Genomic DNA, 72,089 nt, shown 5'->3' with positions numbered 1-72,089 from the left:
AAGCCTTGTGTCCACGATCCGAAAGAAGTTTGGCATCCAACTTGGTCCAAGTTGGATGCCAAATATAAAAGTTGCTATAAAATTATTAAGGCCCGGTTCCACAACTCACGGTTAAATTAACTGGCCGATTATTCCATTGGAATTGACCAATCGTATTTATTAATTTTGCTTAACGACAAATACGATTGGTCAATTCCAATGGAATAATCGGCCAGTTAATTTAACCGTTGTGGAACCAGGCCTTACATTTGCAGTAATTTCTAGTAGTTTTTATATTTGGTGTCTAACTTGGACCAAGTTCTCGGATCGTGGACAGAAGGCTTTTAAAATCGATTATATGACTTTTGACATCGATAAAACAATTAATCGAAATACATAACATCGATATAACAATTAATCGAAATACATAACATCGATTAAAAAATCGATTAATTGTAAAGAAAAACATCGATTACCGATTAATCGAAGAAACATCAAAGAAACATCACTAGTTCCCTACTCCGGAGCGCTAGCGACCGCTGAGCGCAGCGCCGATTTTGCTCGATCCCTTTGTTCGCGCCCTATTTAAATTTGCGCACAGAAGCCGGACTCGCACTTGTTAAGCACTTGTTCAGCATACTTATTCAGCGATTAGTTCAGTCACTAGTTCTCAGTCACGCGTCACTCTTTGAAATCTTCAAATTACTGTGAATCTGCAACCTCTCTCGTATAGCTTCGCGGTCAACTCATTGTCACTTAGTCAAACTGTGCGTGCTCCTACAGACCGCCGTCATCAACACATCTCTGCGATCGACCACCTTCAACCGTCAAACTACAGCAACCATCCAATTGTTACTAGACCGAGCTATTGCTTCAAACTATATTATAACTCGTGAGTACTGATTAATTCTTGTTTACTTTCGCTCCCTAGAATATTTTCCGATATTTTCACAAATTGAACTGCGCCATATTAGAAGGAATCCTTTCGATAGTAAGGACTATAAGAATTAATTGCCGATCCACTTCCAAATAATTGTGAAAATAACTCCTCCAGGTACAACCCTCTCCCCTTCCTTGTGCCGCGATGAACTCTACAACGCAACCTAAAGTGAGTAGGCTCAATAATTAAAACATCGTCGGTGAAATTGGAAAAGCCGGTATATTCGTGCTCTAACAAACGATAGATTCCGCTAGCGAGCGTTCTATCGCTTGCCAGCGATATAAGTCAACGAAACCGTAGATTCCGCTAGCGAGCGTTCTATCGCTTGCCAGCGATATAAGTCAACGAAACCGTAAATTCCGCTAGCGAGCATTCAATCGCTCGCCCGCGAATTAAGTTAGTTAACTAGTACACAAGCACGAATATACTCGATGGCCCTAATTTCTCTTGACGTAGTAAAAAATGCTTAACTAAGCGTTCAATCGCTTAACCAAGCGTTTTGTTTGTAGACCATTAAGAAGAATTGTCACCGCGTCGGAAAGAGGAAGACACTTAGGATACTTAGAGCCCAACAAAAAGCTCTACAGCGGGCTTTCAAGGAAATCGAGAGCTTCGTGGGCTACCCGCTGCAACACACCCTCCTTCCTCCTCCAGTCACAGACGCTCCGCCAGGAAGAGCAATCTCTTCCATTGACCTTTTCCAAGAAGACACCGTCCCTCTGGAAAGTTATAACCAATTAACATCCGACGCGCCTGAGATAATTATGCTCAGCGACTCCGACGACGATCCCCCACAGCTAGAATCTTTAGACCCAACAGCAAAATACAATAGCGATACAATAGCACAAATCATCATATTTCCGCCCGAAAATTAAGCGATACTTGTATAATTCATATTATACGTTATTTTATTAATAAAAAAATATATATATTTATATATATATACACACACACACACACACACACACACACACACATATATATATATATATATATATATATATATATATATAACCAGATTTCTTATACTTAATCTTAACTACATCAAAGTCACACTAACCAAACCCCACAAGATTTTCCATCGGCAACAAGCTCTCGCCATACCCGGGTAGAGTCCGTGTAGCCGGGCTGCCCGAAATTCAAAAGGAGAGCTCCCGCGTTGGTCAGGCGACCGAGGCGTCGCGACGCACACTTAAGAAGAAATATCCCCAGACCCAGACGTAACAATGGTGAGATGATGATGGAGATGTTCTCAAGGAATCTAGATACTCGGAGTAGACAGCGTCGAGTGTTTCGCGAGTCGGCCTGATTTTTTCGGCTCTCCTGCGCCGGGACCGTCTTACGTTCCAATGATTTCTCTTGTGGAAAAACTGATTTTCCACTGCAATTAATATATATTTTTCTAGTTGTATTTAAAGAAAGCAAAACTACCCGAAAATAAAAGGTTGAATAGTTGAGACTTACTACTTGTTGGAATACTGGAACGGCTTGAGGTTCTAATTTCTGTTGGGTTGAGCGGGTGGATCAAGTTCTTTGTGCCGGTTTTGGTGGAGTTGAATTGTCAGGACCTGATGAGGCACTCTATTCACCAGCGGTTGGCACTGTTTTTACCGTGGATTGAATGTTTCTTTGACCACTAAATGGAACTTGGTACAAAAATATGGCGCGAACTCTGACCCGCAAGTATAACTTAAACGGAATTTCAGACTTTGAGAGAAATGTGGCGCGCACTAGTTTTAAGACCTCGAGAGCATGTAGAACCTTATGACTCTAGTGCTCGCGATCCCTTGGATCGCGGTTTTATAGAAGATTTTTCGAAGGGAAGAGTTGAGGTGTAGACGGTCTCATTTTTGTATTGGTAGGCTCTTCCAAAGCCACCAAATTTGGAGCTTGTCTATTGGAAACTCGCGAAATTATTATTTCGTAGAGATGTTCAACTATTGGTCCATCTCTTCTCGTCTCCGCCCGATTTAGTTTTGGTTTTGAGTATAGGAGAGGGGTTTTTATAATTTTCGCTCCTCTTATCTTTAGGTCACTCAAACAAACAAGCAAAAAAAAAGGTTTTTATGTCTTCCTGTAGATTATTTAGTGAAAAACGTACTTTTATTGATTGAGCGCGGACAGCGTTTTGCTTTGAATAATAAATTTTTATAGTTTCCGGAGGTTTTTTGTTGAAGACTTTAATTTCATTGAGTTTTAATATTTCCCTTTTCCTTTGCTTAGCGTCGGGTATCCAGGGCATTGTTAGAGTATGGTTCGGTAATAAAGTTATTATTTGTTTTTCTATTCTAGACTCGACATTGCCCCAGATTTCTCAAAGAATTAAATTATATCTAACGGTCGCTCTCGAAATAGTTTACAGATGGAGAACTATGCATCTATTTGATGGCTATTTTTTTCGGTTTATGTATCTATTATTCTTCAAAAAGAAAATAAAAATTTTAAGTTGTCGCTATATCTCACGAACTTGTGCATGACGATAGAGCGATCCTCTGCAAATATCTCTTGGTCTCGGCGACCGTTAGAATACGATTCCTCTTACTTAATTATTTTCCTTACAAGGATAACGAGAAGAAAAACGTTAAGGCCACCGCACGTAACAGAGTATTGTATGTAATGTTAATTAGACAATAGTTGTATTAAATTTAAGTTGTTGGAAATTAAAGGTTAGTTTGAAAAAATAATCGAATTAATAATCAAAAAAATTATGTGACTGTTGTATATCGTATGTGTTGGTTTTTTTAAAAATGTAATTATAAATAACCTTTAGCCTCTTTCTATTGCTGCCCAATCTCATAATTGTCGCTCATTGCATGGATTGCTTAGACTAAAAGAAGGAGGAAAATATACATACGTTTATACATTTTCTTCCTTTTTATTACTATTTTGCTTATAATGTTTTTCTTTCCTATAATTAATACATATGGATTTCTATTGATTACAATATTCCAGGCATTCCTGGGGTGATAATTTCGTCTGCGTGCTAAGCACAGCCGAGCTGAATGAGCATTCGTTTAATGCTGCTCTCCTCGTTTTCGGTCTCCCGCTTTAGTTCCAACGAGATGATCGCTGCGTCCTCTCCAGCGGGTTGGAGGATTCGCATCCATCCTTCCCGTTTTTCCATTATTAGTCGAGACAATTCGCGGGCTTTCCGAGACCATCTGGTCCCTGCCCCCGCAGGCTGTATATGCGCCAGGGCGCAAGGAATGGCTTGCCATCTTTTCTCTCTGAACCACTCTTCTAATGTATAAAGGTCGGCGATTTCCGCCGGCGGACGACGCGTCCCCAATCTCGAAGGGCGACAGTCGTGTTGTTCCCCTCCTCGATTTTAGTAATCACCCCTCTTTGCCATCTTTTCCCCTCTTGGACGGCAACAGGCGTACCTATAAACGCATGATGCGGCCAAATTCGCAAAAATCGCCCTTTTCTGGTCATCCGGCCAGTGAGGTCGTCAATTAGCTCCTCCAAATTTTCCCCCGCATGCTCTACGTGCACCCAAAAGAACGTGGGAGAGTCCACCTTGAGCACCCTTATCTTTAAAAACCTTCGGGTGTCGATGGCCCTGATTTCTGTTTCCATTTCTAAAAAAAAAATTTAAGATGACGTGTATATCTTTTTTTGTTTTTTATACCATTCAAGTAAAAGAAAAGGATCAAAGCCTTCAAGAAATAAAGTCTACATGTCGTAGTATGTGAAAATGATAGAATACTTACACGTCGCAGCGTGTGATTGAATTTATTGAATTAGAGGTCAAATCGTTATGTTGTAATTATAACCTTTATTTGTAGAATTTATAATTTTGCAGGATTTATTTATTTATGAATAGTGTTTTTTGTTATTATTATCGCGGTTGTTTTACTATTATTTTACTTGTTATTTAAAAATTCTTTTTTATCCTTTAATTCGAGCGTATATGCTGTTGTTTTTTTCGTGGGGAGGAGTGGATAGGCATATTCCCTTTTTACTTCAGTTTTTGCATAGTTTTGCTGGTTGTTGTCCTTTTCTTCGAACGTCGGAGCAGAGGGTTCATTGTTCTTTTGTCCCTTCTTACTCAAAAGTAATAAAAAATGGGTTAAGGAGTCCCATACTGCTCCCAGCAGGTATATGGACCATCCGTACACACTGTAGAGCGTAGCCGTGTACGAGTGTGTCTAAGAGTAGTTTAAATACTCTTATAAACAGGTAAATTTCCATTATTCCGGCGCTGATATTTCCAAAGATTAAAAATTTTCCCCAAATTTTATTCCAGGCTGAGACTGCCACTTTCTCGATAGATGATTCATCGAGAAGGTTGGAGATAAATCCGCCGTATAATTGTGTTTGTTGTCCCATCATTCTTTTTGCTACCGTATTGAGTAATGCAGGTCGTTCGGCGGGGAACATTATGTGATCTTTAAGGCTTTCTAAGTCCTTTCGCGAGTATATGCCATAGGTTGCAAGTGTTTCTGGTCTTATATATTTCCAGGTAGGTCTCGTTAATGGTTTCATGATAGTAGGCGGCATGGTTTCTACTGGTTTTGGCGTGAGCTTGCACCAAGCTTCCCTCAGGTGGAACATTGGTGGTGCAAATAAATTACAATCGATTTGTGTACCTTGCCGAAGCAATATGTGCGCCCATAAACGTTGACTGACACATCGTTGAGTCTCTCAAATTTTTTAATGTTCTTTAATGTAACGGGAAACTTGATGTCAGCGAATTTTAGGACTATTGTATAATGATGGTACGACGACTCAACGTTTCAAGCTCAACGTTTTTTTTGGCAGGGTACAAAGCGGCGACCACCGATCACGCAAAACACGCATTGTCCATCTATTTTACGTTCACTACCGCTTTTTTCAAAATTATTTCTCGCGGCAATGTCACGTGACATTCCGCGTGCAAAGGACTGAACTTATTTATATTTATAGTCAAATTTAATATACGTGAAAGCGCCCATCCGTTATCGCGTATCCTGGAACTTTTCGAGCGACGTCAACGTAGGCTCGATAACGCACCGCTCGTACCACTCGTTCAAGTCCAATGTTTGGAATAATTCACAATTTTTCGTGGTAATGCTTTTGCTAGCGCGCTTTTCACCCGTTACGAATTTACGGTTAAATGCGGTATTCACTTTTATACTGTCATATGTTTCTAAAACGTTCCGCACTCGCTCAATCACTATACCACCTGCGTCTTCGAGAAACTGTCGCGGTTCGATGTAATTCGTGTTAATTATCGCACCAGTCAGAACGCGGTTTTCAAACGCAGTATCTATCTTACGCCATACGAGTCTTTCCGCGTTATCACTCGCGTAATTACCGCCGACGTGCCCAAAATGTCTTTGTAATCGCGTCTTTTCACCTTCGAGTCGCGCGATCCTTGCCACCAACGATTGCCTCTGTCCGACGGTGAGTCGAGGACGCTTGACGCGACTACGTTCCTCAAGCCGCTGTATAAATTCATCGCATTGTTGCAACCATGCAAAATACTCAATCAGAGTAGCGACTCTGCCTGCTTGCTCCAGGAGCTCATGTTCCTCTTAATCGAATTGTTCCATGTTTTTTTTCAACATCTTTTTAACACTTTTTAGCAATCAATTACTTCCGCGTTATTCAGAGCCATTTTTGAGAATTACTTCGATTCTTTGCGTCGAAAGTTTCACACTGACTGTAGCCCTATGCGCTTTCTAAGCAGTTATATTTTGTCTATATCCCTTGATCTGAACGTGAAGATATGGTTTTTTACATAAATTTTTTGGTCAAGAGTAATACGTTAAAGCAGTTTACGTTTGAGCCTGGTCTGATGAGAAAAATCGATAACAGTGTTGTACACATTTTTGTACTATGCACTTTAGGTAGACCTTTCTAAAAGTCGTAATTCAACGCTATACCTTTTTTTTACCTAAGCGCAGCCGAAATATTGGCGCGAAGAAATTGTTTATATTTATAAACATTAATAATAATAAGAATAAACATCTTAATAAAATATGTGAGATGATAAAACATACATATATATATGTCACACACATGTTGATGCATACCGGATACTATCGCAATGAATGGGGAGTGAGAGCACACGACAGAGAAAAAAGGTTACAGATATCAGCCTTCTACCCATAACAAATATATTCTATTGTTATCTCACAAGAACAGCTTTTCCCCATAAAACCGGAATTTCAAAAGGTGATGATATCATCCAGACCCTTAGCCCTCCCCGCGTGACGTCATACCCCCGCCACGCAACGTTACCCCGCGCCCGGCATTTCCCTCGGAGCTCCCTATCCAGAACTCTCCTCTCTATCCTACTTTTGTGCAACAACCTGATAAGCTAGTAAAAAAATGTGTGCGTAAAAATGTGTAAAAGGTATAAAATATTTTTCAAGCGTTAGTGAAGCGTACGACGAAGACGTGATTTTACATGTCTCCAAGAGCTATAGTTTTCTGTAGTATGGGAAAAATGAAGTGGTTTCATTTGTTTGGAAATTTAACGAGAAAAGCGTCGTCCAGATCAGACAGCATCGTCAGTTCAGTTCGAAATTTCTTCGAGTAAAGAAGTGAAAATGCATCTTCAAAAATATATTTACGACAAAGATACCATGGCTAACATAGTAAGTATTTTAATATTAAAAAATTTTTATATTATTTATATTTATTTATATTAATTTTATAATAAAAATATTGATCTATTTTATATATTTTTTAAAGTGCCTTTGTTACGGGGAAGCGCGTATTACGCTGCCGAATCGCCTGCTGGTTACGTGAGTACCCGAAGTCGCCAGGCTTCGAGGACGCCGCGATGACACCCAAAGACGTTTAAGATCGACCCGGAGGCATACGTCGAGCTGCCTGCAATTGTCGTAAATACTCTTTTTTTCTTTCCCCGAAATATATACTTAGTTTTTTTGCTAATTAATATTTAATTGTAATTTGTATATACTGTTTCAGTGTCTGTGTTTCGGAAATAAAATAACACCTACGATGATTCGCCTTCCGCGATATATGGATATAACGCAACACAAAATGATGGTACAATCCGATCGCCAAGTGGAACGGATGTACCAAAATTGGTATTGGGGGGAGCGTCTTAACAACAACGGCGCCGACGATGACGATGACGATGACGACGACGACTACGACTACGAAATCACCGATAGCAACGACGATATTTTTAATTTAAGATCTTTATTTGGTTTGGAGGAACCAAAAAAAAAATATTAAATATATAGAAGAAGACTGGGAGTATGACATTTTTGTAAATACTGTTTTAACTTATATTAATAAAATTTATGATAGAAAATTAAAAAATTATATATATATATATTTATTTATTTATTTACTTCAGCAATTACATGCCAAGAAGGGGACTTGGTTTACATGATAATTCTATCACATTCACTCTTTCATTTGTCCATGCACTGAAACCTAACATCTAACTTATTAAACTTTATACTCTTATCCTAACATCACAGTTTAATCACAGTTGGTTACATATAAACTATTTCCTTAATTTATTTATACAAGATTCCATACCTACCACATTATCTAATCTTTTCTTTACACGCTTTAAACGCTTTTTTCTTCTCAAACCAAAATTTTAACAACACCTTCTTTTTTACATCGTCGAAATTATCACATAGTAGCTTATCTATTCTTTCTCTCCTATTTCTGCCTAAGGTTACAAACCATGACCTCGTAATCTCACACTCTTCCACAAAGTGATTTAAATTATCTTTACCTTTGCAACAAAATACGCATTCTCTATCTACCTCACTTAACCAGTATTTATTATCTTCTTCTATATTGCCGCATCTAAATCTAGCTAACACTCTTATTCCTATACCATTCCTACCGCTATCTATATATTTCCTACTTAAATACTTTGGCTTCCGTATTTTCCTATCCAAAATTACCGCATACCTCTTATTATATCTCGCCTCGCTTAATTTACTTTCCATTTCCTGTACCTGTACATCTTTATCTCTGGCTTCTAACTCCTTACCAATTCTCCTAGCTACCTCTCCATCTAAACCTTCTAAAGTCTGCGAACTCCATCCATTCCTGTTATAATATCTTTCTCTCTCTTTCCCATATAGATCATTCCAAACAAATTTCCTTTTCTCGTTCCAACAAAGTTTAACCCATCTGTAATCCTCCATAGCTTTAATTTTTTCCTCAAACCTTCTAGCCCTTATACCCCATTTAATTCTTAATTTATCTAAGCCTAGCTCTAACATCATAATATACCTTGGCGTGCAGAAATCTATGTTGAAAACCCATCTTACATAATCTACCATTACCTTTTCTAATTCCTTCTTTTTTTCCCAACTCCAAATTTCTACCCTGTAAGACATAACGCTTTTAATCAAGTAACAAAATAACATCCATCTCCTACTAAAATCGTTATTACAAATTCTTTCTCCTAAGCCCCATACCTTATTTGCGGCCAGTCTACCCTTAATACTCAAGTCTTTTATATGATTTCTGTAATCCCCCTTTCTATTAAATACGAAACCTTAATATTTAAACGAACTAACCTCTTCTAATTCCCTACCTTCCCATAAATCGTTTACCAATCTTTTCCTTTCCATTTCTGTTAAATATCATGATCTTCGTTTTATCTATATTAAGTTCTAAACCTTTCTCTTTTAGAAATCTCCTAAGCATATCCATCATATCCATTAATCCAACTCTGTTTTTCGCTAATAACACCATGTCATCTGCGTACGCTAACGACCATATCCTATCATTTCCTAATTCAATACCACCTATTCCTCTTTTACTCATATACTTATCAATGTCCGCGATGTATAAGTCAAAAAGTAGTGGACTCATCACACATCCCTGTCTAACTCCTTTGCACGTGTAGAATTCCTTCGTCACTCCATCTTCTGTCTTCACTACCGCCTTCGTCTCCTCATACACCTTCTTAAGTCTACTAGTTGTTTGCTTCTTTATACCAATTTCTTCTAGGATGCGCCATAATTTTTCCCTTTTTATATTATCGAAAGCCGCTTTCAAGTCCACGAAGCGAACACCTTCTTATCCTCCTTTAGTTTCTCTCTTTGTACCACGTGATTCAAAATAAAGATGTTCTCCATCGTTCCTCTCCCTTCCCTAAAACCACCTTGACTCTCCGGCAGCGCCTTCAGCTCCATTGATTCCTCCTCCAGGGATCCTCTTAAGACCGTTGCGTAAATCTTATAAGCAGAACAGAGTAGGGAAATACCTCTGTAATTTTTTGTTTTTTCCTGATCCCCCTTTTTATATAGAGGTAGGATTACACTTGTCTTCCAATCTTCTGGAATACTATCTCCTAGCCAGATTTTCTTTATTAACACCGTCAGTCCCTTCCTAATAGCAGCACCTCCGTATTTCAATGCCTTCATAGGTATTCCATCCAATCCTGGTGCCTTTTTATTTTTCAGTTTGTCAATTGCTCTTCCAATTAACTCTTCATTGATCAGCACCCCCTCCTCTTCTTTCTCATTTCCTTCTTCTGTCTTCTCTTCCGGAGTAGCTTCATTTCCTCTTCTGTCCGAGCCCTCCAACAAATTTTTGAAATGCCTTTTCCATTCTCTCTTTCCTATACTATTTTTTATCTTCTTTCTCCTTCCTTTTTTCTTGTTTATATATTTCCACACCTCAGTTGCATTCCTAAGGTTTCTCAGCTCCAGTTCTTCTTCTTCTTTCCAAATAGCATATCTTTTATCCAGGAACTCTTTTAAGTTTCTCTTGCACTCCAGGTAAACATTCCTCGTAATTGTACCTTTCTTCCAGCTTTTCAGAGCTCTATGAAATTTTCTCTTTTCCCTGGAGCAGCTCTTGTTCCACCATTCCTTATGTCCTATTTTCTTTCTCTTCCATCTTATTTCTTTTTTCACCATCGCCTCCAGAATCGTCTCCTTTAGTTTTTTCCAGATTTCTTCCGTAGAGTCATTTTCCAAATTTTCCGTCCATTCAGCTACCTCAGTTTTTTCTTCGTACAGGTGTCTCGATTCCAAATCCCATAGAGTTTTTGTCCTCCTTTCTTTTATATCTTGTAGATCCTCCTCCATCAGTTCCTCTTCTGAGTCCATCTTCACTGTCAGGGGCATGTGATCCGAGTCCACTCTATCCACTACTCTAAAACTCATTATCCTATCAATTTTCACATGCAATTACATAGTCTATAACCGTGTTACCTCTAGCACCAATGTAAGTATATTCTCCTTCCCTGTCGCCTTCAAACGCTCCGTTCAATATATAGCCACCTATGTCATTTATAAACTCTACGAGATCTCTCCCATTATTACCTATTGTCTTATCCTTACTTTTCCTACCTAACTCTAGAGCTTCTTTTTCTATACCTAATTCACCGATTCTTATATTAAAATCTCCACCTATTAAAATCATATCATTCCTATTCTTTTCTACTATCTCTACTATTGTACTTTTTATATCTTCCCAATTGCCTTGGTTATAAACTGTTATTATCCACATGCTTTTTTCTCTAAATGCTTTCTTTATCCTAGTAGCTATCTACCCTTCTTCACTCCTATCTATCAATTTCCTACCATCTCTCCCCCACTCCTTCTTTTTACCTATTATGAATCCTCCTTTAGCTCTGCCTCTCTTTGCTCCTTTCCGCGAAACAACATTCCCAGGTATGTAATCCAGGAAGCATATTCTTCATATTATTCCAACCCTTTTCCTCTACCCAAGTTTCAATTAGCCCTATATAATTATATTCTTTAACAAATTCCCAAAAATCCCTGTCCTGTCTGCCTGTCCCGCTACGTTCCAAAATATCATATTCCTATCCAAATGTGTCCTATGTTTTATTTTATTACTATCCTTACTCTTGCATTTCTTCTTACATATCCTATTATATTTACCATTACCTTTACCATTAACTATAAATTTATTTCTACTATTCTCTTTCTTTTCCCTCCCTTCTTGGCCCTCACTTAGTTTTCCTTATCTTCTACACTAATTCCTATCTTCATATTCACCTCCTCTTTATTCCTATCCGCACTAGCACCAGTATCCTTTCTACCTAAGCCTAAATCTTCTGTAACTACCCCTTCTCCTAACTTCCTTCTGGGCAAATCTATTGTTCTATCTGTCATCACATTCTCCCACTTAAGCCATATTCCATTTATTTTTACCCTGCCAATTCCTATCTTAACAATTCTCTGTCCTTCTCCTCTTTAACTCACCTTGCGATATCTTTTTGCGTATTCCTTTCTTCCCATGTCAAGTCCTGTTCAATAAATAACCGTTCTCCCCTAAGTTTGTTCTTGTTACACATTATATCCCTTTTCATATCCTCGGTTTCAAGACTTACTATTATCACCGACCCGCTTATCCACCACTTTGTCACCCTAATTTCCAGTCCTAGCTTTTCTCTGATCATCTCCTCTATCCATCCCTCTTGTATCCTATCTAAAGCTTCCTTTCTTAAACCTCTAATTACTATGTTCTTTCTCCTCTCCTCCTTTTCCCTATCCTCAACCCATTTCTTTAATTTTCCTACCTCTCTGTCACTTAGCCCTTTGCAACTATTCTCAAAACTATATCCTGAGCTCACTCTACTGTATCTGCTTTCTCTACTCTCACTTCTCCTTCTTCCTACTGCAACACTTCCTATGCTGTCGCTATCTTCTGTCCTACTAGCCCTTCCCTCTTCTACTTCCCCTCTCTTTACTATTTTTCCTAACTCTATTATATCTTTTTCCTATGCACTTAACCTCTAATTCTTTTATTCTTTTCTCCCATAATTCCTTTGTGTTCTACCTTTAAAACTTTCAATTCCTGCCTTATCTCATCCTTAAATTCTTTCATTTCTAAGGCTATTGCTTTTACTTCCTTCCTTAGCTTAGTTAATCCATCCCTATCCAAATTCTCTTTGCCTACCTCCTCTTGTTCCTTGAAACTCACTCGTTTACCCTGCTTACTACCATCCATCACCAATTTCCTCTGTCCTTCCTCTATACACCTACCTTTTACTCCTCTCTCTCTTATCTCCCTGGACATTTTCCCGCACTTTCCTACCCGTGAATCCTAACCTTCTAACCTATCCGTCCGATTTCCTCTACCTACTATTATAACACCTTACCTCTCGATGCTTCCTCCAATTACCCTTTTCACTCGCCTATCTCGCTATCCTCCTGACACTAAGTATCGCTTCTATCTTATCTCTACAATTACAATATAATTAATCGCACTTACACACCATGCGTCCGCTCACAGTTATACCACCTAACCAAGTCAAAAAAATTTTATATATTATATATATCATATCTTATATCATATATCATATCTTATATTATATCTTACATCTTATATTACATATTTTATCTTATATTTTATCTATGTATTCCAAATATTTTCAAGTATTTTTTAAAATAAAATTAATATTGGTATATTATGGATTATTTTTTATCCTGCGTTCTCTTTTCTCCGAACGTCTTTTCCTCCTCTACTAACACGCACGTACACATGCACGTAGGCACACACGCAGGTACGGGCACACATGTAAGCACGGGCAGTACGCAGGCACGGATGTTTGCACGGACACATATACAAACGTACATACATACACACATGCGCACATATTCCATAGAACGTACGTTGCACCCGTACACCTATAAAAAGAGCGTTCGATCATACTCTCTAGCCAGATTAAGAAAACATGAGATTCGTGCGACAGCCGTTGACAATACGCGTTACAAATTACGACGATAAATTGCAACTAATGGGGGACAGCGGGGAGAGATGTAAGCATGGCGCGATGCTGCCGAATACTATACGCGCCATTAATTGCGGTCCGTCGAACTGTGGTAAAACTAACGTCCTCATAAGCCTGCTGAAGAGTCCGCACGGTGTACGTTTCGAGAACGTATACATTCGAATCGATTCGTATTTGAAATCGTATTCGAAATCGTTACAACAGCCGAAATATCGTTATCTGAAAAATTTGTTGACTTTGATGGATGAGATAGGCTGTTTTACATTCTCCAATAACAGTGACGTCATTCCGCCGAGCGAAGCGCGTCCGAACTCAATTTTCGTCTTCGATGACGTTACGTGCGATAAGCAGGATGTCGTGAGAGAATACTTTTCAATGGGCAGACACTCGAACGTTGACTGTTTCTATCTCTGTCAGTCGTACGCGAGAATACCCAAACATCTTACACACGACAACGCAAACCTGCTGATCCTATTTAAACAAAACGGTATCAACTTGAAACGCGTGTACAACGATCACGTAAATACTGACATGTCGTACGATATTTTCAGTATGTAGCGATTGTTGGCAGCGTGATTATGAATTTTTAGTGATGTACAAGGACAGTGCGCTTACTAACGAGCAATACAGAAAAAAATTAACGAGTTTGCAATACCGCAAAGTAATTAGTTATCATCGATATTTCGTTGGGGTGAAACAATTGACATGGCTGAGAACAAAAATACGCGTGAGCGCGAAAAGATTGCTAGAAAAATTGAGAAAACGAGTGAATCGATCCGAAAGAAACATCGCGCTTTGAAAACCAGTAAGATCAAGTAGGAGATCGCGACCAAAAGACACTTTGAACTGCTAATCGAACCGCTACAAAAGATTGTAGACAATTTCGGCGTGCGCGAGATAAAGGACGAGCCGCGTGACAATGACGCAAGCGTCGAAACATCGTTCACCCGTAAACGTGAGAAGGAAGAAAGGGAAGAATATGCCAGTAAGAGAAAACGGTCGAACGTCTCATTCGATCTCTCCGCAACACCTCAAAAATCTAGTCATTTACAAATTTCAAACGATATACCAATGATAACCTCCACACCGCTTCCCACAACCGATAGAATCGCTCGAGAATGTTTTCGAAACGACGGACGACTCACTCGCGACGATTGTTCGAAATCAGTTGCAGACACCGCAAGGACGAAAATCGTTGCAAGCTCAATTTGGCCCGCTTGGTCAGAAATTTGTCGGGGCTGTCCTGAGCGGTAGCGGAGAGAGCGATGTAGACAACATATACGGTGTTTGTCTCGAGAAGAATGGAATGATGCTCGGTAATAAACGTTTCGATGTGGATAACGAGGATAACATAATTATTGATAATGTACGTTACGTCGGTACACTCTGTCTTTACGAATTGATCTTCAAGAAAATTCCAGATGATGACATCTACACACATGATAATATGCAAAAGTACAAAAGCATATTGTTTGCTACAAACGCGCACAGACGCAATTACACCAAGAACAGTCAACTACGGGGCAACAGAGGATACAAGTACAAACACCTGATCGCGCCGTTGATGTCGATCGAACCTACCTACGGCGAAAAAGAAGAAATCCGGAAAAGGATTACCTCGCGCTATGACGTTAAATGATAACGCGATCGATTATGTGCACTGGGACGATCCCAACGAGCTGGTAGATCGTTTGCGGTTACTCGAGGCATCCCGTCGAGCCGGTCACAACGCGCACGACAACGAGATGCTGTCAATCATCAAGAAACTTGGCGAGGCAGATATTATTATAAATTAGCCTGCGTATCCGCGAAACGAGTCAGTCGATTGATTGATGTCACTCACATCGTATCAAAGTCAGAAATAATGAGTAATAACGAACGGCGAAAAGACGGTTACGAACGTTTAACGAACGAGCGGTTCCTGAATCAACAGCAGACGGCTCAGAAACGGTTGTCCGATAGCTATTGAACGGTGTAGGATCGCTATCAGACGACTCGGTAACGATTGTCGGATGGTTATCGAACGGCTGTAAATCAGGTCAGGAATAGTTACCAAGGGTTTTCTTCGCGGACTCGCGAGCCAAACTCGTACATGAATAGGGCACTTTTAAAAGTGAATTTTTTTAAAGTTGCACTTGGCTGCGGTTGTTTCAAGTGAAATTTCATTCTTTAGGATGAGTACTTTAATTTCCATTTTGTCTCTTCTTTAGCATCATTTAGCATTTTTTTTAAATCAAATTTAAAAATTAATTAGAGTGACAAATCACTCAAACTTAGATATGTCCAATTTTTACTTTTTTAGAGTAATGTTTCACTCTAGGAAATTTAGAGAATATGTGCCTAGAATTATTATACTATTTTCCATGAGACTGATTAAAATATTACTAAAAAAACTTATAAATAGAAGTCAATATTCATGTATTTTTTGAATTTTTGTCCGCTATATTCAATCCGCCATTTTGTTTTTTTAAATTTTAATACCAAATTCAAAATTAGCAACCCCAAAAACCTGTATGTACCAAATTGTATGAGTATCAGTCGAGTCTTTGAGATTTTTCAAACCATGTCCAAGAATTTAGGCGTTTGGCATCACTGTACGGCGTCGCCGATATTCTCCCGTAGCCGGAGAGGAGGGGGAAAAAGGTTAGAGGAACAGAGTCGAGCGATCCACCGTTCTTCTGGAAATAAAGTAGTGGCAGGCAATTCAGGCAATTTTCACAACAAAAAAAAATCTTATTCGCGACGTTTATTCGGAGGAATTTGCGTCTGTTTGTGAAATCGCGATTAACGTCGGTCGTTCCGAATTAAACGGATCTTCTCCCAATAGTTTAAATATTGTATAAAATCGTTTAAAATATCGCTACAGATAAGACATTCATCGAGATGTCTAAAATTTGTTAAACGCGTTGAACAGGAAATACACGCGTCGTAGCATTGAGTAAAACCGATATGTATAGCGTGTCTTCGTTTCAAAACGTAAGATGAGCGGATTTCCCAGGAAGCACGGGTATAGCACGCGGAACAGATTATATGTTCTATGTCAAGACGGTGTTGATAGATTCGCGAGATAGAACATTTAGCGGATGCGATCCATTCGAAATAATGAGCTGGCCGCGCGTTCGTGTTAAAAGTCGCCGGAGAATGAAGCGAACGCGGAGGGCACATAACTTGCTCGTTCTTTCTTTACTCGGTGTCCTCGTCGGAATCGTAAAGGCGATACGGAGATATAGATCGTGCGACGGTTACGGTAATCGGAGTATTATAAAAAGGGGTGTGATAACGTGCAGAAAGGGCAGGTATTATAAACGACTCAAATTTCGCGGTGCAGTCGCTGCAATCGTCGTATGAGACGGTGGTATTTAATATTACGCAGCATTCGGTGCACTCTTCATGGATGGGACTGTTACCGCAGTGGATATAGTGACGGATTTCCTCGTCGTATCTGCTAGGGTCGGATTGATCGCTGATGCAATCGTGACAAAGAATAGAATTATTGAGGCGATTTCGGAGAAGAAAGACTTTATTGCACGAAATTATCGCGTTTGTGATTCCGCGTGGGCGAAAAGAAATTTCATACTTTCGTGGGGAAATGCGATTAGTCACGCCCACGATATTTGCGCGAAGCACATATTAATAAGTTTGTTCTGGTTGCCTACACTTTTACACTTCTACGAAAAATATAAGTTCTTATTGGTTTATATTTTTAACCAGCTAATGAGAACGTATACTTTTCGTAGAAGTGTAAAAGTGTAGGCAACCAGAACAAACCTAATATTAAGATTTACGCGACGGTTAGGGAAATCAAGGCGCTGAGTAGAGGGGAGACGTTTGACTCGAGTAGGCGGCTCTCTATACCGGCGGTAGTGGAGGAGCCGGAGCGATGCGACAGCGTTGTCGCGCGGCGGTACAAAATGGCGCGAGGCGCGCTCAGCCACGTGGCTGCGTAAAAATGGCGAGACCTATTCCTCGCGAGATTTTAGACACTCCGAGTTCACTGTTCGGTATTGCGAATTAATCCAAGCACTTACCCTATTTTTGAAGGCGTAAAACTCGTACCTAGGATCCTCCTTAGGAATATGTGTCACGTCGATAGGTCGTTTTCCAACGGAGATTCGTACTGGCTTATACGGAATGTGCGAAGGGACGTCCTTCTCTGTCGATGGGCGAGTGGTGTAGGCAGCAAAGCGCGGGTCTTTAGCAGGAATGACTGACGGCTTGATGCGAGGCACGTGGAAAATGATGGGCACCAATTTATAGACACTGCTTCTAACTGGCAAGGATACGAGCGTTTCGGTTTTATCCGCGACCGCGTAATCTTCTCTTTCTACACCGAGGTAGTGGAGAAATCCGTGGGTAGGTAACGTCTCGTAAAGTTGTGCTTTAATTCTGCGAACCTGGTATTTACGTCCGTCACATCGCTGTTTCGGCATTCGTGATGAAAATATTTTTATATAGTAAAGGTGGAATAAGTGTTCGTAATTGTTATTAAAATAATTATAATAGATCTGCGATCAATCAGCGCTGAAACAGTCGTTGCAGACCGTGCGGGTCAGCCGCACCGATGGCTCTTACTCACAGCTCGTGATTGATCGAGTATATGTATATGAAGTAGTTTGTTTATAAGTTAAGAATTTGTGTTCATCACAAAATTGAATAGGAGAGAGGCTTTTGTAAAAATAAAGGAAGCAGGAATTTTACTAAATGATTACTATATTTATAATAATTAAATTTACAACTAAATATTGAAGCACAGAGTTTACAATGTGATATTGTTATAAAAGTGTCGGATATTCTTGATTGAAACAAATATTGTTCTAAGTTCGCTTTCTAATTTAACGCAAATTATTTTAAGTACACACGAGAATATGAAAATATTCGATGTTCGAAATCGAAGTGTTCTAAGGTAAAGAGATGGAAATATTCTAAGTTTTGAATTGGAAATATTCTAAGATATGAAAATATCCTAAGATATGGAAATATTCTAAGATGTGAAAATATTCTAAGATATGAAAATATTCTAGGATGTGGAAATATTCTAAGATGTGGAAATATTCTAAGATGTGGAAATATTCTAAAATGTGGAAATATTCTAAGATATGGAAATCTTCTAAGATGTGGAAATATTCTAAGATATGGAAATATTCTAAGATGAGGAAATATTCTAAGATATGGAAATGTTCTAAGATATGGAAATATTCTAAGTTGGAATAGGAAAAAATAGAAGGAGCACGATGCTTGGTTTTGGTTTGATCTCTACCAAGATCTGTTTAAAATCTGAGTAAAATCTGATCTGAGGCTCTGGTCCTCTTGCATGAGAATATATATCGTTACATAACCCTTCCTCGTGCATATCCCACCCTTGTCTCTTTTTCGGCGGCTAGTTGCGCAACGCTCGAGCGCGAGGCTTCGCTGCTTTGGGGATGCACCAGTAAGGGTGTAGTGGATTAGCAGAGTGTTACAAAATAGTGGTAGTGGGAGTACGGATGCCGTATGCGAGAAATAGTAATAGTGGGAGTACGGACGCCGTATGCGAGAAATAGTAATAATGGGAGTACGGACGCCATATGCGAGAAATAGTAATGGTGGGAGTACGGACGCCGTATGCGAGAAATAGTAATAGTAGGAGTACGGACGCCGTATGCAGGAGGAATAGTAGTGGGATTAGAGACGCAGTCGCTGTTTCTCTCTTAGTCGCTCTTACAATTTCCTATTCTACTGTCGCATACTCACTTACGCGCGCTAGAAACGTATACATAAGAATTAATGTAGTCTATAAGCGCGCGCACATCGCTGAATAAGATAATATGAAATTTAACAATGCTAAGATCATACGCAACTAATTGTTCTAAATTTACACACAAATATCGATAGTAAAAATCATACACAACTCAATAGTAAAATTATAGTATTTGAAATGATAGGTTCGGCGCAACTTAATACTCGTCTAACCATACGCAAAATAATAATAGCGCTACAATAATTGTACGCAAGAATAAAAATAAGAAATAATACATAATTAATTAATACGTAATATAATAGTAAGGTTGTTCGCGAATTAATAATAGTAGTTTTATTTAAATACATAATTAATTAATATGTAATTAATTATAATAATATGGTTAGGAATATGAATAATAAAAGCAAAGGAAAAGTAAAAAAAAATTATTAGTTTGGCGAGGACGTCACACCTCCCTCCTAAAATAAAAATGTTGACCCGCTGGTCAGCATTTTACGGCGCTTCTACGCTCGATTGATTATTGTCTAAATATTTTCGCAAGTCCTTATATGAATATTGAAATGAGTTTTTATCGCTCACATTTTCACTTTGCGTTGGCACGTTCACTGCACTGGAGGCGGGGCGATGATTTTCTGACGTTGAAAGGGGAATGGTTGCCGAGTCTCTTTCTTCGTTCCCGGCTGTAGGTCTCTCCGTTCGTCCGCCCAGGTGTAGCAACAGGTGTGTTACTGAGCTCCAGACGGCTCTCAGCAGATGCATGCTCCATCCGTATACTGAGTGCAAAGCATATCCATGGATGAGCGTGACGACAATCAGCTTTATTAATCTGACGATTATGAAAATCGCGAGTACTCCTGCGCTGGCGGATCCGAAGGTAATAAATCCTTTCCATAATTTTGCGCCCGCTGATTCGGCTATCTTTACGAGCGAGGCTTCGTCGAGCAGATTTATCATGGAAATACTTCCGGCTGGAACGGTTCCTCCCATGGCTCCGTGTGCTATTGTGTTTAGCATGGCGGATCTTTCCACGGGGAACATTATATGTGTCCTCAGGCAGTCGAGATCTTCGCTCGTATAGATGCCACTTGTCGCTAAATCAGATGGGCTGACATATTTCCAAGTGGGGTGAGTAAGAGGCTGTATTGTCGGTGGTGGGAGGGTCTCCATCATCTTTGGCGTTGCGCGGTACCACCTTCCATATATATTATACATGATCGGCAGTGGACCATTGCAGCTTCTCGGCGTGCCATTTCTTATTAAAATCTTGGTCCTTGGCGAGAGGAAGTACGATCCGTTTGCATGGATAACGGAAAGTTCGTTGTAACATTCCTTTGTAGGTCGTACACTACAGCTCACAGGCACACATTTTATTAAATGTATGACTTCTCCGGCAGTGACTGCTGTATATCCTGGGGCCTTCATGATCCTTGCCGCCATTTCATCGGGGGCGATGGTAGCTAGTGAAAGCGCGTTTTGTAAAATCTGCTTCTCCAAGGCGCATTTCTGCTCCATAATATCTCTGTATAATTGTGTAAGCTGAGTTTGCATATGTCTTTCTACGTACACAAACTTTGAATTTACGTAAGTAAAAATATCCAGATTGTCGACGGATATTTTTCCATGTGTCTTGAATGTTCGGTCCTTCTCTGTTTCCAGAAGAAAAAGTTTTGGATGCTCTGTTTGAATGAGGTTGTATCCGCAAACATTTTTCTCGGCGGTTTTAGTTAACGAAAATAAAATCGATTTCGTTACTGTATATACCACAGGCAGTGTTTGTCCTTCTTTAGGCGTTAATTTTGCTGCGCGTTCCTCGTACAGTACGTCGTATTGATCGAAGTGGCACGTGTCAAGCGGAAGTACCGGCCAGTAGTTTTCAGCTCCTTCAGCGTCGAGGCAATTTCCTTCCGTTATCGGACATCGTGTGCCATCGGGCAGCGTAATAAATTCCGTTGACCTTTGAATCGATGCCTGCATTTCTCTGAGGGTGATCTTCACAGATGTTTGCACCATTACGTTGTCCCATGTTCCGTATGCGTCGGAATAATGAGCTCCGGTACAGCGGCCGGAGGGTGGAATGTGTCCTGCCAACAAGGCTGATCTTCGATTTGTTGTGTTTCTCGAGATCATGTCGAAGAGAGTGTTGGCTATTGTAATGGTGCCTGTTTCATGTAACTTTTTGCAGGTTGCGGCACCGATTTCTAGAATGTATTCTCGCCTTCCATTCGTGACAAGTGATATATGCGAAAACATTCCGCAATCGTAAATAGTACGATCGACTTCGACTTTGCATTGAATGACGGTTGTTTTATCTCGGATAATTGCATCAATTGTACGTAGACCTCTTCTTGTTTCGGTTCTATATCGTTTAATTGGCAATTTCCGATATCGACGAGTGAGAGGGTAGTTATATTTAATCCTTCCCCTCCACAGTCGTAGGCCAGCATAGCTGTGGCTACTGGGAAGACGAAGATGATCCAGGCGAAGAACATGTTGCAGCGTCGGTGTCCCTGATTGATCTGGTGGCGGACCTTCCGCGTGGTGGGTTGTCCTTCCTCGGGACGAAAGTATCTTCGGGTGGTGGGGAGCCTTTTCCAGAGGTGACTGCATCTTCGCGTGATGTGGAGCTCTCTCGTTGGGTAGTAGTGGTCGGGATGGAAACAGGTTTTCCTCCTTTGAGTTTATCCGCATGCACAATTCTAAATCTACGCGGACTTATTTCTAATTTAACATTACGATTATCTAAAACTTCGCAAATCTTATGCGGACCGGTATATTGGTCGCCTAATTTATGAGTAGGTTCTTTTAAAAAATATACTTCGTCACCGGGCTCGAAATGCCTCGGTCTTACTCTTCTATCGTAATAATTTTTCGATTTTCTTTTAGCCGATACAAGATTATCGTGCGCGGCTGTCTGAACGTCGCGCAGTTTATTAAACAGATTTGTCAGGTAATTAGCGTAACTCTCGTTGTCTAAATCTTCCGGCGGCGGTTCGCTCGTGGGCGTGCACGCTATTTTACCGAAAACTAACTCGTGAGGGATGTAACCGGTGCCCTCGTGTACGCTTGTGTTATATGAAAAACTGGCTAGCGCTAAGTATTCATCCCAATTTTCTTTATTTTCAACTATCTGCTTAAGATATTCCCATAGCACATGGTGAGATCTTTCTACTGAGCCGTTTGCTTGAGGCCTGTACGCAGTGGTAGTATATTTATTTATTTTAAATTTACGCGCGACCGTTTTCATGAGAATACTAAGAAATTGCGTCCCTTGATCCGTCAAAATGGCTTTCGGAGCGCCGAATGTGCAAACGAAGTTTTCGATTAAAGCGTTTGTTACTTCCACGGCACCGGCTCCTCGCAAAAGGATTGCTAAAGAATATTTTGTAAGGTGATCTTGAATAGTCAATATATACATATTTCCGTGTCTAGACGGGGGTAACGGGCCCATTAAATCCATTGAAACTTTGTCAAACGCGGCGTCTGGCATGTCCGTTAATGTCATCGGTTGCTTTACTTTTCTACGCACTAATTTCTTAATCTGACAATTTCGGCATCTTTGAATAAAATTATTAATGTCAGATTTCATTCGCGGCCATTGAAAATTATGTCTTATTCGTTTGTAAGTTTTAGTGGTGCCCTTATGACCACCGATCGTCGAGCCATGATTTTCACGGATTATTTCTTCGCGTTGTTCCTCGGGGGGAATGCGAACTTGATTCGTGCATACCGTTATCGCAACGCGTGAGTCAGTGAATGTCGATTCGAGTAGACTGTAAACGCTCAGCCATTTGATATTGTCTAAATCTCCGCGACATATAGAACCCAATAAACCCAGCTCGTTTACGACGTCGAGTAAGGAAGATATGGTTTCATTAAGAATTGCTCGATCGACGTTCCCTGGCATTCTCTCTTTTACGGCAAGCATTATCAAGTGCTTATGGTTTTTACGAGGCAAAGGCCGGGCTCGCCCTAAAGTGAGCTTGTCTGTCTCAGGTAATAAGTTTGTTTCTTTTAAGATTTTTGCTCCTCGATCGCAAGAATCGCTTCTCTGCGTCGTAAAAATCACTAAATTGTCATTTTGCGCGAGAAAATTGTCGCGCGTTATATTAATGATCGCTTCGCGTTGTCGCGTGGGCGGTGTAATTTGCCCTTTGAAAGAATACGGTACGTCTGGACGGTCAAATAATTCGTCCTCACTTTCTGTTTCGTTTGCGTCGTCGCTCTCGCTTCCACTCGCTTCGCTACCTGTGTCGATTGCGTCATCGCCTTCTTCCTCGCTCGCCTCGCTTTCTATTTCGCTCGCACGGTATATCTCATTCTCACTCGCACCCTCATGCATTACATCCATGCTTTCTTTTTCATTTTCGCATTCTATACTTACGTTTTCGTGCGGTATTTGTCTATCGCCCTTCGTTTTTACGTTTTCCTTTTGCTGTTCGTTCGTGTTTATTGATTTTGCTCGAGTGTTTTTGTCTGTCTGTTTTTCGTCCGGGCGTCGGTCTGTCGATCCCGTCGTTTTATTGTTTGCACGTGAGGGTTTGTCGAAGATAGTTTCGTCGTCGGAGTCGAAGGCTTCGAGGGGTAGAATAGCTGTTGTGTCTTGTATATCTTGTTTTATGACAGGGTTACGAGATAGGGCGTCGGCGTTTACGTTCGTTTTTCCTGCTTTGTACACGATTTCGAATTTGTATTCGGCGAGTTTTAATCTCCATCGCATGAGTCTAGACGTCGGATCTTTAACTGAGTGCATCCATACTAGTGGTTTATGATCTGTCACGAGTTTAAATTTATTACCGTAGAGATACGGTCGGAAATAATGCGTACTCTATACAATCGCAAGCAATTCTTTTTCAATAGTTGAATAATTTTGTTCGGCCGTGTTTAATAATCGCGAGGTATAGGCGATAGATAAATCTCTTCCGATATCACCCTGACTCAATATTCCGCCTATTACATATCCCGAAGCGTCGGTCGTTAAGATAAAAGGTTTAGTAAAATCGGGATGCTGTAACAAAGGCTCGGAACACAATTGTTTTCGGAGGGTCGTAAAAGCGATTTCTTGTGCCTGCTGCCAAGCAAAGAGTTCGTCTTTCTTTAAGAGATTCGTAAAAGGTTTCACGACGCACGAGAAATTCGGAATAAATCTGCAATACTAACCGGCTAGACCTAAGAATTCTCTAATATTTTTAGTATTTTTCGGATGCGGAAAATGCATTACAGCCTCTATTTTCTTCGGGTCAGGCTTTACTCCGTTTTCATTTATTACGTGCCCTAAGTACGTTACCTCTTTTCTCAAAAATTCACATTTGTCGGGCTGTAATTTTAGATTTGCCTGTCTCAAACGCTCTGCCAACTGATTAAATTTTTTCTTATGTTCTTTTAAGGAGCTCGCGTAAATCACGACGTCATCTAAATATACGAATAATGTTATTCCTTGCAAACCGCTTAAAATTAGATCCATGAGTCTTTGAAACGTGGCTGGGGCGTTTTTCAGGCCAAAGGGCATTCTTTTGTATTCATAGTGACCGAAGGGTGTGGAGAAAGCTGTTTTCGGCGCGTCGGATTCGTGCATTGGTATTTGGTGGAAACCTGAGGCTAAATCGAATACACTAAAATATTTGGCACTGCCCAGCTGATCGAGAATTTCTGTTATATTAGGCAAAGGATATGCGTCGCCCAAAGTTTTCTCATTTAAGGAGCGGAAATCGATCACAAGTCTCCATCGCTTGTTTCCTTTAGAATCTGCTTTTTTAGGCACGATCCACAGGGGAGAATTATAAGGGGAGGTAGAAGGCTTTATAACGTCGTTTTTCAAAAGTTCCCCCACTTGTCTATCTATTTCGTCTTTATGAATCGGCGGATACCTGTATTGTGTTAATCGGCTGTTCGTCCGTCGTCGTTATTTTATGTTCGATTATGGTAGTATGACTTAAAGGCTCGTCGGGCAGCTGAAATAGATCGCCATTTTTCTCAATTAATTCGTCTACGTGCACCTTCTTCATTCAAATGACTTAGGCGGAGTAATTCGCGGACCTTTTGAATTCTTTCGGCTTTTGTATTGTACGTCACAGCGTTTATTGTAGCATTAATTTCGCTTTTTAAATTTTTCGTAGGCCCACGAGAGGAAATTTCTGAGATTTCTTGTAATTCTATGTCGGGCACAACGAGCTCTCTGTCTTGCTCGCTCGCATTTACCACGCCTACGTATGCCTTTCCCTCTCTATTTGTGACTAAAGCGTCACCGAGGTATACGCCGTCGCAGACGCTAAGTCGCAGGACGTATCCGATTTTGACGGCTGGATTCTTAACCCTAAGGTAGAATGTAGCCTGAGATCTCGCGGGAATTACTATTCGCTCGCGGGATGTGAATGGAATTTTTGTTTCCTGCCACTCCACGTATTTTTCGAGAAAGTTTATATTTGAAGCGTCACGGAGAAAGTCCGATCCTAAGATGCCTTCTTGCGCGATTGGAAAATTGTCTGGCACCACGTGGAGGGTTACGGGATAACCTTCGTACATTATTTCAATAGACCCGAGAGTCTCGACGCGACCGCTCGTAATGCCGCTAAAGTAGAGCGGTTCCAGCGCGGAGATAGGAGTATCGGGGTGTATGTTACGTTTTTTTTATTATATTGGGAGCTGCGCCCGTATCTAGCATAAAATCGATATCGCTTAATAAACCGGTAGCCGAAATGGTTCCGTACAGCCGACTGTTCGTTCATTTCCGCCTCAATTGCATTTATCGGACGCGTATTCCTGTTGTCCGCGCAGTTCGCGTCCCGTGGTCCCGACGGACTTGTTGCGTTTCCCGATTCGATTCTTCGCGAATTATTATACTGTCTTTTCCGGCATTCATCGATCTCATGGCCGGGATGTTTGCAGTACTTGCAGATTTTATTTGACGCGTCACGAGGCGCGCTTTCGATTGATCTTGATGTATTAACTCGATCGTTACGGAGATTCGAATTATTATGGTTATCGCGTGGAGGGAAATTATCGTGATTGTTACGCCAAGAATAATTTCTGGTTGTATTATCGTAGTTACTGCGCGAGAAATAGTTACTGCGTGGGGAATAATCTCTAATATCGTTTTGATTATTACACGGAGCGTAGCTTCTATTGTTGTAATTATTGCGCGGAGAGAAATCGTTAAGATTATTATAATTGTTACGCGGGGAGAAGTTATTATTATGGTTATTACGAGGGGAGACAGGTAAGTTCTTTCTGTCTCGGTCCGGGGAATCGTGGCAATAAGGCTGCTGATTAAATCGCGGCGTAGAGGGGGCTCCAATGGGCGCCATGCGGCGTTGCTCCGTATGACGAGTCTCCTGACAGCGCGGATCGTATCGTTGTTTATCTAATTCCAGACGTTTAGCGATGACTTTCGCGGAGGAAAAAGGTGTCTGCGTATGAATGATAAGCGTCATATTTGAGCTGCAGTCTATAATCGAGGGGTTGTGACCGTACGAATTATAATATTTATTAAAAGCTTAGGAAACTTGGGATAATCTTACGAGTTTCAGTTATAACGGTCGCCAGGTCGGTGTTTGTCCCCGCCGCCAGGGTGTGGCCTCGCCCTTAAGCGTAGGTGGTATTTCCGCAAGTTCCTTTATAATCAGCTTGGGACGTCTCGCCGCTCTCGAGGATGTCCTCTAGATATGCTGTGGGGATGTCCCGGGATGATGCAACAAGTCGCTGTGATGGCTGTTGCCACGCGGTATCATAAGGTGGCCGCTGTCGAATGGACTCGCCCATGCGTTGTGTTGGGAATAATAACGACACGACACATACACAATACTCTGCTTTATTGCGATTATCGCATTTCACAAGCTCACACACACGCGTGCACGATCGGCAGACGCATAATTAACGTGCGGCTTGATTACTTACGCAAGGGTCGTGCCTCTCGCATGGCAACGCCCTTCGTGTTTACGATGCGTGTTTTTAACGCGCACGCACGAATTACGCGGAAAATCACTGCCCCGGAGTGTTATCGAAATGGTATTGCACGTATTCACTTCACGTACTTCCGAGTTAGACTCACGCGTTTTATCCGAGTCTCGAATACGCGGGAACGTGTTCTCGCACCACGTCCTCCCGTGTCGAGAGCTCTAGGCAGACTTTTTTGGCTCTCGTTGACGATCGCATTGTTCTCGCATTCACTCCCCACCCGGCGCCTTCCGATTGGCGCTTTCAGTTGTATCTGATATCTTCGTCCAATCGGGAAGCGTCGAGTGGTTATCTTTCTCACACACTCGGTCGCTCTTTGTCGGCATTTCCGGATCGCCTGCGCGTTCCGGAAATCCCTGGTAATAATACAAAGGTGGATTTCCAGCGTCGATTCCGGTACGTTCCTTATCCGTCCTATGCATTGACCAATAGGAGAAAATTAATGCGCTATTTGCGCTAAACACGAAATTAATAATTTTAATCAATTAAAGCGTTATTACGCTTATCAAATAGTTACGCCCATTCATAGGACGTGCAATAAAATGCAATTAATGCGAATTTACTAATCTTAAGCCGGAATCGGTGCTATTATAATCAACGCGTTTTTATGATATTAATCAAATAAAATAATAACAAAATAAATGTTTTACGTGCGATTTTATCGCTTTCGGTCGTGACTGTCATTAAATCTACTCAGAGATATGCTCATAGACATGATATGTAATATTTACGTACGCGGGCATTATCTCGTCGACGGAGAGTGTTATGAATACTGAATAACGCGTCGCGGCCCATTCTATGCGTAGGTAAAAGGTAATTGCACCCGGAATTGACAGAATTACTCGCTGGTCTTCGTGTAATCGGTATCGTTGCTGCTGGTCCATTGCTCGACCATGGGGAACATAACCTCACCTGTCAAAACGATGTACGACGGGTTGCCTCTCCGGCAGGCGCTTGGTGCTTCAGCGTTTGCTCGGCTGGCTCGCGCGGCTCGGCGAATGACTCGACCTTTTATTAATAATTGGAAAATAAAGATTTTATCGGCGAATTATTATCTGAATCGGAGGATTAATGCGTGAATCATACGATTATACCAAATATACATTTTATTGGCTACATATCGCATCTATTGTCTGCGTAGCGCTTTTAACATAATTATACGCGTTTCGCGTGAAACATATAAATGTGTTTAACATAATTTCGGCCTCTTCGGCTTACGACAAAACTTAAGAATATCTTTATCGGTTATGTAACGTACCGGACCGGCTGATTCTCGGGTGATGCCTCGGCGGATTCTCCGACTTCCTCGGGCTGACGGCTCGGCTGTCGCCTCTCCTCCATCCTGGTTATCGTAATCGCCAGGTCTCGGACCGTCGCAGCGCCGAGTATCGGTGGCGGCTGCAGGGTAAGCCCTCGCAGAACGATCTCGCGGTCAGACCGTCTATTTCTTCGACGAAGCGGGGATCGAGATATCCTTTCGTTTGGCGTTCCGCGTCGAGAATATTAGTGCGGAGATCTTTCACTCGACTAATATAATCAATAATATGTTCCAGCGGTTTTAAATAGACCGTGCTCAATTCACCTCGATACTGATCCAGCGTTTTAGACGAACCGAAAGCTCCTGTTAACAAATCGATTAGCTGAGTCACCGTGTCGCATGGCTCGTCTTCCACGGCGTAGTACGCTCGTCTGCCGAGTTTATTAATTAATAATTCTGTTATTTGTTAATTAATAATTTTGTTAGGTTCCGTTCGGCGGGCGGGGGTATGATTTCACGTGCGCGTCGACAAGCTCGAGTAAATCTTGCTAAAGGAATATTATATCCGTCAAAGTAAGGGACGGATTCCGTCGCTTCGCGAAACGACACTTTAGGTGTCGGAATAGTAGAATTGCCGTAAGGAGGCAGGAGAAGAGGCGTATCGAGTAACGAGTACGTCGTGGGTGCCGCTTCGCAGGGATTAAGGCGCTGAGAGGGCCCGGGCGGCAGAGGATGCTGCGTGTCTATCCATTTATTACAGCATTCTCGCTCGCGTGACGTAATTTCTTTTTCACGAGCGGCCATTCTTCTGTCGGCCTCAGCGCGTTCCTTCTCGAATCTTAATCTTTCTGTTTCCAGTTCGTTTGACTGTAGGCGCACGGTTTGCTCTAATTTCTGAAGTCGAGCATCTCGTTCGACCATAGATCTTTCTATTCGTTCCAACTCATATTCTTTGTTGGCAATGGATTGTGCAGGCGCGTCCGCCGGCTCAGCGGCAGTTTCGGGCGTCTTCTTACTGCGCATAGTCATTTTCAAATGTTTATTACGCGACCGATAATGAAAATTTTAAGACACAGAGATAAGCGTTTGAAGCCGCGGAGGGAGTGGGGGTGAGGGAAATGCGTATCTCACCGAATTTGTTCTATCCCACCGCTGTCACCAAAAATGTTACGTTCCGGGCGTGCGGGAGGGGCGGCGTCGCCGATATTCTTCCGTAGCCGGAGAGGAGGGGGAAAAGGGTTAGAGGAACAGAGTCGAGCGGTCCACCGTTCCTCTGAAAATAAAGTAGTGGCAGACAAATTCAGGCAATTTTCACAACAAAAAAAAATCTTATTCGCGACGTTTATTCGGAGGAATTTGCGTCTGTTTGTGAAATCGCGATTAACGTCGGTCGATCCGAATTATACGGATCTTCTCCCGATAGGTTTAAATATTGTATAAAATCGTTTAAAATATCGCTATAGATAAGACATTCATCGAGATGTCTAAAATTTGTTAAACGCGTTGAACAGGAAATACACGTGTCGTAGCATTGAGTAAAACCGATATGTATAGCGTGTCTTCGTTTCAAAACGTAAGATGAGCGGATTTCCCAGGAAGCACGGGTATAGCACACGGAACAGATTATATGTTCTATGTCAAGACGGTGTTGATAGATTCGCGAGATAGAACATTTAGCGGATGCGATCCATTCGAAATAATGAGCTGGCCGCGCGTTCGTGTTAAAAGTCGCCGGAGAATGAAGCGAACGCGGAGGGCACATAACTTGCTCGTTCTTTCTTTACTCGGTGTCCTCGTCGGAATCGTAAAGGCGATACGGAGATATAGATCGTGCGACGGTTACGGTAATCGGAGTATTATAAAAAGGGGTGGGATAACGTGCGGAAAGGGCAGGTATTATAAACGACTCAAATTTCGCGCTGCAGTCGCTGCAATCGTCGTATGAGACGGTGGTATTTAATATTACGCAGCATTCGGTGCACTCTTCATAAATGGGACTGTTACCGCAGTGGATATAGTGATGGATTTCCTCGTCGTATCTGCTAGGGTTGATCGCTGATGCAATCGTGACAAAGAATAGAATTATTGAGGCGATTTCGGAAAAGAAAGACTTTATTGCACGAAATTATCTCGTTTGTGATTCCGCGTGGGCAAAGAGGAATTTCATACTTTCGTGGGGAAACGCGATTAGTCACGCCCACGATATTTGCGCGAGGCACATATTAATATTAAGATTTACGCGACGGTTAGGGAAATCAAGGCGCTGAGTAGAGGGGAGACGTTTGACTCGAGTAGGCGGCTCTCTACAACGGCGGTAGTGGGGGAACCGGAGCGATGCGACAGCGTCGTCGCGCGGCGGTACAAAATGGCGCGAGGCGCGCTCAGCCACGTGGCTGCGTAAAAATGGCGAGACCTATTCTTCGCGAGATTCTAGACACTCCGAGTTCACTGTTCGGTATTGCGAATTAATCCAAGCACTTACCCTATTTTTAAAGGCGTAAAACTCGTACCTAGGATCCTCCTTAGGAATATGTGTCACGTCGATAGGTCGTTTTCCAACGGAGATTCGTACTGGCTTATACGGAATGTGCGAAGGGACGTCCTTCTTTGTCGATGGGCGAGTGGTGTAGGCAGCAAAGCGCGGGTCTTTAGCAGGAATGACTGACGGCTTGATGCGAGGCACGTGGAAAATGATGGGCACCAATTTATAGACACTGCTTCTAACTGGCAAGGATACGAGCGTTTCGGTTTTATCCGCGACCGCGTAATCTTCTCTTTCTACACCGAGGTAGTGGAGAAATCCGTGGGTAGGTAACGTCTCGTAAAGTTGTGCTTTAATTCTGCGAACCTGGTATTTACGTCCGTCACATCGCTGTTTCGGCATTCGTGATGAAAATATTTTTATATAGTAAAGGTGGAATAAGTGTTCGTAATTGTTATTAAAATAATTATAATAGATCTGCGATCAATCAGCGCTGAAACAGTCGTTGCAGACCGTGCGGGTCAGCCGCACCGATGGCTCTTACTCACAGCTCGTGATTGATCGAGTATATGTATATGAAGTAGTTTGTTTATAAGTTAAGAATTTGTGTTCATCACAAAATTGAATAGGAGAGAGGCTTTTGTAAAAATAAAGGAAGCAGGAATTTTACTAAATGATTACTATATTTATAATAATTAAATTTACAACTAAATATTGAAGCACAGAGTTTACAATGTGATATTGTTATAAAAGTGTCAGATATTCTTGATTGAAACAAATATTGTTCTAAGTTCGCTTTCTAATTTAACGCAAATTATTTTAAGTACACACGAGAATATGAAAATATTCGATGTTCGAAATCGAAGTGTTCTAAGGTAAAGAGATGGAAATATTCTAAGTTTTGAATTGGAAATATTCTAAGATATGAAAATATCCTAAGATATGGAAATATTCTAAGATGTGAAAATATTCTAAGATATGAAAATATTCTAGGATGTGGAAATATTCTAAGATGTGGAAATATTCTAAGATGTGGAAATATTCTAAAATGTGGAAATATTCTAAGATATGGAAATCTTCTAAGATGTGGAAATATTCTAAGATATGGAAATATTCTAAGATGAGGAAATATTCTAAGATATGGAAATGTTCTAAGATATGGAAATATTCTAAGTTGGAATAGGAAAAAATAGAAGGAGCACGATGCTTGGTTTTGGTTTGATCTCTACCAAGATCTGTTTAAAATCTGAGTAAAATCTGATCTGAGGCTCTGGTCCTCTTGCATGAGAATATATATCGTTACATAACCCTTCCTCGTGCATATCCCACCCTTGTCTCTTTTTCGGCGGCTAGTTGCGCAACGCTCGAGCGCGAGGCTTCGCTGCTTTGGGGATGCACCAGTAAGGGTGTAGTGGATTAGCAGAGTGTTACAAAATAGTGGTAGTGGGAGTACGGATGCCGTATGCGAGAAATAGTAATAGTGGGAGTACGGACGCCGTATGCGAGAAATAGTAATAATGGGAGTACGGACGCCATATGCGAGAAATAGTAATGGTGGGAGTACGGACGCCGTATGCGAGAAATAGTAATAGTAGGAGTACGGACGCCGTATGCAGGAGGAATAGTAGTGGGATTAGAGACGCAGTCGCTGTTTCTCTCTTAGTCGCTCTTACAATTTCCTATTCTACTGTCGCATACTCACTTACGCGCGCTAGAAACGTATACATAAGAATTAATGTAGTCTATAAGCGCGCGCACATCGCTGAATAAGATAATATGAAATTTAACAATGCTAAGATCATACGCAACTAATTGTTCTAAATTTACACACAAATATCGATAGTAAAAATCATACACAACTCAATAGTAAAATTATAGTATTTGAAATGATAGGTTCGGCGCAACTTAATACTCGTCTAACCATACGCAAAATAATAATAGCGCTACAATAATTGTACGCAAGAATAAAAATAAGAAATAATACATAATTAATTAATACGTAATATAATAGTAAGGTTGTTCGCGAATTAATAATAGTAGTTTTATTTAAATACATAATTAATTAATATGTAATTAATTATAATAATATGGTTAGGAATATGAATAATAAAAGCAAAGGAAAAGTAAAAAAAAAATTATTAGTTTGGCGAGGACGTCACACCTCCCTCCTAAAATAAAAATGTTGACCCGCTGGTCAGCATTTTACGGCGCTTCTACGCTCGATTGATTATTGTCTAAATATTTTCGCAAGTCCTTATATGAATATTGAAATGAGTTTTTATCGCTCACATTTTCACTTTGCGTTGGCACGTTCACTGCACTGGAGGCGGGGCGATGATTTTCTGACGTTGAAAGGGGAATGGTTGCCGAGTCTCTTTCTTCGTTCCCGGCTGTAGGTCTCTCCGTTCGTCCGCCCAGGTGTAGCAACAGGTGTGTTACTGAGCTCCAGACGGCTCTCAGCAGATGCATGCTCCATCCGTATACTGAGTGCAAAGCATATCCATGGATGAGCGTGACGACAATCAGCTTTATTAATCTGACGATTATGAAAATCGCGAGTACTCCTGCGCTGGCGGATCCGAAGGTAATAAATCCTTTCCATAATTTTGCGCCCGCTGATTCGGCTATCTTTACGAGCGAGGCTTCGTCGAGCAGATTTATCATGGAAATACTTCCGGCTGGAACGGTTCCTCCCATGGCTCCGTGTGCTATTGTGTTTAGCATGGCGGATCTTTCCACGGGGAACATTATATGTGTCCTCAGGCAGTCGAGATCTTCGCTCGTATAGATGCCACTTGTCGCTAAATCAGATGGGCTGACATATTTCCAAGTGGGGTGAGTAAGAGGCTGTATTGTCGGTGGTGGGAGGGTCTCCATCATCTTTGGCGTTGCGCGGTACCACCTTCCATATATATTATACATGATCGGCAGTGGACCATTGCAGCTTCTCGGCGTGCCATTTCTTATTAAAATCTTGGTCCTTGGCGAGAGGAAGTACGATCCGTTTGCATGGATAACGGAAAGTTCGTTGTAACATTCCTTTGTAGGTCGTACACTACAGCTCACAGGCACACATTTTATTAAATGTATGACTTCTCCGGCAGTGACTGCTGTATATCCTGGGGCCTTCATGATCCTTGCCGCCATTTCATCGGGGGCGATGGTAGCTAGTGAAAGCGCGTTTTGTAAAATCTGCTTCTCCAAGGCGCATTTCTGCTCCATAATATCTCTGTATAATTGTGTAAGCTGAGTTTGCATATGTCTTTCTACGTACACAAACTTTGAATTTACGTAAGTAAAAATATCCAGATTGTCGACGGATATTTTTCCATGTGTCTTGAATGTTCGGTCCTTCTCTGTTTCCAGAAGAAAAAGTTTTGGATGCTCTGTTTGAATGAGGTTGTATCCGCAAACATTTTTCTCGGCGGTTTTAGTTAACGAAAATAAAATCGATTTCGTTACTGTATATACCACAGGCAGTGTTTGTCCTTCTTTAGGCGTTAATTTTGCTGCGCGTTCCTCGTACAGTACGTCGTATTGATCGAAGTGGCACGTGTCAAGCGGAAGTACCGGCCAGTAGTTTTCAGCTCCTTCAGCGTCGAGGCAATTTCCTTCCGTTATCGGACATCGTGTGCCATCGGGCAGCGTAATAAATTCCGTTGACCTTTGAATCGATGCCTGCATTTCTCTGAGGGTGATCTTCACAGATGTTTGCACCATTACGTTGTCCCATGTTCCGTATGCGTCGGAATAATGAGCTCCGGTACAGCGGCCGGAGGGTGGAATGTGTCCTGCCAACAAGGCTGATCTTCGATTTGTTGTGTTTCTCGAGATCATGTCGAAGAGAGTGTTGGCTATTGTAATGGTGCCTGTTTCATGTAACTTTTTGCAGGCTGCGGCACCGATTTCTAGAATGTATTCTCGCCTTCCATTCGTGACAAGTGATATATGCGAAAACATTCCGCAATCGTAAATAGTACGATCGACTTCGACTTTGCATTGAATACAAAATAGTGGTAGTGGGAGTACGGATGCCGTATGCGAGAAATAGTAATAGTGGGAGTACGGACGCCGTATGCGAGAAATAGTAATAATGGGAGTACGGATGCCGTATGCGAGAAATAGTAATGGCGGGAGTACGGACGCCGTAAGCAGGAGGAATAGTAGTGGGAGTACAGACGCAGTCGCTGTTTTTCTCTTAGTCGCTCTTACAATTTCCTATTCTACTGGTGCATACTCACTTACGCGCGTTAGAAACGTATACATAAGAATTAATGTAGTCTATAAGCGCGCGCACATCGCTGAATAAGATAATATGAAATTTAACAATGCTAAGATCATACGCAACTAATTGTTCTAAATTTACACACAAATATCGATAGTAAAAATCATACACAACTCAATAGTAAAATTGTAGTATTTGAAATGATAGGTTTGGCGCAACTTAATACTCGTCTAACCATACGCAAAATAATAATAGCGCTACAATAATTGTACGCAAGAATAAAAATAAGAAATAATACATAATTAATTAATACGTAATATAATAGTAAAGTTGTTCGCGAATTGATAATAGTAGTTTTATTTAAATACATAATTAATTAATATGTAATTAATTATAACAATATGGTTAGGAATATGAATAATAAAAGCAAAGGAAAAGTAAAAAAAAAATTATTAGTTTGGCGGGGACGTCACAATTGGTTCCATCATATTCACCCAAAAGTTGATTGGACACCCCGTACTACCTAGGTGTTTGAATAGAGAGCGTGGATGAGGGGCGTGGTTTAATGGAGCGTTTTGATTGGTGTCCCCTTAGCTTCCCTGAGTCTAGATTTATTACGCTATAAATACTACAACATTTTGTATAGAGAGGGTCGGGTATTTTAAGCCTAATGTCCCCGACAAAATGACGGAACTTGGATTCGCGTAATCTTCTCGGCGGAGGTGCGGTTCGGACAGGTGTGCGATATTGTGACGAGACGGATGAGACACAATAGGACTAAGAAGCGTGACGAAGGTGGTATTGTAGGAGCGTGTTACAAAGGAGTGACTTTTTATAATGGGAAACATTTTGTAGGTTTTTGAGGAGAAATAGAGTGGGTAGTTGAGTGGACAGGTGTCGATGCAGGTCGATACAGGTCGATGCGGGATGACGCGGACCTGCTCTTCGATTTAGAGTGGGGATGTCGCGCGGATTGTAGTCGTGAAATTTATAGACTATAACGTATGAATACTACTGATTATGAAAGCAGAACGAATTTATTAACCTAGCGGTGGTGTAAATCGGTGGGTGGGTTAAAAAAGCAGACGAGACTTGGAATCAAAAAAAGTTCAAATACTGTTCAAATTGCAGACAGCCTATGTTCGTGCTAATGCCATGCAATATGTGTCCAGTGTGCACACATTAAAGACTTTCAGTATAAAATTATACAACATGGATTATGAAGAAGCTGATTATCGAGCTGCTTGCAAAGAACATGAAATTAAGTACATCCTAGATCTCGATAAAGAAGAAAAAGATTTACCATTAAAACGCGGATCTATCACTCGCTTTCTTCGAGACAGAGAACTGGGTGTACGAAGAACCGATAGACGTTTCATGAGACAAGCTAAAATCGAGATGTGTCAGCACTACGAGAATTGGCCTAGACATTTGCAGAAAAAATTTCTTCGCGAGGTCAAGACAAATTATTTTACCAGACCAAATATTTTCCGATGTGAATGGGATTATTACATTCGTCTAACAACTAATGGATGGATAAATGAATTTATTCGTGAATACGAGGATATGATGAGCTTCCTCGTAACCATTCCTATAGGTGTTAACGGATTGTACGCCGAAATATTGGTTTTTGACGAGAATCCTAATCCCACATTTAGTGATGATATTACCGCATTCCAGAGAGCGGAGCGGTATCATAAATTAACGTACTACGTGGCGTGCAAGTGCTTTGTAAAAAACTGTGATTGCTAAAAAGTGCCAAAAGACATGGAACATTTTGAGCAAGTGGAACGCGAGCTCTTCGAGCAAGCTGGTAGAGTCGCTACCTTGGTCGAGTGTTTCGCGTGGTTACAGCGGTGTGACGAGTTTATACAACGGCTCCAGGAACATAGCCACCTCAAGCGTCCTCGGCTCGCCGTCGGACATAAACAATCGTTGGTGGCTAGAATCGTGCGACTCGAGGGTGAAAAAACGCGACTACAGAGACGGTTCGTGCACGTCGGCGGTAATTACGCGAGTGATAACGTGGAAAGACTCGTATGGCGAGAAATAGATACCGCGTTTGAAAACCGCATTCTAACCGGTGCGGTAATTAACGTGCGTCATATCGAACCGCGACAATTTCTCGAAGATTCTAGAAAAATTGTACTCGAGCGTTTGCGGGACGCTCTGGAAAGACATGATAGTGTGAAAGTTAATACCGCATTTAATGGTGAGTTCGTAACTGGTGAAAAACGCGCCAACAAAAGTATCACTACTAAAAATTGTGAACTATTTCGGACTTGGACGAGTGGTACGAGCGGTGTGTCATCGAGCCTACGCTAACGTCGCTCGAAGAGTTTCAAGAACGCGATAGTGGGTGGGCTTTGTCGCGTATATTAAATTTAACTATAAACGTGAACAAGTACAATCTTTTACACGCGGGATGTTACGTGACATTGCCACGAGAAATAGTTTTGAAAAAAGCGGTAGTAAACGTAAAATCGAAAGATAATGCGTGTTTTGCGTGGTCAGTGGTCGCCGCTCTGCACCCTGTGGAAAAAAACATTGGACTGGAATCATCGTACCCTCATTATACGACGGTCCTAAAGTTTAACGACATCGAGTTTCCCGTTGCATTAAAGGACATTGGGAAATTTGAGAGACTTAATAATGTGTCGGTCAACGTCTACGGGGTCAAAAAAGAAGAGGCAATGCTAAAGATTTTTCCGCTGCGGCTCTCCAGCGACAAAAAAAAGAAGCATGTCAATCTTCTATACCTGCAAGGAGATGATAACGTGGGCCACTTCACATGGATTAAAAATCTGTCCCGCCTCGGGTGAGCTCACAACTGAGCAAACATAATGGAAAAAAATACATTTGCGATCGGTATGTATATTATATATATTATATAAAAAATAAATATTCTCGTGTTTTCTTACACAAAAAAGTAATTAAATTTTTTATTACAGGTGCTTGCACTATTTTTCATCATGTGAGAAGTTACAATCGCACGTTGAAGACTAACAGAAAATGAACGACTGTGCCATTACATTACCGAATGAAAAAGACAAGTGGCTGAACTTCCGCAACGTAAACTACAAGGAGCGAGTGCCCTTTGTCGTCCACGCAGACCTCGAATGTGTACTGCGGAAAACGCAACCTGTTACGGAGTCGACGACATACGCCTATCAACAACACGAGGTATTTAGTATAGGATACTACGTGCGATGCTCGTACGACGACGCGTTATCGGGGTATCGGTTTCGTCGCAATAAAGATTACGTCACGTGGTTTGCTAGGCAACTCGAAGAATTAGCTCATAACGTTAAAACATGTATATCGACTAAAGTCCCCATGGTAAATTTAACAAAAGAGCAAATGGAGGCATACTGAAGCGCAACGCTTTGCCATATCTGCGAAAAACCATTCGCGTTGGATGATAAACGGGTACGCGATCATTGTCATCTAACTGGTCGTTATCGCGGTCCCGCGCATTCTTCTTGCAACTTATTTTATCGAAATGTATCATACATACCAGTAGTTTTCCATAATTTATCCGGATACGATTCACATTTTATTATTAAGGAAATAGCGACAATATTTAAAAGAAAATTCGACGTGCTCCCCATCACGAAAGAAAAGTATATTTCTTTCACAAAACATGTCATAAGTACGGCCGATAAATTAGACCCACACAATCACATAAAGTTATGGTTCATAGATTCGTATAAATTTCTCAATTCCAGTCTCGAAAAATTAGCATTATTTTTGGGTAAAGAAAAACTAAAAATTGTACGTTCCGAATTTTCACACTTATCCGACGAAGAATTTGATTTATTAACACGAAAGGGTGTATTTTCGTACGAGTACGTTGACCGCGTCGAAAAGTTGGAAGACACATGTTTACCACAGCTCGAATCCTTTTACAGTTCTCTGACCTCTGACACAGTATCCGAGAGCGATTACGCACACGCTGTCAACGTATGGCATCGGTTCTCAGTTCGAACGCTAGGTTACAGCTAGAATACAGCGATCTGTATTTAAAAACGGATGTGTTGTTGTTAGCCGACGTTTTTGAAAATTTCCGCGATAAATGTATTGAAAGTTACGGTCTTGATCCCGCGCATTATTACACTCTTCCCGGATATACGTGGGACGCTATGTTAAAATATACCAACATTACTTTTGAACTGCTTACCGACATTGACATGGTAATGTTTATCGAACGCGGTATACGTGGCGGCTTAAGTCAATGTTCCGGTAGATACGCGCAGGCTAACAACAAGTATATGCAGACGTACGATCCATCGAAACCATCGTCGTACTTAATGTATTTTGACGTTAATAATTTGTACGGCTGGGCGATGTGTCAGCCACTGCCCTATGGAAAATTTCAATGGGTTAAAGACGTCTCGAATTTCGACGTAAACGCAATCGCTCCGGATTCATCCACGGGATACATTCTCGAGGTTGATCTCGAGTATCCTCGAGACCTTCACGACCAACACATTGACCTACCTTTCTGTCCGACGCGCGATAAACCACCAGGCAAGCGAGAATATAAACTTCTTGCCACGCTCTACGACAAAAAGCGTTACGTCATCCACTACCGAAACTTACAGCTGTGCACGCGTCACGGTCTTTGGGTTACAAAGATACACCGCGTGTTGAAATTCGCGCAATCTCCATGGCTTTGTAAATACATAGAGTTAAATACACAATTCCGGACTCTCGCTAAAAATGATTTTGAAAAGAATTTATATAAATTAATGAATAACGCGGTTTTTGGAAAAACCATGGAGAATGTGCGCAATCATGTTGACGTTAAGTTATTGACGCAATGGAAGGGTCGGTACGGTGCGGAGGCAATAATCGCGAAACCAAATTTTCATAGTAGATGTATTTTTGCGGAAAATTTAATCGCTGTTGAACTCAGAAAAACTCGAGGTGAAGTTCTATAAGCCGATCTACGTAGGCATGTGTATCCTAGATATTTCCAAGATGTGTCTATACGAATTTCACGACGAGTACATGCAACCTTTATATCGAGATAAATGTAAAGTTATGTATACCGACACCGACAGTCTGATATACCACGTTGAATGTGAGAATATTTACGAGATGATAAAACGCGATATTACTAGATTCGACACAAGCGATTATCCGGTCGACAACGCGTACGGTATGCCTGTCGTAAATAAAAAAGTACCGGGTCTAATGAAAGATGAAAACAATGGCTTGATAATGACCGAGTTTGTTGGACTTAGGGCAAAGATGTATGCGTTGAAGGTAGACGGAAAAAAGGATACTAAAAAAGCGAAGGGTGTCAGGAACAACGTAGTAACGCGAACCATAACATTCGAAGATTACACCCGCTGTCTGCGAGACGAGATCGAGATGACGCGTTGCCAGTCGTGTATACGGTCCAAGATGCATGAAGTATACACGGTGTCCGAAACGAAAATTGCTCTAAGTCCGTACGACGATAAGAGATACCTTGTACCCGATTCGGTCGAAACGTTACCGTGGGGACATTATCGGATACCTTTATAATATTGTACTATTTTATATATTTTCTATTTTGCGTTTGATGTAATTTTTAGTTTATATTCTATGTATTTTATATTTTACCTTTATATTTTAATATTACATTTAGCGTTTTATATATTTTATAGTTTGCATTTCATGTATTTTACATTTTACACTTATTTTATAATTTCACATTTTATGTTTCATCTATTTTACATTATACACTTATGTTACATTTTATGTATTTTTTATACTTTTGTAATTTTATAGTATACATTTTATGTTTTATTTCTTATTTATAAAAAAAAATGTGTGGATTAATACTAAGAACAATGTATTAAGAATAATTATATTTTATACATTATAGACATGTTCTAATATTTTTTATATCAAGAACGTGTATGTATTAGTAATAAGAAGAATGTATTGAGAAGGGATAATAAAGAAGTCTTGTATAATTATTTTTAAAAAAATGTATTTTATATGTTTATATTGTACTTTTATATGATTATAATAATAAAATAATTTTAAATGGATTAAATAACATTGTCTTTGTGTATCCATGAATTGTGCGATCCATCAAATCTCAGCCACTTGACGTAAACCTCATTTCCCTTTTTGCGCAATACTTTCTCTACGAGAAATACGTCCGGGTGAGTCGCGCGATGCAACTCGTGCTCGTAGAACGCTCCAGCTATAGATGTTCCGCACTTCCGTTTCCGGGCCAGAGTAAGTTAGACGTGTGTAGTTGCAGGCTGTGAATTGAGTGTAATAAGAGGTGTTAGAAAGAGTAGGAGAGGTAGGATAGGCGGGTGGGAGTGAAAGAGAGCGATAGAGAGTGTGTGGGTGGATAGGTGAGTGGAGAAAGAGAGGAATAGAGTGATTTTAAGTATTAATTAGGTGTCTCGGGGAATAACAGAGTTAAAGCAGGGAGCAGGTAGAGAGAAGACGAGCGTACGTGAGAGTGGGGGAGCAGGAGCGCCGCATAGTGACAGAGTAGGGAGGTAATATAGAGTTAAGGCGGGTTCAGTAGACGCGACAAAAATGACGGATAGAGCCAGAAGCGACAGTTGCACTTCGGTTGATAGCATGAGAGGTAGCAAGAGATTAGCTAGATCACCGGCGGGAGAGGATGGAGAAGAATGGGATAGGAAATTAAGAGATTGGAAAGAAGAGATTGTTAGTAGCTTAAAGATAGTTAAATTAGAGATGAAGGAAGAATTGAAGGAGATTATGGAGGAGCAGGGGAGAAAGATGAGAGAGGAGATAAATGCGTTGAAAAAAGAAATTAATGATTTCAAGGAGAGAGAATATAGATGGGAAAGAGAAAGAAAAGAGTTAGTGGTGGTGCAGGAAGAGTTAAAGAGAAAGATAGAGAAAATAGAAGTAGGAGGGGATAACGCAGTGGGAAAAAAGGTGAGAGAGATAGAGAGGAGGTTAGAGATGAAGGAAAGGGAGGACAGAAGGAAGAATCTATTAATTAAAGGTGTAGAGGTCAAGGAAGGGAATAGGAAAGAGGCGGTGGAGAAGGTGTTCAGGGAGATAGGAGCAGAGGTGACCGTGAAGGGAGTTAGGAGAATAGGGGAGGGGAGCAAAAAAGGGAGAGAGATGATATGGGTGAAGTTAGAGAGTGAAGAACAGAGGAAAGAGGTGTGGAGTAAGAAGAAGACGCTGAAAGGTAGGGAAGAAAGAATTTTGGAAGATTGGACTTGGAAGGAGAGGAAGATGAGATGGAGGTTAGAAAAAATAGCAAAAGTAGAAGAGGAAAGGGGAAATAGGGTATGGTTAGGATATGGGAGGATTAGGATAGGGGATTATTGGTGGAAGTGGGATGAAGAAGAGGAAGTCTTGAGGAATGAGAAAGGAGAGTTGAGGATAGAGGAAGGGGGGGAAGAGAATGTAGGAAGATTGTGAAGGGTAAGTCAAGAGAGGAGGAGTCGAGAGATGAGAGAGTCTTGAAAATAGCCTTCTGGAACGTGGCAGGGCTGGGGAATAAAGATAAAGATTTTTGGGATAATTTAAAGGAATGGGATGTAATGTTTTTATCAGAGACATGGGCGGACACAAGGGGTTGGGAAAAGATAAGACACAGGGTACCAAAGGGTTATGAGTGGGGAGTACAGAAGGCTAGTAGGAGAAATAGAAAAGGAAGAGCGATGGGGGGAATGGTGGTAGGAATAAGAAAAGAGCTAAGTGATAGAGGAAGTAAAATAGTTGAATTAGGAGAAGGGTTATTGTCGGTGGGAATTAAGATTGGAAAGGAAAGTTGGAGGATTGTAGGGGTGTATATAAAGGAGGAAGGTAGGGAAGGAGCTATGCAGTTACTGAGACGGATGATGGAATCAAAGGATGGAGAAGCGAGGGTGATTATTGGGGGCGATTTCAACGCGAGAACCGGTAGAGAGGGGGGAGGTTGGGGGGAGGATTCGGATGGTGAAGAGGGGGAAGAGCAGGCTAGGAGAATGTCCAAAGATAGTAAGGTAGATAAGGAAGGAAGGAAGCTAATAGAACTGATAGGTGAATGTGGATGGGAAATGTTAAATGGAAGGATGGTAGGAGATGAGGAAGGAGAGTATACGTATGTAGGAGCTAGAGGAAGCACGGTGATAGACTATATTTTAGTAGATAGAGAGACAAAAGATAGAATAGAAAAGATGAGGGTAATAGATAAGGTAGAGTCGGATCATTTTCCAGTAGTGGCAGAGTTGAGGAGTGATGGAAGAGAGGTAATTGCAAGGAGGAGGGGCAGGGAGATAAGGGGAGTCTGGGATGAAGAGGGAAGGGAATTGTTTAGGAGAGTTTTGGAGGGGGAGATAGAGGAAGAGGATGAACAGGAGGTAAATGAGGAGTGGGATAGGATGAGGAGTAGAATTAAGGAGGCAATGGGGAAGACGGAGAGAGAGAGAGGGAAAAGCAAGAAGGTAGAAAGAGGCTGGTGGGACAAAGAATGTGAAGGAATGAAGAGTCAGGTGAGGAGGGAATTAAGGAGGTGGAGAAAAGGACTAAAGGATAGGAATAAATATATAGGGCTGAAAAGAGAATACAAAGTTCTTTGTGAGAGGAAGAAAGAGGAGGAGAACAGGAAGTGGGAGAAAAAAGCAGAAGAGGCCAGGAATGAGAGTGAAGTATGGGAGATAGTAAATAAGGATAGGAGAAAGAAAAGGAGGGTCAACGAAGGAATAAGAATGGAGGAGTGGAAAGAGTACTTTATGTGTTTGTTAGGTGGAGTAGAGACAAGAGTGGTTAGAGGAGAGGAGAGAAAGGATAGAGATGATGGTAGGAGAGAGGAGGAACAGGGCATAAGCAAGGAGGAGGTAAAAAAGGTGGTGAGTAAACTAAAAGTAGGAAAGGCGGGAGGATTAGATGGTATTTCGAATGAAGTATGGAGGTGGGGAGGAAGAAGGTTAGAGGAGTGGATAGGGGGTTTTTTGAATAGGGTATGGAGGGGAGAGGAATGGCCGGAGAATTGGAAAGAAGGTGTAGTAGTACCGATTGTTAAAAAGGGAGAGGGAAAGCAGGTGAAGGAGTATAGGGGAATAACGTTAATGCCCACGCTTTATAAGGTATACGCAAAAATTTTAGCAGAGAGGTTAAATGAGGAGATTGAAGAGAAGGGAATAATCCCAGAAAATCAGGCAGGCTTTAGGAATAAAAGAGGGACAATAGATAATATTTTTGTATTGAACTACGTAGTAAATAGAAGTGTGGACAAAAAAGGAGGAAAACTAGTAGCATTATTCGTAGATTTGAAGGCAGCATTTGATTCGGTAGATAGAGGGATCTTGATAAAGACGATGAGGGAGAGGGGGATTAGAGAAGGTTTAATAGAGAGAGTAGAAGGCTTATTGAGAGAAACGAAGAGTAGAGTTAGGGTAGGGGAGGAGACGGGGGAAGAGTTTTGGACGGGGAGGGGGGTAAGACAGGGTTGTCCACTGAGTCCGTTGTTGTTTAATCTATTGATTTCAGACTTAGAAGAGGTAATGGGGAGGGTCAAGTGGGGAGGAGTGAAGGTGGGAGATGTGAAGGTGTGTACGTTAGCATATGCAGATGACTTGGTGTTAATAGCGGAAGACGAGGATCAGATGAGAAATATGTTGGAAAGGCTAGAAAGATACTTGGATGAAAAGAACTTAGTTTTAAATGCAGAGAAGTCGAAAATAGTGAGGTTTAGAAAGGGAGGAGGTAGGGAGAGTAGAAGAAATTGGTGGTGGAAAGGAAATAGGATAGAGGAGGTGAAAGAATTTTGCTATCTAGGGTATGTGTTTCAAAAAAATGGGGGGCAAGAAGCGCAGATAAAAGATAGGGTGAGAAGGGCGGCGGCAGTGATGGGTCAGGTTTGGGGGATTGGGAAGAGAAGGTACGGGGGAGATTGGGGAAGGAGGGTGTGGCTATTTGACAGGTTGGTATGGACGGTTATGGGATACGGAGTGGAAATTTGGGGTTGGAAGGAGAGAGACGGTTTAGAGAAGCTAGAGGAGAGGTATCTGAGATGGATGTTAGGCTTGGATGGGCACACGCCGGGTTATATGGTAAGAGAGGAGATACAAAGGGATAAATTGAGAGGGAAAGCAGGAAGAAGGGCGTGGAAATATGAAAGGAGGTTAGAAGAGGGCGGAGGTAGCGAGTTGGCAAGGATGTGTTTAGAAGAAATAAAGGAGAGGTGTAGGACAAAAAAAGTAGGGAGTGGTTGGGAAGGGGAAAGAAGAAGTTTTTGGGAGGACAGGGGAGGGAGTTTGGAAGAGTTAGGCGAGGAAAGAGAGGAGGATAGAGTAGAAGCGATATTTAGTAAGGAGAGAAAAATGCAGAGAGAGGAAAGATGGGAGAGAATTGTAGGTTCGGATTATAATAGGTGGTATAAAATGGTAAAGGAAGAGGGCGTACCAGGATACTTGAAAAAAGGGTGGGGAGAGAGCAGGTGGAGGAGAATTATAAGGTGTAGATTAGGTAACGAGATGAGAGGCAATAAATATTGGGAGGAGGAGGAGAAGAAAAGATGCAGATTATGTGGAGGTGACGTAGAGACATGGGAGCATGTATGGGAGGAGTGTAGAGATTGGGGTTTAGGCAGAGACAGTTGGCAGGAGGTGGTAGGAAGAATTTTAGGGGCAGATGGAGAGGGAGAGAGTTGGTTTAGGGATTTGATGAGAGAGAGGGAGGGGATAGAGAGAGGCGAAGATAGTATGAAGAGTGGAAAAATCGATAATTAATTGAAGGAAGGCAGAGGAAACGGAAGTCCACAGATAGGTGGTGTGTGTGTGTGCGTAGGATAGGTTGTGGAGGCAGCAGCGGCTGCCAAAGCAACCAGGAATTAGATTTAAGATAGAAATAAGTTAGTCTAAGATAGAATAAGTATGTTGAGATTGTAAACCCCAAGGGGATTCAATAAAATTCACTATATATATATAGATGTTCCGCGATAATCCTCTAGTAAATAAGTTATGGGATTGGTACGCTGTACTTTAATAATTTTAAACACCTCGGTTGTCCAATTCGGCGTGTAACCCTTCTCAAAGACCGTCTTGAATTTGCTAACGCGTACAGAGTCACCGACTTTAAATTTTGCCGGGCCTGCAATTTTTATCGAGCTATACACCGTATCCCAGAGTCTTTCGGCCACAGCGGGGGTTACGTCGATGGGTCGCATACCGATCGTTCGGTGTTTCCGAGTGTTGTAATTCGACACGAGCTCCGGTAACAGGTCAATCCACTTGTAATTGCCGTTGAGCATCTGCCGTAAACATCTTCCACATGTCGTTTTTCAGCGTACGGTTAAACCGTTCGACGACCGATGCCTTCATTACCGAGTACGAGGAATAATGATTAATGTCGTGTTTTTTAAGTATTTTCTGCACATTAGTTTTGTAAAATTCCTTTCCTTTATCGATTTGTAAGTTTTTCGGACATCTTCCGCTCTCTCGAATTATTTCAGAGATAGCGTCGGCCGTCTCGCTTCCACCCTTGCTCTTGAGCGGAACAGCCCACGCGTGCTTGCTCAACACATCGATGACGGTGAGTATGTAGTGACAGCCCCTGTTAAAACGTGAGTATGGAATCATCTCAACGATATCGGCCTGCCATAGATCGTCATAGCCCCGAACTATGACGCGTCTTCGTGGAAAATTTCTTCTCGCTGGAGCATGCAGTTCCTCGACGAGTCGTTGCCTTTCGGAACTAATATTTGATTTCGACGATCTCATATTTTATACTTTATTATTGATCAAGTAATAACGCGCCCGTTTTTTCCCGTTTTGTACCCGTTATTTCCTGTACCGTTCCCGTTCTGTACCCGTTATTTCCTGTTCCGTTCCCGTTTTTCCCGTTCCGTTTTCGTTCTTTACCCGTTCTGTACCCGTTATTTTCTGTTCCGTTCCTGTTTTTTCCCGTTCCGTTTCCGTTTTATACCCGTTCTGTACCCGTTATTTCCTGTTCCGTTCCCGTTCTTTCCCGTTTCGTACCCGTTCTGTACCCGTTATTTCCTGTTCCGTTCCCGTTCTTTCCCGTTTCGTACCCGTTCTGTACCCGTTTTTTTCCTGTTCCGTTCCTGTTTTGTTCCCGTTCCGTTGCCGTTCTTTCACGTTTGTTACACTTTTGTAATGTTGTTTATTACTGCTTTCTACCGTCTTTCAGCAGTGGTTCTTTGTCTTCCGGTACCGATCGATTAGATAATCGTTCGTAACTATTCCTGACCTGATTTACAGCTGTTCGATAACCATCCGACAATCGTTCCCGAGTTGTTTGATAACGATCCTGCACCGTTCGATAGCTATCCGACAACCGTTCCTGAACCGTCCGTTCTTGATTTAGGAACCGCTCGAAGTCGTTTGTTAAACGTTCGCAACCGTCTCTTCACCGTTCGTTATTACTCATTGTTTCTGATTTTGATACGATATGAGTGACATCAATCGATCGACTGACTCGTTTCGCGGATACGCGAGTTAATTTATAATAATAATACCCACCTCGCGAAGTTCTTCGATAATTGACAGCATTTCGTTGTCATGCGCGTTGTGACCGGCTCGACGTGATGCTTCGAGCAACCGCAAACGATCTACCAGCTCGTTGGGATCGTCCCAGTGTACGTAATCGATCTCGTTATCATTTAACGTCATAGTGTAAGGTAATCCCTTTCCGGATTTCTTCTTTTTTGGTGTAGGTTCGATCGACATCAACGGTACGATCAGGTGTTTGTACTTGTATTCTCTGTTGCCCCGTAATTGACTGCTCTTGGTATAATTGCGTCTGTGCACGTTTGTAGCAAACAATATACTTTTGTACTTTTGCATATCATCATCTGTGTAGATGTCATCGTCGGGGATTTTCTTGAAGATCAATTCGTAAAGACCGGGTGTACCGACATAACGCACATTATCAATAATTATGTTATCCTCGTTATCCACATCGAAATGTTTATTACCGAGCATCATTCCATTCTTCTCGAGACGAACACCGTATATGTTGTCTACATCGCTCTCTCCGCTACCGCTCAGGACAGCCCCGACAAATTTTTGACCAAGCGGGCCCAATTGAGCTTGCAACGGTTTTCGTCCTTGCGATGTCTGTAACTGATTTCGAACAATCGTTGCGAGCGAGTCGTCCGTCGTTTCGAAAACATTCTCAAGCGATTCTATCGGTTGTACGGTTGTGGGACGCGGTGTGGAGGTTGTCATTGGTATATCGTTTGAAATTTGTAAATGATTAGATCTTTGAGGTGTTGCGGAGAGATCAAATGAGACGTTCGACCGTTTTCTCTTATTGACATATTCTTCCTTTTCTTCCTTCTCACGTTTACGGGTGAACGATGTTTCAACGCTTGCGTCATTGTCACGCGGCTCGTCCTTTATCTCGCGCACGCCGGAATTGTCTACAATCTTTTGTAGCGTTTCGATTAGCTGTTCAAAGTGTCTCTTGGTCGCGATCTCCTCCTCGATCTTACCGGTTTTCAAAGCGCGATGTTTCTTTCGGATCAATTCGCTCGTTTTCTCGATTTCTCTAGCAATCTTTTCGCGCTCACGCGTATCTTTGTTCTCAGCCATGTTAATCGTTTTACCCCCGACGAAATATCGATGATAACTAATTACTTTGCGGTATTGCAAACTCGTTAAATCCTCTTCTGTATCGTCCGTTAGCAAGCGCACTGTCTTTGTCTATCACTAGAAATCCATAATCACGCTGCCAACAATCGCTACATAATTTACTGAAAACATCGTACGACATATCAGTATTTACGTGATCGTTGTACACGCATTTCAAGTTGGTACCGTCCTGTTTAAATAGAATCAGCAGGTTTGCGTTGTCGCGTATAAGATGTTTGGGTATTCTCGCGTACGACTGACAGAGATAGAAGCAGTCAACGTTCGAGTGTCTACCCATTGAAAAGTATTCTCTTACGGCATCCTGCTTATCGCACGCAACGTCGTCGAAAACGAAAATTGAGTTCGGACGCGCTTCGTTGGGTGGAATAACGTCACTGTTATTGGAGAATGTAAAATAGCCTATCTCATCGATTGAAGTCAACAAATTCTCCAGATATTGATATTTCGGCTGTTGTAACGATTTCGAATACACGTACACGTTCTCAAAACGTACGCCGTGCGGACTCTCCAATAGGCTTATGAGAACGTTAGTTTTACCGCAATTCGACGGACCGCAAATAATTGCCCGTATAGTATTAGGCAACATTGCACCATGTTTACGCTTCTCATCGCTGTCCCCCATCGTTCGCAGTTTATCGTCGTAATTTGTAGCGCGAATTGTCAAAGGTTGTCGCACGAACTGCATGTTTTCCGAATATGACTATATAGCGGAACAAATGCCCTATTTATAGGTGTGCGAGTGCAGCGTACGTCTTATGGGAATGCGCGCATGTGTGTGCGTGCGTGCGTGCGCGCGCGCGCGCGCGCGTGTGTGTGTGTGCACGTATGCGCCCGTGCTCGCGTGTGTACATATGTGCATCATGCTTGCTTTTGTATGTGTGCTAGAAAAGATGCTTACACGCATGTGAGCGTGCTAGGAATGGTGTGGGTATGGTGCATACGCCTGCATGCTAGAGAAGGCGTGAGTGTATGTGCGTGTGAACGCAGCGTACGGAGAAAGAATAAAAACGAGTGTTAAGACCTAAACACAATGCCAGGCAACAGGCAATAGGAACAGGAAATAAAGAAAAAAGAAAGAAGATCCTTTCTGTCTTTCATTATTTCTATTCCTATTGCCTGTTGCCTGTTGCCTGGCAATGTGTTTAGGCCCTTATACGGATGTGAGTGAAAATTAATGCAAATATTAAACTATTTTAATTATATTTAGGAATTAAAGGAAAGAATAGGGTGAGAACGCATAATAATATACTAAATATAATGTAAAAAAATATAATGTTAAAAAGATAAAATACAATATAAAAAGCATTGAGTAATATAATAATACATGTAAAAAATAATATAAAAAAAGTGCTATATACAATAACTACAAAATACATATTCTAACAAAATTCTTTCTTACTCTCTATTAAAAATTTTGTCGATATAATTGTTACGTCCAGGGTTACAGGAATGTTGGGTAGGATCGGGTGATTCCCTGGATATCTTAAGATACAAGGAAGGGCGTAACGAACCTTACTCCCGAAGGCACCCGTTCGAGGAAAGGTCAAGTGCCTTAGGGGCGAGCGCACTTTTTATGGCTAGAAATGTGGGTCAGTGTGCCGATAGGCTCACTGTAACCCGATCTCCGAGCCGTGCGTCCGTTGGTCCTAATTTTTAGTCAGCAAATTTAATTGCTTTAACTAGGGATTGGACCCGATGCAGTCTTAATCAAGAATGAGGAGGGGTCGACTAATCAATAAATCAAGAGATTTATATTATAATCATATTTATTCTAATGTTGGTGGTTTCATACAGAAAAAACTGAGGTTAATATTTACTATTGTTTTAATCATGTATACTTAATTCCTAATGGAATACGTTATTGATGATACAAAAATCATTGGTTGATATTTACTATTGTTTTAATCATGTATACTTAATTCCTAATGGAATACATTATTGATAATACAAAAATCATTGGTTGATATTTATTATTGTTTTAACCATGTATACTTAATTCCTAATGGAATACATTATTGATAATACTAATATTCGCTATATATATATATATATATATATATATGTATGTGTGTATATAGATTACAATGGATTTAGACATACTAGTTCTTGAATTTTACAATAGTTTGTTACATATATATATATATATATATATTAATACCAAATTCTTGAGGTGAATCGACGGGTGAGGAAGAAGTTAGAAGTTTCATGTTATCTCTCGGATGATTACTGAGGAAGGAGGAAAGAAATTGTAAAAGAAATCTACTGGGACTGCGAAGGGATCATGGTACTGAGGGGTAAAGGTGAGGATAAAGTCTGAGGGGTCGAGTGTAGAAACTACATTAAATAAAACATCTAGGTCTATTGCTTCTGAGGTAAGAGTAAATTCGCGATAGTTTTGGAGAGAGAGAGATCTGTCTTTACTGGGAATTGTTCTAATAATTCTATCAACGAGTTTTGGGTACCATTATAATAATAATGGCGCGGCCTGGGTGGTACTCGATCGAATTCGTCTAAGAATTCAATAGAAGGTGTAGGGGAAGGTGGGGGTGGAATTTCCTCCGGTTCTGGTGAGGTGATCGGAGAGTATGAAGGAGGAGGGACTTGAAGAAAGGGGGACGGAGGTGAGGGAGGTACTTTGTTTCGCGGGGGTAAATTCGCTGATTAAATTCGGGGTTCGCGAGTTCGAGGGGCAGTATCCGCGGAGTTGGGCGGGTGACCGGTCCCTCTAGTAGTTGGCTTAGAACCCGTTAGCCGAGACGCCTGGTCGGACTCCTGAAGGTCCACCGCAGAATCCGCGTACCGGGGCCCTTGGCCGGACTCTCGAGCGGCTGGCTCGGAATCCGCGAACCGGGACACTCGGCCGGACTCCTGGATGGTGGGGTCGGGATCCGCTAGCCCGGACGCCTGGTCGGATTCTCGCAGATCGGGATCGGTGAACCAGTCTCGCCCCGGAAGCGATGAACGCGATGTCTCGTTTAATGCCTGCGCGAGAGCCCGTCTGATTGCCCTCCTCCGAGACCGTTTATAATTCGACCGATTCCGATGAAAGAAATTTCTTTCCACTATAAGTAGTAATTATTTGTCTAGTAAAAAAAGGGGAAAAAAAACGAGACCCGAAAGAAATTTGAGTTTGAAGACTTATTACTTGTTGAGCTAGTGAGAACCTTGAGTGAGTAGGCCGGGGTGGTCGGTTGAATTGCCAATCTCGAGGTGGTCGGGCTCTCTGGGTGACTTGTCGGCTCGAATGTTATTCCACTGGATTTAAGTTCTGAGTCAATCTTGAGCACTATCACTCTATCACTTGTACACTCAACACGACGTTAGGACAGATCTAAAACTTTAGATGGGGGTCCAAAAGAAGGGACGGAAAACAGTAAGTGTTTTCCTTTCGGGCTGTGGATTTTTATAGTGAATTTCCCACGACAGGAGTTTGGGCGTGGGTGGTTCAAAGGACTTTATTGGTAGGATTACTTCTCTTAGAATTGCGTGGGGGTATCTCTTAATTCCTTACTGGACGGATAGTAGGGTTTTTGGGAAAGGATGTTAATTTTAGGCGCCTAATTATTGGCCGGTTCCTCCTTGTCTCCGCCCCGAAAAGATTTCAAGCTCTGACGGAAAAGAGGGGGTTAGGATTTTCGAATGTTCTTTATCTAAAACGAGGGAGGAATTTTTATGTTTCCCGGCCCGCGCATTTCCCAGGGGTGGCAGGCACATCTGGTTTCCAAAGGAAAATTTTATAGTTCCTTTGACATTTGAGGTGGTCTGGCTCTCTTTCGATAACATTTCGCCCGTAAATAAAAAGTGTTTTACCCTTAAAACCAAATGTGCCCTTGCCCCTTTTCAAGTAATCTAACTTTACATCTGGCACTTATCTGCGGTCGTAAAAGAATTCTGACAGTGCCCTTAGTCCGCTAAAGGTAAATATTTGAATCTTAACTTCGTTGGGGCCTAACCCCCACCGAATTTTATGGGCTTTTAATGTATTGGGTCCCTCTGATTATAGGAACCAGATGCCCTCGCGGTGCAGAGATATTTATTTAGTTTTCTCTCCCGCGACACTTGACCGCAGATAAGTCTCAGAATTTCGTTTAGCTTGCTTATCTCTGAAAAGGTCAGCGGGCAATAAAAAGGTGAAGTCCTCTGGACGTAACATAATTAATAACGATATTCACAAACATTTCGTATTCCCAATTTTCTACGTATTCTATTTTTTTAGCAGGTTCCATGTTAAATAAATATCTTAAGTTATATATATCGTCGTCACCGTGGTCATCATTGTCGCTGTCGCATGCTCCCCCCAATACCAGTCTTGATACAGCCGTTCTATTCGGCGGTCCGACTGCACCCAATTTTTGTGTTTTTGAATGTCAATATATCCAGGGACCCGGATTGTCGTGGGCATCTGTATATGTCCCATACAATAACACTGAAACAAATACATTAAAAATATAGATGCAAAAAATATAAAAGCAAAAATATATAAAAAGGAAAATAGTACTTACCACAAGTGCGGGCAGCTCAATAAATGCCGCCGAATCAATTTTAAATGATCGAGGATGACGACGCGCCGTCCTCGAAGCCTGCCGGCTGTGGATACTTACGTATCCTAGAGCCGACAAGCATGGAAGGGTTAATTTAACTTCCCCGTAACAAAGACACTGAAAAAATACAATATATATTAATAATGATTAATATAAATTAATATAAATAACATAAAAATCTATGAAATACATATTAATAATTTTAATAATAAATTAATATAAAATCAATATAAATATAAAAAAATACTTACAATTAACGCCATTGTGTTTTCGTTATACTCCTGCATGATTTCCGCTTCTTTACACCGAGAAATTTTGAACTGAACTGACGAGCTAAAACTGCAGTTAGTCCGGCTTTGAGGGCATTGTTTATGTTTTTTGTTATACTTATCCCCACGCCGTAGAGATACCCTTCCGCTTGGCATCGATGTTCGAGTAAACTATTATCCTTTGAGTGATGCAATGTTTCACTTATGGCTTGAAAACTATTTTTTATAATACTCACACAGTTTTTTAAAGCATGTAATAAAAAATTGCTAGAAAAGCCCCCTCGCGGGACTATTTAAAGGCGTGCAAAAGCGTGCATCGCTCAGTATCAAAGATGTATTTCGTACTATCACATGCCTCAGATATTATCAAATTGAGTGCCGAGCAGTTACAATTCGTGCCAAAGATCGTTCTGTTACGCGAGTGCGACAACTATATTGAACACGTGTGGGACAAGCTTCCGGAACATATAAAGGCTGATCCGGAGGTTCGAAGCTATCGTCGCTGCAACGAGCATTACAATCAACCGTGGCAGAAAACGCACATCGACGGACCCGCGCCGCTGATCAAAAATTGTAGCGAATGCCAGCTGTCGCAACGGTAAAAAACGGCTACGGTCATCTGTTGAATCGCGCAATAAACGCGCTTCCCTTCGAGTTACATATCCCCGGCTATCAGTTTTGCGGGCCGGGAACGCACTTGGAAAAGTGATTAGCTAGAGGCGATCGGGGTATAAATCCGCTGGACACGGTTCGTGCCGCGAACACGACATTGCGTATTCTCGGAGCAATGAGCTCACCGACAGACACGCGGCGGACGAGATACTTGCCGCGAAAGCACGAAAACGCGTAATCGCGAGAGATTCGGCTCTTGGAGAAAGAGCAGCTGCTGCAGCTGTTTGGGCAGCCATGAAAGCCAAGACAAAGATCGGTATGGGTGTAAAGAAGAAGAAGACCACGATGAAAAAAAAAAACGTATACTTCCGGCAGCGAAACGAGGCGGTATGTTGCCGATTCTACCGATATTGGGCACGCTCGGATCATTGATCGGTGGAGCGGCCGGCGCGACAAAGGTAGTAAACGACAGCAAAGCCGCGCGACGTCAACTCGAGGAGCTACAACGTCACAATCGCGCGATGGAAGGTCGCGGAGTGTATCTCGCTCCGTACAAAGGCGGGCGAGGGCTGTACCTCGCCCCATACAAGTACGGAAAAGGCGTAAAAGCGAAAAGAAAAAGTACTTCAAAAAGGCGTTAATAATACCCGCGGATGTGACGAGGAACGTGCAATTATATCATCTGGCTATTCGTATGCGTATTTCATATTTCAGAGAAGTATTTATGCGTAACGCGTTACCGATAAGCGGTGCACGTCGAAACGAAAGCGGTATCGTAAATCTGGACGATGCGGAGAGCCCCGGTACTCACTGGGTGGCGTACGCAAAGAGAAGAAACCGCGTCGTGTATTTCGACAGTTTCGGTAATCTTCGACCGCCCAGAGAACTCGTGCGATACTTTGGGGACGGTGTGACAAAGATAGAGTATAATCGAACGTCCTATCAAACTTATGATCAAAAGAATTGTGGACAACTTTGTTTGCTATTTTTACAATCGATTTAAAGACCGACATTGCGCTGTTTAAACTCAGTATTCCTTCAAACATGTCACTGACGCTTACGCTGAGCGGAAAGAGCAGCATCCTCGCGGCAAGGTATTCTCCGGCTATAGATTTGAGCAACGATAACTACGAGCTCGGTCTAGCGATCTTTGAAACATATAATACGATACCGAATGTGAATGCTTTGAACAATAAATTTTACTTTGGTAAAGACAACGTGGAGATTACGATTCCCGAGGGATCGTACGAGCTGCATGCCATAAACGAGTTTTTAAAACGCGAGATTTCACAAATACGCCCGCGACGCGACGAGGCTCGTTCAAACGTTACGCGCGGTGACATCGCGATTAAAGACAATAATGCTGGGGATGAAGACCCGATAACGATCCGCGCAAACTACGATACGATGAGATGTGAGATCAGATGCGCATACAAAATAAATTTTGGTAAATCCAACAACATCGGTTCGCTGCTGGGATTCACGTCGAAGCGTATACTGGAACCGCGAAAATGGCACGAGTCAGACGTGTCGATCAACATAATGAACGTGAACATTATCCGCGTAGAGTGCAACGTGACCGCGGGCGCGTACAGCAACGACAAAAGCGTGCACGTGATACATGAGTTTTCGCCGAACGTGCCACCCGGATATAAGATTTCGGAAAGGCCGTCGCAGATCATTTACCTGCCGATCATCATGCGGAGCGTTACAGATCTAACGATACGCGTCGTCGATCAGAACGGACGATTGCTTGATTTTCGAGGAGAAGAAATTACCGTCAGATTGCACGTGCGACAACGACGACGACGACTACAACAATAACGTGAACGTGAAATGCTTGTACTAAACGTGTCGGAACGCGCGAGAAAAATAAATACAAACATCTTTACAACGAATACATCAACGTTACAACAGTCATCCGATATTCCTGCTATACCTTTCGATAATATTCAATCATCCAGTTGTTCCAAGAAAAAGCTCACCGCGTCGAACGTTGAATTTTTGAAATCTCTGGGATTCGCGGTGCGACAATGACAGACATTTTAAACGTCAAAGACGAGCCGATCTTTGACGATCGCATCGTCAAGATCGAGACTCACACGTACAATCCGTTCGCCAATACAACGTTCGAACACAGCGACGAGATAAGAATACCTATACAACAGCAAGATTTATACACGTTGCCATCTCAAAGTTTTCTATACGTTGAGGGAAAACTTACGATAAAAAAACCAGTCGCGGGATCTGATGTGATATTGGGAAATAATTGCATCGCTTTCATGTTCGATGAGATTCGATACGAGCTCGACGGTGTAGAGATTGATCGTAACAGGAACGTCGGAATAACCAGCTCGCTCAAGAACTATGTAACTATGTCATCCGATAGAATTATGATTGCGAGTAACGCTGGCTGGGATCCGTGGAATCCTACGAACGGATACTTTAATTTTTGCGTACCGCTCAACATGCTACTGGGATTTTGTGAAGATTACAGACGCGTGGTGATTAACGCTCGTCACGAATTGATTTTGATACGCGCGCGCAACGATAACAATTGTCTAGTTGGCGATCCGGCGCGGGAGCCGGAAATTGAATTATTCAAAGTACAGTGGCGAATGCCACACGTCCTGCCGAACGAGATAAATAAACTGGCGATGCTGCGTGCTCTGGAAAGCGGACGATACCTGAGCATAGCTTTTCGTTCGTGGGATCTATACGAGTTTCCGCTACTGCAGCGCACGACCAAACATTCGTGGGCCATCAAGACCGCTACTCAGCTCGAGAAGCCGCGGTACATCATCTTTGCTCTGCAGGCTGGTCGGAAGAACGTTATGCTCGAGGATACGAGCCGATTCGGTCATTGTAAACTGACGAATGTGAAACTGTAAGTAGGAATAAGGGGGTGGTTCTGACTACGGGGCTCCGAGGGGGGGTGAGGGGCGGGGGGTATTTCCGGGGAGGGGTATGACGTCACGGGGGGGGGTATGACGTCACGCGGGGAGGGGGGATGACGTCACACAAACGGATGCCGCCGCTTATCAGTATAAACATTTATATAAACAACATGCTACTTGTAACCTGATATAAACAAATACCGGTCGGTAGCCGCTTATCAGTATAAACATTTATATAAACAACATGCTAGTTGTAACCTGATATTAACAAATACCGGTCGGTAGCCGCTTATCAGTATAAACATTTATGTAAACTACAAGTCAGTTGTAACCAGATATAAACAATAACTTGCCCGTCACCGCTTATCAGTATAAACATTTCTAAGAAAAATATTATGTGAGTTGCAACTTGATATAAACAATTAGGCCCTGCGGCTAGAAGTAGTAATTAGGTATAAACAATTTTTATCTATGGTTCTTTCTGTCGCTTATCAGTATAAACATTTTTTAAGTAAAATAATATGCGAGTTGCAACCTGATATAAACAAATTTCTAAGAATATTTATCGTACGAAGCGCCGAATCGTCGGCAGCTGATAAATTTATTCGACAGCTCGAATAGCTATAAACAAAAATCGCTGACCATATCCGGTAGCGGTTTGTTATAAACAAATTTTTTATCGCGACAAGGAGCGCCGAACCGTCGGCAGCTAATAATTCGACACGTTTCTTCCTGTCGCGGTGTTATCTCCCTGCTTAGCGCTCTTGTTAGAGGTAGCGGCTCGTTATAAAGAAAATAGCGAATGTTTATTGCACGGAGCGCCGAACCGTCGGTAGCTTAAATTTCTAGATAATAAATCGGTAGTGACCACCGGCAGCTAAAATATCTAAACATTTGATCAACATTTATCGCCCGGTAGCTTTAAGCGGGAAGCTATGCATAACTATAAACAAATGCATGAGACAAAGGGCTAAGAGTGAAATATAATTGGTCCGGAAGAGCACGGTGCCACAGTAAGCGTGAAGTCTTCAACCCGAGCGAATCAAAGTGAATTAATTCCTAAGTATTGTGAAATATAACTTGAAGAATGGCTAATCAGTTAAATGAAGTGGACATTATAGATATCGCGGACGATATAGAAATTGTGAATATCGCGGACGATGAACAAATTGTGGATATCGTAGACGATACAGAAATTGTGGATATCGCGGACGATATCGAAATTGTGAATATCGCGGACGATATAGAAATTGTGAATATCGCGGACGATAAAGAAGATATTGATATTGCAGGCAGTGATTACGAAAACTCCAACGATGAAGACATGGTAGTTGATGATTTCGAAAATTCCTACGAGGATGATGAAGACAGCTTAGTATCCGATGTTAGTGATTCTACGAGTTATTCCATTGACTTTGTCGATCGCGTGGAAAAATTTGTTTCACATGAAGATTTTCTTAAATTAAACGAGCGTTCCGAACATTGCGCGATATTTTTCTTTTATTCTACGGGTGGTGCTCTAGCTCTCTGTGCCGAGTGTATGATTGACATGTGGGACATTAGAGAAGGGATGAGTGCTGTTAGGGAGCATCAAACGGATCGGCTAGAAAATTTGGATCATCGTGCTTGCTCGAATTGCCGTCAATCCATGTACGTGATAATTCCGCGCAACATGTGCCCAGTGTGCAGTTTGTAAAGACTTTAAATACATAACCGTACAACATGGATCGGGAGGACATTGAAGATATCAAATATGTTCTTAACAATAAACGAATATCACCAGTGCAATTTATACGCGATCGAGAACTTGGTATACGTGGAACGCTTGAACGCGTTGCGATACATAGAGTGTATATAAAGAATGAATCTGTTTATCCTTGGCCTTATCACGTGAGACAGGAAATATATACCATGGCATTGAATCAGTGTCCGAATGATGAAATCGCTAAAAATATGTTACGTGAATACGATACTATGTACATTAAAATTCCTGCTGGTATTGGAAGGTGTATCAAATTGTTGATAAATAATATGATTAAAGTGTTCTTAAAAAATCCTAAAATAACAAATATGCTGCGCACGTATGATGATTTTTTTAATGCATGCAATTGTTATGCTTATAAAGACAATGAGAATAATGATCATTTTGGACGTATGATGAGAACTTATGTTTTCATTCTGCATGAAAAAGAATGCAAGAAAATGCACTATGAAGTGCAAGATTCGGTGCGACGCTGCAAATCATGTAGACGTGTCACGTGCAAGTGCTCCGTCGAAGAATGTAACGTGATTTAAAAAGTGCGAAAAGACGCTAAAACATGGAACAATTAGATTTAGAGGAACGCGAACTCTTGGAGCAAGCGAACAGAGTCGTAAATTCGATATTTCGGTTGTTGTAGCGATTTCGAGTACACGTACACGTTCTCGAAATGTACACCGTGCGGACATTCCAACAAATTTATCAGAACGTTGGTTTTACCGCAGTTCGACGGACCGCAAATGATGGCGCGTATAGTATTCGGCAGCATCGCACCATGCTTACGCCTCACCCCGCCGTCTCCCATCGATTGTAATTTATCGTCGTAATTCGTTACGCAAATCGTCAAAGGTTGTCGCACGAATCTCATGTTTTCTGAATCTGATTACATATCTGAATCGAACGTCCTATTTATAGGTGTGTGAGTGCAGCGTACGATCTATGGAAATACGCCTTTGTATGTTTGCACATGCGTAATAGAGGTGTGTGCGTGTTTGTGAAAGCAGCGCACGGAGAAAGAAACGTATGCGCGCGTTCGTGTGTGCTAGAGAGGCGCTTGATAGAGAAAGACGTGTGTGTGTGTGTGTGTGTGCGTGCGTGCGTGCGTGCGTGCGTGCGTGCGTGCGTGCGTGCGTGCGTGCGTGCGTGCGTGCGTGCGTGCGTGCGTGCGTGCGTGCGTGCGTGCGTGCGTGCGTGCGTGCGTGCGTGCGTGCGTGCGTGCGTGCGTGCGTGCGTGCGTGCGTGCGTGCGTGCGTGCGTGCGTGCGTGCGTGCGTGCGTGTGTGTGTGTAAACGCCGTGTATGGAGAAAAGGAATGTATCGACGGTCGTGTGATGAAGAAAGCATACAGGATTGAGGGGTGATTAAAAAAGATACGCGATATATCTATTATATATATATATTTAAAATATTAATAATAGAATTATAATGTATCGACAGTCGTGTGATGAGGAAAGCATGCAGGATTGAGGGGTGATTAAAAAAAATACGCGATATATCTATTATATATATATATTTAAAATATTAATAATAGAATTATAAACTGTATAAAATAATTATAAAACTAAAAAAGAAATTGTATAATACATTTTTTAAATACTACATATAACTATATCTAAATATAATCATAAAATATATCTAAAATAATATAAAATCTAAAATATAAAAAGTACTATATAACTATAAAAAATTTATTTTTTTTTTAATTATTGTGGGCGTGTTGTTCGCTCGCAGTTAAGTTGTACGCAGAGGGATATGGTGCGTGAAGAGAAGTACACTGGTTTCCTTTTAAATAAATAATTTATTCTGTATGTATATCTTATTTGTACAGAGTCTTTGTGTTTGTAATTCGTTTGGTGGCCCTGACAAGGGCCGATAGTGCTGGTATTAAGTCTCCCGCGGTCTCCACGCTATTGGTGGTTGTGTCTTTGTCACTCTTACTCCACTGGCGTTGTTATTTTCGTCCAGGGATAGTGTGGACGTTATCTCCGGAACCTGGTTGTCCGCGGCTCTCCTCTGCTTGGAAGATCGTTTTTCCTTCCGCTTGGCAGCGTGTTTCTTCCTGCGAAGGCGTCCTGTCGGCTTGTCACGGGTTTGGCTGGTTCCCGTTGGCGTCTTGGCCTGATCCGTGCTGCTGCCTTCGTGTTGTGTACCGTGGTCTCTTGTCGCTGGTAGGGCGATGGTCTGCGTCGCTCGATTCTCCCAGGTCGTGTCCTTCGTCTGGGTACCTCGGGTGCTGGTCTCCCTGGCCAGGCTTTCTAACAAGTCTGGTAGCAGGTACCTGGGTGAAGTATAGCGCCAAATCCGTGGGTCGTCGGCGGCCAATAGTACCCTCGGCGGTCTGGTCCTCCGTAATGGTGAGATCACAGCAACTGCGGGGTCCCACGGCTGCTCCTTGGTAGCCAGCGTGCTCTCTAGCGTTGTATACGAGAGATGGTAATATCTTCGTATCAGCCAAAAAAGAGACTCGAGTGCGAGTACGCAAAGAGTGATTCGTCCGTCTTCCCGTGCTCCTTATAAAGCCCAGAAGTCGTCATCTTACTCTTGAGATAAGATGGCCTCTGGTGGCGTCCGCGCGCACTTCACTTTTCTTACAGTCGAAATTCTTACTGTGTCAGACGGGTTGCGCGGCTGTTAGGCGTTTTTGGAAATCCTTACAGCGTCGGACGGGTTGCGCGGCTGTTAGGCGCTTAGTGTGGTGACTATCGGTTTATGTCGCCACAATTACTATAAAAAAAATGTATTTTCTATTTGATCTAAAACGTAATTTGCGTAACCATTATAATCCCAGTTTTCCGGGTTTTTTTGCTTTTCCACCACCTCCATTCCGAATAAATATCGTAAGTCAAAAATATCTTCGTAGTTGTAATCGTTGTCATCTTCAATATCCCCCCATATCCAGTCATGATATTTTCGATCTATCCGGCGGCTGCACTGCACCCGCAATCGGTGCTGTTGGATGTTTACGTGCTGCGGAATGGATATCTCGGTTCTTAATATTACGTTGCCGGAACACATGCACTAAAACAAGCACAAAGTATATTATTTAATTATTCATTAAAAATACGCAATATATACGTTGAAATATAAAAAATGGTACTTACAATGATTGCAGGCAAATCGATGTATGCAGCCGGGTCTAATGCGGGAAAAGTTGTTGGATGGCGATGAGCCGTGCGCACCGCCTGCCGGCTATGGATATATATATATCCTATAGCCGGGAAACTTTTTGGAAGTGCTATATGCACCTCTTCCTCATAGCAAAGGCACTGCAAAAATGAATTAATATTAATATAAATTAATCTAAATGATATAAATTAATATAAATAATGTAAAAATAGGTAAGAAGTACTTACAACCAGTGCCATTGTTTCGGAATTGTAAAAGTCCATTGTGTCTTCGCAAAACTTCAGACTGAACTGACGGTCAGTCCAGCTTCGAAGGCTACTGTTTACGATTTTGGTACTTATCATCCCCACGCTGTGGAGATGCCACTTGAGCCTATCATCGATGCTCGAGTAAACTATCGCCCTTTGACGATTCACTCGTGGCTTGAAAACTATTTTTTATAATAGTACTCACACTGTTTTTTAGAGCAAGTAATAAAAAATTACTAGGCAACAAAAATCTCGCGAAACTATTTATAGGCATGCAAAATCGCACATCGCTCAGTAGCAAACATGTATCTCATACTATCACATCCCTCCAATATTATAAATTTGAGCGCTGAACAGTTACAATTTGTACCAAAGATCGTTCTGTTACGCGAGTGCGCCAACTATATCGAACACGTGTGGGACAAGCTCCCGGAATATATAAAGACTGATTTCGAAGTTCAACAATATCGTCGCTGCAACGAGCATTATAATCAGCCGTGGCAACAAACGCACGTCGACGGACCCGCGCCGTTGATCAAGAATTGTACCGAATGCCAGCTGTCGCAAAGGTAAAAAGCGGCTGTAGTCATCTTTTGAATCGCGCGATAAACGCGCTTCCATTCGAGCTACATATCCCCAGTTATCAATTTTGCGAACCGGGAACGCACTTGGAAAAACGATTAGCTAGAGGCGATAGAGGTATAAATCCGCTGGACGCGGCGTGCCGCAAACACGACATTGCGTATTCTCGCAGCAACGAGCTCGCCGACAGACACGCGGCGGACGAGATACTCGCCGCGAAAACACAAACACGCGTAATCGCGAAAGACTCGGCTCTCGGAGAAAGAGCAGCCGCTGCTGCCGTCTGGGCAGCCATGAAAGCCAAGACAAAGATAGGTATGGGTATGAAGAAGAAAAAAAAGGTAACGAAAAAAAAACGTATACTTCCGACAGCCAGACGAGGCGGCATGTTACCAATTTTACCGATGTTGGGCGCGCTCGGATCATTGATCGGCGGCGCGGCCGGTGTGACAAAGGTGGTAAACGACAGCAAAGCTGCGCGACGTCAGCTCGAGGAGCTGCAACGTTACAATCGCGCGATGGAAGGGCGCGGAGTGTATCTCGCCCCGTACAGAGGCGGACGAGGACTGTACCTCGCCCCGTACAAGTACGGAAAAGGTGTAAAAGCGAAACGAAAAAATATGTCAAAGAGGCGTTAAGAATACCCGCGGGTGTGACGACGAACATGCAACTACTTCAATTGGCAAAACGATTGTGTATCCCGTATTTCAGAGGAGTGTTTATGCGTAACGCGCTACCGACGAGCGGTGCGCGTCAAAACGAGAGCGGTATCGTAAATCTGGACGATGCGGAGGGTCCCGGTACTCACTGGGTAGCGTACGCAAAGAGGAGAAATCACGTAGCGTATTTCGACAGTTTCGGCAATCTGCGGCCACCCAGAGAACTCGTACGATATTTTGGGGACGATGTGACAAAGATAGAGTACAATCGAACGTCGTATCAAACTTACGATCAAAGGAATTGCGGACAACTTTGTCTGCTATTTTTACGCTCGATTTAAAGACCGACGTTGCGCTGTTTAATCTGAGTATTCGTTCAAACATGTCGCTGACATTTACGCTGAGCGACAAAAGCAGCATTCTCGCGGCAAGCTACTCTCCGGCTATAGATTTGAGCGACGACAATTACGAGCTCGGTTTAGCGATCTTTGAAACATATAACACGATACCGAACGTGAATGCTTCCAACAATAAATTTTACTTTGGCAAAAACAATGCGGAGATTACGATTCCCGAGGGATCGTACGAGTTGCATGCCATTAATGAGTTTTTGAAACGTGAGATTTCGCAAATACGTCCGCGACGTGACGTCACGACTGAAGGTAGTAATGGCGGGGATAAAGATCCAATAACGATCCGCGCAAATTATAATACGATGAGATGTGAGATCAGATGCATACACAAAATAAATTTTGGCAAACCAAACAACATCGGCTCGCTCCTGGGATTCACATCGAAGCGTATACTAGAACCGCGAATATGGCATGAGTCAGACGTGTCGGTCAACATAATGAACGTAAACATTATCGGCGTAGAGTGCAACGTGACCGCGGGCGCGTACAGCAACGACAAAAGCGTGCACGCGATACACGAGTTTTCACCGAACGTGCCACCTGGATATAAGATCTCGGAAAGGCCGTCGCAGATCATTTACCTGCCGATCATCGTGCGGAGCGTTACGAATCTGACGATACGCGTGGTTGACCAGAACGGACGATTGCTCGATTTTCGAGGAGAAGAAATTACCGTCAGATTGCATGTGCGACGACGGCTGCAACGATAACGCGAACGTGAGATGCTCGTACTAAACTCGTCGGAACGCGCTAGAAAAATAAACATCTTTACGACGAAAACACCAACGTTACAGCAGTCATCAGATACTTTTGCGACGACATTCGATAATATTCGATCATCCGACTGTTCCAAGAAAAAGAGGCTCACCGCGTCGAACGTTGAATATCTACAATCTCTGGGATTTGCTGTGCGACAATGACGGATATTTTAAATATCGAGGACGAGCCGATCTTTGACGATCGCATCGTCAAGATCGAGACTCACACGTACAATCCGTTCGCCAACACGACGTTTGAATACAACGATGAGATAAGAATTCCTATACAACAGCAGGATCTTTACACGTTACCGTACGAAAGTTTTTTATACATTGAAGGAAAACTTATAATAAAGAAACCAGTTGCGGGATCTGATGTGACATTGGCAAATAATTGCATCGCGTTCATGTTCGATGAGATTCGATACGAGCTCGACGGTGTGGAGATTGATCGAAACAGAAACGTTGGAATAACCAGCACCCTCAAGAACTATGTAACTATGTCAGCTGCCAGAAGCGTAATCGCGAGGAACGCCGGCTGGGATCCGTGGAATCCTCCGAACGGATATTTTAATTTTTGCGTACCGCTCAACATGCTGTTGGGATTTTGTGAAGATTACAGACGCGTGGTGATCAACGCTCGCCATGAGCTGATTTTAATACGCGCGCGTAACGATAACAATTGTCTGATGGGAAGTTCAGAATTGGAGCCGAAGATTGAATTACTCAAAGTTCAGTGGCGAATGCCACATGTGTTACTGAACGAGATAAATAAACTGTCGATGCTGCGTGCTCTGGAAAGCGGGCGATACCTCAGCATGGCATTTCGTTCTTGGGATCTATATGAGTATCCTTTATTGCAAAGCACAACCAAACATTCGTGGGCCATCAAGACCGCTACTCAGCTCGAGAAGCCTCGATACGTCGTTTTCGCTCTGCAGGCTGGTCGGAAGAATAATATGTCTGAAAACATGAGTCGATTCGATCATTGCAAATTAATCAACGCAAAACTCTATTTAAACTCGGAATGTTATCCGTACGATGATTTGAATCTAGATTTTGATAAAAATAAATGGTTGATTCTGTACGACACGTACGTACATTTCTGTAAAAACTATTACGGATATGATTATCTCGAACCGAATCAATCCGTCACCATGTTTCGACATAATGGTCCATTCGTGATTATCGATTGCTCTCGACAAAGCGAATCGATCAAGAGCGCAACCGTGGACGTACGCTTAGAATTTGAATGCAGAGAAAACGTGCCCGCGAACACTACCGCGTACTGTCTCATTATACACGATCGTGTGATTCAGTACAACCCGTTGACCAACGTTGTGCGCAAAATTAACTAAGTGCGGCGCCACTTTTTCTCCAAAACAATATCAAGATGATATAAAAATTTATAACGCGTCGAAACGGATCACAGTATTCTCAACGACAGCTGTCATGTCTGTACCAACGTTCGTGGATATGCAAGGTTTCATCGTTGGTGGAGAATTTATCGTTAAGGAATTTGCCTCTCTCAAAGATGGATTTGAACTCACCCACTACATGTTTACACCCACCTATCCATGGGAATATCTTACCAAAGCAGATAAACGTCAGGTGGTGTGGTTGAAAGTGAATCATCACGGAATATCATGGGAGGATGGATTGATTCCGCACAGCATGGCTAGAGATTTAATTACAAAGGCCGTGATGGGTACAACTGCAACCAATGATGAAATTATCGTGTACGTAAAGGGATGCGAGAAACGAGAATGGCTGCAGGACTTACTCCTGGACGAGGCGAAAGAGGAAGCTAATGTCGAAAATATCGAGGTGCATTACGAAGACATAAAACCTCTAAACAAGTTGGACATTACGTACACCTTACGTTGTCGGAATCATGTGAACAGTTGCGCTTTACAGAATGTATTTAAACTGTTTAACTAGTGGTCTAGCAATAAAAAATAATTTTTTATGTGTTGTGTATTTTTTATTTTTCCATTACTCGTTTATATTTCCTCTTCCCCGTTTATTAATTAAAATAGTTTTTAAGTTAGGACAATTAGTAGGAAAAAATATTTCTAAAACGTTTATAAAAATACATATTTATTTATTATTCAAAGCATCATATACAATATTGTCTGATGCATAAACCATCAGTTCGCAATCTATAAGCGAAGTTTTTACACATATTTCATCTAATAGCTTTACAGCATCCCACTTATTATTATTGTTATTTCGCTGCAAGCAATTTACAAATCGAATATATTTTTCTTTTACTACGTGCATATCATCCCACAACTTAAAGTAGACATTATTGATAACATCTTCAAGATTTAATAAAAATTGCACGGTCAAAGGTTTCATATACAAAGCTTTGTTATTTAATGTAAATTTTATGACAATTTCATTACGTAATTTGACGAGTTCGATGAAAAGATCATTAATCCACAACGATGTAGCGATGGTTGACTGCAGGAGTCGCTCGATATCCATGCGTTTCTCGATCATTATTACCCAGGTATCACGTGACAGCTGTATCTGATTGCGTTTGTTGTCGCCAAGAATCATCTCCACAAAAGGTTCACGTCCCACACTGACACCGATATCCAAATATTTGTAGGCAGTGGCGGTTAAAGCGAATCGCCTTCCCAGGATGCGAGGAGTATAGCGTGGCTGCGATAATGTTCTGTAAAAAAAATATATCAAGTTATAGAAAAATATAGAAAATATATAGGATTTTAATATATAGATTTTAATTTAATTAAAAATACTTACGATTTATCGCACTCGTCATTCTGTTGGATCGGAACGTAATAGTTCATCTCGTACGGTTCTTTCTTCAGACACTTTACAATTCGACTTCCACCAATCAACTGCTGCGGTAACGTAGATGAAGCTTTACCGTTCGTATTCCACTATTTGACTGATGCAATAACGTTGTCGGGAGCTCTTTTTTATATTATTATCCCCTCCATAAAATACCCCCTTTTTTTATCCCTCTCCACAAAAAAATCTAATTTTTATCCTCTCCACAATTATCTAATTTTAACGCGCTCACTACCGATTCATTATGTAGACATTTAAGCTGCCGACGGTTCGGCGCTCCTTGTCGCGATAAAAAATTTGTTTATAACAAACCGCTATCGGATATGGTCAGCGATTTTTGTTTATAGCTATTCCAAGAGCTGTCGAATAAATTTATTAGCTGCCGACGATTCGGCGCTCCGTACGATAAATATTCTTAGAAATTTGTTTATATCAGGTTGCAACTCGCATATTATTATACTTAAAAAATGTTTATACTGATAAGCGACAGAAAGAACCATAGATAAAAATTGTTTATACCTAATTACTACTTCTAGCCGCAGGGCCTAATTGTTTATATCAAGTTGCAACTCGCATAATATTTTTCTTAGAAATGTTTATACTGATAAGTGGTGACCGGCAAGTTATTGTTTATATCTGGTTACAACTGACTTGTAGTTTACATAAATGTTTATACTGATAAGCGGCTACCGACCGGTATTTGTTTATATCAGGTTACAACTAGCACGTTGTTTACATAAATGTTTATACTGATAAGCGGCTACCGACCGGTATTTGTTTATATCAGGTTACAACTAGCATGTTGTTTATATAAATGTTTATATACCGGCTACCGACCGGTATTTGTTTATATCAGGTTACAACTAGCATGTTGTTTATATAAATGTTTATACTGATAAGCGGCTACCGACCGGTATTTGTTTATATCAGGTTACAACTAGCATGTTGTTTATATAAATGTTTATACTGATAAGCGGCGGCATCCGTTTGTGTGACGTCATCCCCCCTCCCCGCGTGACGTCATACCCCCCGTGACGTCATACCCCGCCCCGCAAATACCCCCCCCGCCCCTCACCCCCCCTCGAAGCCCCGTAGTCAGAACCACCCCCTTATTCCTACTACTGTATCTAAACTCGGAATGTTATCCGTACGACGATATGAATTTGGATTTCGATAAAAACAGATGGTCGATTCTCTACGACACATACGTACGTTTCTGTAAAACCTATTACGGATACGATTATCTTGAGCCGAATCAAACTGTTGCGAATTTTCGGCAAAAAGGTCCATTCGTAATAATCGATTGTTCTCGACAAAATGAATCGGTCAAGAGCGCAACCGTGGACGTGCGCTTAGAGTTTGAATGCAAAGAAAACTTGCCCGCGAGTACCATCGCGTACTGTCTCATCATACACGATCGCGTGGTTCAGTACAACCCGTTGACCAACGTTGTGCGCAAGATTACCTAAATGCGGCGCCACTTTTTCTTCAAAACAATTTCAAGACAATATATAAATCTACGATGCATCGATGTGGATCACAGTCTTCTCATTTATCGATAGACAAGACCTCGTTATGTCCATACCAACGTTCGTGGACCTGCAAGGTTTTTTAGTTCGAGGAAAGTTTATCGTTAAGGAGTTTGCCGCTCTCGGAGATGGATTTGAACTCTCCCACTACATTTTTCAAAATCCTGTCCCATGGCATCGACTCAATAACGCGGACAAACGCCAGGCATTGTGGTTGCTTACGTATCATCATGGATTACGATGGAACAGCGGAATAATTCCATACGGCATGGCTACAAAATTGATTACAACGGCGCTGACGAGGAACGAAACACCGCCCGTCGTATACGTCAAGGGACACGAGAAACGAGAATGGCTACAGAATTTCCTTCTGGACGACGCGAGAGAAGACATATACGTTGAAAATGTCGAGATACATTACGAAGATATAAGATCTTTAAATGACATGAACGTTACGCATACGTTACGTTGTACACAACATTCGAAAAATTGCGCTTTACAAAATGTATTTAAAGTATTCAATTGGTGGTCAGACAATAAAAAATAAATTTTTTTTTATCCCATTGTCTATTTTTTATACCCTCTAATATCCAATCATATTTCCTTATCTTGTTTTTTCCAAAAAAATTCTTTCTAACCTAGAGCTACAGGTAGGAAAAAATAATTCTAACAATAATATAATATTTTTCACACATTTATTTACCATATAAAGCATCATATACAATATTGTTTGAAGCGTAAGCCATTAGCTCACAATTTATGAGACAAGTTTTATCGTATTTTTCACGCAATAATTTTATGGCATCACACTTATTAGTAACATGGTTTTGACGTAAAATACTTACAAACTGCTTATATTTATCACTTACAGTATAAATATTTTGATTCAATTGGTAATATACGTATTCAATGCAGTCTTCAAGTTCAAACATAAATAATATTGTTGATGGCTTCACGTACATGCAAGTATCATATAATGTTAACTTCACAATATTTTTGTCACGTATTTTTACAATTTCTACAACGAGTTCATGAATCGTAAGTTTCTAGAAAGATTCAGTTGACTGCATGAGTCGTTCAATGTTGACACGTTTCTCGATAAATGCTTTCCACATCGTGTAGGTCAGGAACATCTGATTGCCTTTGTTGTCACCAAGCAGTAATTCCACGTATGACATAGGTCCTACGCTGATTCCAATATCCAAGTATTTGTATGCCGTGGCGGTCAAAGCATATCTCCTTCCCAAAATGCGCGGAATATAACGCGGTTGCGATAATGTTCTGTAAAAAGAATATTAAAGAATGCGAGTTATAGAAAATGCAAATAAATGTAGAAGAAAACATAAAAGATTGTTGAAAAGAATTTAAAAATTACATATACTTACGGTTTATCACACGCTTCATTTTGCTGAATCGGAACGTAATAGTTCATTTTTTCGGGAGACTCTGACTTCCTTCGACTAACTGATGCAAGATTGGAACTTTACCGTTCGTATTCCGCTGGTTAACTGATGTGGAAACGGTGTCGGGTGATTCTTTTTATTTTATTGTCCCCTCCACAAATTTTTATCCTTTTGTTTCACACGGAGCATAGCGAGCTAAATGTTGATTTATTATTAAAAAAATTTTAAGCTGCCGTCGATTCGGCGCTCACTGTAATAAGCAATCGCTTAATTGTTTATAGCAAGCTATGCGGTATAGGATAACCATAAATTATAGAAAATGTTACCCTAAATTATAAACGCTTATATCTGATTATCTTAGCGGATTGCGACTCCGCCGGACAACACCTGGAACATTTGTTTAGAAAAATTTAAGCTGCCGAAGGTCCGGCGCTCACTATGATAAACATGCGCCTAATTGTTTATAGCAGACTATGCGGTATAGGATAACCCATAAATCATAAATGTCCCCCTAAACCGATAAGCGGTACCCCGTAAGACATCCCTCCCCACCCCGTGTGACTTCATATGCCATCGCACCCGCGTGACGTCATACCCCCTCCCCGCAAAGTATCCCCCTGCGCCCCGCAACCCCCGCGGAGCCCCGCAGCCAGAACTCTCTTTTACTTCCTACTCATATACATATACTCGATCAATCACGAGCTGTGAGTAAGAGCCATCGGTGCAGCTGACCCGCACGGTCTGCAACGACTGTTTCAGCGCTGATTGATCGCAGATCTATTATAATTATTTTAATAACAATTACGAACACTTATTCCACCTTTACTATATAAAAATATTTTCATTACGAATGCCGAAACAGCGATGTGACGGACGTAAATACCAGGTTCGCAGAATTAAAGCACAACTTTACGAGACGTTACCTACCCACGGATTTCTCTACTACCTCGGTGTAGAAAGAGAAGATTACGCGGTCGCAGATAAAACCGAAACGCTCGTATCCTTGCCAGTTAGAAGCAGTGTCTATAAATTGGTGCCCATCATTTTCCACGTGCCTCGCATCAAGCCGTCAGTCATTCCTGCTAAAGACCCGCGCTTTGCTGCCTACACCACTCGCCCATCGACAGAGAAGGACGTCCCTTCGCACATTCCGTATAAGCTAGTACGAATCTGCGTTGGAAAACGACCTATCGACGTGACACATATTCCTAAGGAGGATCCTAGGTACGAGTTTTACGCCTTCAAAAATAGGGTAAGTGCTTGGATTAATTCGCAATATCGAACAGTGAACTCGGAGTGTCTAGAATCTCGCGAAGAATAGGTCTCGCCATTTTTACGCAGCCACGTGGCTGAGCGCGCCTCGCGCCATTTTGTACCGCTGCGCGACGACGCTGTCGCATCGCTCCGGTTCCCCCACTACCGCCGTTGTAGAGAGCCGCCTACTCGAGTCAAACGTCTCCCCTCTACTCAGCGCCTTGATTTCCCTAACCGTCGCGTAAATCTTAATATTAATATGTGCCTCGCGCAAATATCGTGGGCGTGACTAATCGCGTTTCCCCACGAAAGTATGAAATTCCTCTTTGCCCA

At 41.8% G+C, this 72,089-nt stretch overlaps 3 protein-coding genes across 3 annotated transcripts; all 3 read left to right on the top strand.

The window, feature by feature from the left end:
- Positions 1–41,835: 41,835 nt before the first annotated feature.
- On the top strand, positions 41,836–42,705 carry LOC118647089 (histone-lysine N-methyltransferase, H3 lysine-79 specific-like). Its single transcript, XM_036291310.1, has one exon. The coding sequence runs from the start codon at positions 41,836–41,838 to the stop codon at positions 42,703–42,705; it is 870 nt and encodes a 289-aa protein (XP_036147203.1).
- Positions 42,706–56,339: 13,634 nt separating this feature from the next.
- On the top strand, positions 56,340–57,197 carry LOC118647083. Its single transcript, XM_036291291.1, has one exon. It carries the CDS (start codon positions 56,340–56,342, stop codon positions 57,195–57,197), a length of 858 nt encoding a protein of 285 aa, XP_036147184.1.
- Positions 57,198–64,905: 7,708 nt separating this feature from the next.
- Positions 64,906–66,105, top strand: LOC118647079. Its single transcript, XM_036291286.1, has one exon. The coding sequence runs from the start codon at positions 64,906–64,908 to the stop codon at positions 66,103–66,105; it is 1,200 nt and encodes a 399-aa protein (XP_036147179.1).
- Positions 66,106–72,089: the final 5,984 nt, after the last annotated feature.

This window comes from Monomorium pharaonis, chromosome 1 (genome assembly GCF_013373865.1).
Source record: "Monomorium pharaonis isolate MP-MQ-018 chromosome 1, ASM1337386v2, whole genome shotgun sequence".
Taxonomy (NCBI): Eukaryota; Metazoa; Arthropoda; class Insecta; order Hymenoptera; family Formicidae; genus Monomorium; species Monomorium pharaonis.
Note: the sequence above shows the minus strand (reverse complement) of the source record. Positions and strands in the feature narration are given on the sequence as shown.

Bases quoted from the DNA above. Each gene is read 5' to 3' on its own strand.
- LOC118647089 (XM_036291310.1), top strand. From the start codon at position 41,836: ATGACGGATAGAGCCAGAAGCGACAGTTGCACTTCGGTTGATAGCATG.
- LOC118647083 (XM_036291291.1), top strand. From the start codon at position 56,340: ATGACAGACATTTTAAACGTCAAAGACGAGCCGATCTTTGACGATCGC.
- LOC118647079 (XM_036291286.1), top strand. From the start codon at position 64,906: ATGACGGATATTTTAAATATCGAGGACGAGCCGATCTTTGACGATCGC.